Source organism: Sinocyclocheilus rhinocerous, unplaced genomic scaffold (assembly GCF_001515625.1).
Source record: "Sinocyclocheilus rhinocerous isolate Xijiao unplaced genomic scaffold, SAMN03320098_v1.1 scaffold1708, whole genome shotgun sequence".
Taxonomy (NCBI): domain Eukaryota; kingdom Metazoa; phylum Chordata; class Actinopteri; order Cypriniformes; family Cyprinidae; genus Sinocyclocheilus; species Sinocyclocheilus rhinocerous.
The window spans coordinates 1135578-1198909 of record NW_015648635.1 but is presented as its reverse complement, the minus strand read 5'-3'; the positions used below and the strand labels follow the sequence as shown (position 1 = coordinate 1198909).

Below are 63332 nucleotides of genomic sequence, written 5' to 3'. Positions count from 1 at the left end.
AAATAAAAAAATATCAAATATAAAAAAAAGAGATGGTCATTATTTAATGTGAGACTGTGAGGAGAGATATAAAATGGATTTACATTTTTTTTTTTATTCGAGAACAGAATTCCACCATCAGCAGTAACTCTCTCTCTAAACCCTCCCAGCCAAGTCATTTGTTTTCCTGTCCATTCCTCCCTTTCTTTTTCCTTTTTGTCCTTCCTTTTTCCTTGGTTTCTCAAATATAGCTCAGACTGGTTTCTTTGCTTGTTTGTGCAAGTTTTAAATAAAGAGTCAAACAGCCAAGCAACGACAAAGGTAAAAAGAGAACAGAGAACAACATACCGGACAAGACCAGTCATTGCAGTATTGCATTGCAGACAGTATTTTTAGGGCTCAAAATTAAATAATGCCTTCTGACGATGGTGATAGAAAAAAAGAGAAGTTGTGCACAGGGTCCAGCTCCTATCCTCATCTGTGTTTGTTCTCCTAAACAGACAGCAGAAATGTCACAGCTTCATTCACGAGACTGCACTATAATTAACACTCGTTAATCAATCACTGAAGCGCTGAAGGGAAAACCACAGCAATAGACCTAAAATAATAAGACATAGGCACTCTGTGCTTTAAAGCTCAACAGTGACCGTCCGTGACCAGTTTTGGAAGTATATTTCCCATTCCATTCAACCGCCACAACACAACATTTAGTCACCTTTAGTATAACATTTAGTAGTAGCATTTATTACAATCCAATAAAACTAACAAATGTTGTAATCAAACAACTATGAATGTATTTTCTGACTTGACCAGTCTGAACTTTGAGCAGCTTCCTACTTATGAGCTCAAAAAATTGAAACAATATGGTATGCTTAAGTGATATTGATCAGAATAAAATTGAGAAGTTGGGCAATTTCATTTCCTTCTCCAATTTTTACTTCATGACGAATGCCATTTTTTTAGGGCCTAGTGCAATAAAATGAAGAGCAAAGGTTGTGCATCCACAGCATGTAAAATTTGTGTGTTAAAAAAAAATTCTACATAAGCAGCAACTCATAAATTGCATTCTGCATGGAGAATCAACCCACAATTGGTTCCAATAGAGTTTGACATTAGCATGTTACTAACATAACAATCAGCATGACAGGCATAAAGTGGGGCACCTTTCTGGAACTGGCCCAATCCAAAACAAACATAAAAATACATAGCACGCAATAATACAAAACAATTCAATTCATTTTTAATTACACTGTAATTACTATTTTTAATATTTCAGTATTGAACAAATTCTATAATTTTTTTTCACTTTGCTCAGGGCAATGCATTTAGATAATAAAAAAAAAAGACTTGTGTTGTGGAAAAATCATAGGTGTTTCAGTCAATATGTGCTTGAAACTAGTGTTGGTTTATTTGAAACTAGAGTGATATTTTAGATTCGACTGCATTGCAATGGCACATTTAACAGCAATTTGCATGATTACCAAAACAGTTCATTCTGTACATTGAACTATGTTATATGTACCATATACATATAGACACACAAACACACCATCTAATTCAACATCCCATGCAGCGCTGGGGCGATAAAGAGTCAGTCAGAGGTGACCCATCTCAGCAACACGTCCGTCACAACCCAAACATTCATTTCCTCCATAGCAGGGGGCTTTTGGGACACCGTCTCTGATCTTCTGAGATTCTGACTGATTCTCTCTCTCTCCACTTTCACATCAAACCACCCTGCACAAGTATGCCTCCGATAAGACCTCCGATAAAGAAACTCTAAATCAAGAAGTTGTCATGCAGAGATTCCCTCCACCTGCAGTGATGATGCAGATTTCACACTTGCAACATCAGCTCTTCTCCTAAATGACGAAACACAGTGCCGTCACACTGACACAGTACGTGCAGCAAATCAGTCAAGCAAGCATGTCTCATACGTATATGAAAGCTTGTGGTTTCTGGGACGAAGAGTTTTATCTCTATTATGCAACTATGAGTTCAGATGAAAATATCTGCAGCTGTAAATATGAAGCTCATTAAAATGACACCTCCTAGGCTTCTTAAAGAAGACTAAAAATGTTAACTTTTCAAAGGCAGATTGTAATGTGAATGAAAGAAGGCCAGTCAAGCAAGAAGCCTGTGTAGTGATTCAGAGAGTGATGAGACATGCTGTGAGCCAACATACACACACATTAGAATCACGTGCAGCTGCCAGGGATAATATACAAGTCCGATATAAAAAATACCCCAGTTAGAGAGACCGAGAGACGCAGTTCAGTAGTTAGGAGAGAAAGAGGGATGGAAGAAGGAAGGGAAGGAAGGTGGTTGTGCTTTCAATCCCTCTCTGGGTTTAATTACTAGCTGAAAGATAAATTACCCAGTAAGCTGCTCCCAGCTGTACTCCTTAACCTCTACAAGGCATGCATTTGGGTGTTCTCTTTTCAGGCAAGAGAGTGTACAACAAATCAATCAATGCCTTTGTCAGATTTCAGTAAGACTACAGCATATATATATCAATGTTAAGCTTTGTCATGTAAAACTTGACAGATACACCAAGTATTCTTAGTCGTCTTCTAAACTGAATGAAAGGTTTAGATTACAATGTTATTTTAGAATTACTTTATTCGTAAACATATTTGTCACTAATGATTAATATTATGCAACTGAGAGCACCCAATAATAGAAAGTACAGAGTGAGTAGTAATTACTTCACTCTTGATCACTGATTGCTTAAAGAGTCTGTGTGACGTCAGAGTTCGGTTTGTTTGATGGTGCAAAGGCAGCAAATGTCACCTTGAAGTTCACAGTGAAGATAGACACTGTGCTTATGTTTATGTAGATACATTTGAACTAACAATAGCAAAATAGTAAGGCTGCTAAACTAAAGTGGTAAAAGTTGGTTCTCACGTTGATGGTGCAATCATACTGCAGTTTGATTGCATAGAAGAAAAAAAACAATAAAGCTGTGAGAAACAAGACCTGCGTGGGCAGCGGAAGGTGGGTGGAAACAAACTTGGGTTTGGACCAAGTAATTGAAAGAAGTATGAAAAATCATTTTGAACATATTAGTCAAAAGTGTTTTCTATTTCTTTAGTAAAACTTTGAGGTCACGTGCACTCGCTCTCCCCGTGCAGAAGCCCCCACTGTTGTCTGGTTTGTGTGCAACATACAAATAGATCAAACCAAATGGCATTCGGCACAAACCATGATGAGTTGCTGATAATGCAAATGTGTAAGCGTTCACATCAATGACGTCCATCTGTCCATTCTTTGTAATCAAGGCCATCCGGTCTCTCTTCTCTCTCCCATGTGAGGTGAAAGGACAGAGGACACATCAAAAAAAGCAGGAAAACCAGTGTAAAAGCAGTTGCCTGGCTTAAAAGCTTTCATCTCTCTGGGTGTGGATCAAAGCTGAAAGGATTCCGCTCTTTAGGAGGATTAGCGATCAACAATTTGTGTCTCTCTGACTGCGGACAGCAAGGTGGTCTGGACACTACCCTACACTGCACCTAAAGCACCATTAAGTGTGTGCGCATAAGAAGATTCTAGACAGAGTTCTACGCTTGTCAGACGAATGAGTAAAGGCATAGGAGATGAAAAGCACAGAGGCCTTTGCTCAACCTGTGTGTGTGAGAGCTCGGATCGCTACACATGCAAAACTTGTCTGGTCTAGCAACTGAATTATGCACAAATGAGGTCGCCTGTTTGGATTTCAGTGTGTTTATGTTTGCAAGTTTGTTTAAACCTCTCTAAGGTCACCATTTGCGTGTGGATGTGTGTTTTCGGCTGAGAGGTTTGGCGCAAACTCCCTGTCTGCTGTCTGGAGGTATATGGATGTGTGTGTATTGTTGCTATTTCTGCTGTCTGACTAACACCAGTGGGCTCTGGCACTACCACACTATTCTTTCCGGCTGCCCCAACTGTCACTTTTGTGTACGCATGTGTAAATGACAGAAAAAGCGAGACAGAATGACGAGTTTACTGTGTGTTATACTGTTAGTCAAGCAGTATTACCTAACTATGTTTGTGTGTGTATGTGTGTGTGTGTGTTTGTGTTGGGCCAGGTGGCTCTTGAGTGAGACAGCTGTTTCTATTTCAGACCTCAACCCTAAGACCTATTATGGAAATAAGGAGACGAAAGAGAGCAAGAGACAAAGACAGAATGAAAGAGAGAAAGAAAAAATAGCAGTAACAAATAAAGCGGTCTCAAACATATTCCCAAACATTCACAGTAACACAATTAAGCTCATTAAGACGGACTCAACCTCAGCTGTACTGTCTGGGAGCTGAAAACATTACACGGGAACTATTGACAATTTATCTTAGAATCAGAGTAATATGCTACCTTTTGAATTTATTGCATAATTTACAAGCAAGTTTTACTTTTCTATTTATTTACTGACCAATACAACTGAAAAGCTGTATTTTCCCCATATGGTAGTTATGTACGCCTACACAGTGCACATTACATCATATCTACACTGCAATCACAGTGCCGTGCTTAGCATAACATTACCATTCTGGAAAACAAAGAGTCTCAGCAAATGTGTTCATTTAATGTCCCAACACAACATAATTTGTGACATTATAGCACTACTCCAAATTAAATTAACTCTAATATTAAACATATAAAGTTCACCAACAATGCCCCCCAAAAAATGAGAATATATATGTCTGGCTCTCTGCACTTAGACTCATGTGTGCAAACAGGAACCTGACCGCAGACTTAAGCCTATTGTGGTCAGACAAACTCTTTCATCTATTCAGTATTTAATGATCTGCTTCCGGAAAATAGGTACTTTTCTCATATTTTATTACCAGTAACCATCTAGCCGTCCCAGTACATTAACTGCTATGACTTTCTCAGAGGATTTGTTTTAACAGCACCCTACCTCAACAGTAACAAGATGTGCTTAAAGACCTGAGGTCACAAAGGGAAAACTAGACAGACACAAACCTCAGATAACATCTTTCTCCTGACATCATACCTCACCTGTGGCCAGATTCAGCATCACCTTCTGGAAACCTGAGGAGTTAGCAGGTAACACATGCTCCATTCACATGATAGATTATAATGGGGGTGTTAGGCCTCTGCAGACGGAGAAATGAGCTGATAAGTGAGGTATAAGGGGTCTCAGTGGAGCTATAAACCAAGAATAAGATGCCGATGGATGCATCATATTTCAGAGTTGTACCATGTAGAGAGTAAAATCCTCCGACACTCTGAAAGGCGGGAGGTGAAAGGAAGCTGAACGGCCCAGAGGAAACACCTCCACTCCTAACCAAACCCAGATGTGTGAGTCAACCTAAAATAAAAATGGTGTCAGATTTCCAGTTTTTGGATAAAAATGTAGAGTAGAGTACATTGATTTATACAGATTTAACAACACCAGTAATAATATCAAAACAAAATTTTTTGACATTGCAACTGAAAATTCTGAGCATTCCTCTGCAATCAGTTTCATGCGTGTATGCTTTGATAGCTAAATTCTTTTAGCTTTCATCTTAGTTTTTTTTTTGTCTCCTCAAGTAAGATGATGATACGCTAAAGGGAACTGAACTAAAATGGTCTCTCCCCTCAACCCTCCTCCACATTATCATGTTCAGAATAAACTCTTTCCTTTTTTTTCTATAGGGAGTAGGATAGGAGAAAAGCAACAATGCATAGACTCGGTGACCTTACTTTTTTCGCTTTGTAAGTCTCTCACACTCCTCCCAAAATAAACCGCCAGTCCCTAAGCGACACAAGTCAAAAGCTGAGACAAGCTGATAAAAATGGTCTGGTCTCATCCTGGCTTTATTAAAATAATGGAACGCTGTTCTGCTTCCTACTGCTTTAAAACATGAAGTAACAGCGACTAGCTGTCTACTATCAACATTCATCTTAAGGAACAAATAATATTAATGTTGTCATTAGCAAGACAGCTAAATACTGACAAATATATTATTCAAGGAATAAACAAGTATTAGAGAAATACTCAGTGTTCTGATATATCAACTCAAATATAGAATAATTCATGAATTTGCAATGGTTTTCTGTGTGGCTGTTCTGTGTGCAATATTGTGATTTGTTGGTATTAGGTCAAGTTTTATTTCCTGTGTTCAGGCCTCAGATGCTGAAATTTAACTGGGGTAGTATCATCACTAGAACACTGGGAACATAAAAATCTGTTTTAAGAGTTAAACATGAACCCTGTTCTACTTTCCAATAGATTGTTGTAGTATAATATAATGTAATTCAGGAACCCTGACCAACAGTATTTCAGTCACTCCTCTGCAATCAGTTTCATGCGTGTATGCTTTGATAGCTAAATTCTTTTAGCTTTCATCTTAGTTTTTTTTTTGTCTCCTCAAGTAAGATGATGATACGCTAAAGGGAACTGAACTAAAATGGTCTCTCCCCTCAACCCTCCTCCACATTATCATGTTCAGAATAAACTCTTTCCTTTTTTTTCTATAGGGAGTAGGATAGGAGAAAAGCAACAATGCATAGACTCGGTGACCTTACTTTTTTCGCTTTGAAGCAATATCTGGAGCAGGTCCACTGCGTTCCACTGCCAGGATACTAGGATTACAGGCCTTCAGCCTCCAGCCAGACATTCCTAAAGGGAAGACCTGAGAGAACAGAGGCCTCGTTCTCCAGATCCAGCGGTGCACACGATCCAACAAAGAACCGAGTCCACATCCTAAACAAGACATTACAAGCATGTTGAAACTTACTGTACGAAATAAACTATACTAGGGGTCACTCCAGACATGGAAAGGCTCAACTTTTTTCTTATGCGCAGGGTAAGTTGAGAATAGCAACACAGATCATGGATAAAATGTCCCCTAGTGGGTGAACATTCAGCTTCTAATGATATATATTGGAGACAGGGTCATAGCCCTGAGAAATCACAGAAGAATATGGTCTCTGTTAAAAATCTTCTGGTTAATTAAAGCAAATATACAGTACTGAAAAAATACTATGCGATAAAGACCCAGCTGGGTTGACATTGAATGGCAAGTCATTTGAAACCATTATGGCAAAGCTCCCAGTAATTTTTGTCTTTGACTTATCTAACAGGCTTCAAGCCAAGTGGGCTTCTCTTATCAGAGGTTGTGGTTTTATGACAGGTCTCTTGATGATTTGTTGGTGTTGTAGAGAGGTCTGTTTTATATTAGCCACCTCTCTTGAGGCTTCTGGTTATTCAGCGCACTTACCCCTAATCAGATCCATACTCACCTCAGTAGGGGAGCCAGTTAACATATGAGCCCTATATAGTAATCAACAGCCTGTCAGGCTTATGGGAGGAAAGGAACTTCATGTGAACGGAGGAAGTCCCTCTTGGACTTTTGGACAGTGCAGCACCGCTGTGGAAACTGATGGTTTGTTTTTTATGGGTTACTGAGAACACTGAATCAAACTGTCTCTCACAGTAGCAAGGCAGTTCTTTAGAACCAACACACTGTAATATGCTATAGTTAGCAGCAAACAACCTTATTTTTTTTCTTGTATAGAATCTCTTAAACCACGTCTATTCTGTCAAGTAAACCAGAAACTCATTCAGCTTTCCTGCATAATATGACCTTAAAACTTTGCTCATGACATTATGTTGCAAGGTCTAGTCCAGATGCAATGGAAAACAGGTTCTTACAAAGATAGGTCTAGGTTCTGAAGAACCGTCTCTTTTATTTCTGCTAAGTACTTCCTGTCAGGCTAACATGCCATGGAAAGAACACTGATCAGAAACAGATGCAACAATAAGAGGCATCCCTTCTTAGACACAATTTCGTCTTAGTGTTGTGTCAAGCAATCCTTCTTTCATCTTCTCTTGAGGGTTGAGCATCAGGGTGTGTTTTAGTGCTTGTAATGGAAAGATAAATCTTCAGGTCAGAGTTTTAATTTGGTCCACTGGCAAAGTCCAAACATCCACTCATGCAGAGACTCACGTAAAGTGGATTTTATGTTATGTAGATGCATGTCTTTTACACCCATCAAAATGTTCCCATCTAATGTGGGATTCACTCTCATGTTGCTCAAGCAGATGTGAGAGCAGATGTGCAATGTTCTCCTACACCACCCACCAAAAACACTGATATCTAAGGAAAGAGACAGAAAGGGGCGTGAATGAAAATCTGCTTTTCTACATGGTTACAACTTCATAAACAACTTCTTTTATCATAGACTTAAAGCATGAATTCAGAGGGGTTCTAAACAGGGCAGGTTCTCTAACCTCAAAACCTAGTCAGACGGCCAGATTCCTTACAAGGATAGTTGAATATAGTCCAAAGCTATTATACTAGTTGGCTACCTCACAAGCTGATTAATCAGGTTTGCACCGCCTCAGAACATGTGTTGATGCCCTCTCACTAACCACTGGCAGGAGTTGGCATTCACATTTGCAGTAAAAACTCCTCAACTTTCGTTATCCATCACTTTAGTACATGGGGAAACTCCAGGAGGTTTATTAATCACAATATTGACATATTTCTTCATGCATTGTGGTAAATGTCTGGCTTTCCTGCTCAAACGAGAATCTAGATTCTCTTAAAAAACAAATGCTCGCTATTGATCTTTGTCCAAAACAAAGAGAATGAAATTATTACTTCCAGCTGACTTGACAATAAGGGCAGAATAGCATAAAATAAAGGATGGTCCTTCTCCAGGGAGTGATGCAAGACCAGGAGTGTTAGTTTCCACTTGCCAAAATGAAAAAGAAAACATAATGGAGATTCTTCAAGCAGCATGATACCAAGCCGCTCGGCAACATCCAGTTCTTTTTGAAAATGTTCTGCTTTAACTGGGCTTTGCTTGGATGGATAGAAATCCTTAGGAGGCAATATGCAAGAACGGAAAACCAAACACTTGCACCTCTTCCTCAAAAGCAGCTAAACAAACCCCACAGACCGAACACAGTAGGGTTCACGTCAATGTCAGTGTTCCCTCAGTGCTTCAAACTAAATATTAGCAAAAACATCTTCAAACAAAGCAAAAAATGGAAAGGTTTAAAACATGAGGTCAACTCTGAAAATACACAATGTGTGGTGAGTACCTTCCCACAGAATCCACGGGAGCCTGGCAAAAGTCGAAATATATGATGCAGGAACAAAAATCCTATTCTGAGCCAAAGAAGCAGTTAAAAAAAAGAAGAATTGCACAATGACTGAAAGAAAAACATTGAACAGGTGGCATACTAAAACTCTGGCCCAGGGATTCTCAAAAGCTACTCTTCAATCTACCGTTCTGCCAGTAAACTAACAGATGTAAACAAAGGAACAAGTTCTTGCTGGACAATTCACCTTGGTCTGCTGCAGTTAGTCTTAACAATAACTACATTATGCTGTAACACAATATCAGGATCAATATCAATATCAGTGCAGTTAGTCAAACTCATGACAAATGAACATATCAGCCATATCAGGATGTTGCCAACTGAAATATATCACAGGAAACCTTAGAATTCACACACTGCCATTCCAAAGTGCATGTTCTTGCTGTAAGGACCCACTCACGTTATTCTCGCTCAGCAGTTGAAAGGTGAGGTAAACCATGTATGCACTGATGTCACGCTCTGATGATTAGTGACACATGCAGTTACACTTCCCAGTATTATGCATTCGTTCATGGTTTCATAGGTGTCTTATATCATTGATTCACACAGACATAAAACTCTGAAATGGTTTACGGTTATTCTCTCTAAACAATAGTGAAGAATATCCTAGATGGAATTTACTGCAATTTTTCTGTGCATATAAATGTACATTAAAACGATGGGATATGACCTTTGCAGACCAATTCCTTGTTTTTTGCTTTTTCGTAAGAGTGCGTCTTCTAATTAGGCATATACTTCAGACTAAAGAAGCTCTTGACTACCTGCTTTTCCTCTCTACATTTACAGAGAGGAGACAGTCTCAAGTCTTTGGCAGTGAATGACCCCCAACCGAGAGGTGAACAGAGCATAGGGGTTTTTCACAGAATTCCACCTTAGGCACACACAATGCGCTGTAAGTATGTGAATGGAGTGTCCTTCAGACTTACAAACTGTGGACTGTTTCTAGAATTTTTTTTTCATTGTGTTGACTCAAGAATGATAAATTGGGGGCTAATGAAGGTCATTTTGATAACAAAAACAATGATGCATTATTAAAGTCTTACATTTCGTCTTTTAACTTATGAGCCTGTCAGCAGGAACACTTCTTATCTAAGCGCATATTTTCCAGACTAGCATCACTAACTCCCCTAGTGCTGAAGACATTCATGGTTACTTAATAGTTTTACAGGACTACAGCTCCTATAAGTTCATTTAGAATCAAAGGTATGCTGTGTTCATTCAGAAATATTATAGATGGGCAGATCCCTTTTTATTTATATTCGTTTTTTTTTTTTTTTTTGCTCTAATGTCTCCTATCTGGCACATCTCCCAGGCCACATGGATCATAAAAGATGATCTCAAGGCAAAGTGTAGCACAAGCTTTATCTCTAACAATTATACTACCACCTATTGGACAGTTTAAGCACAACAGTAACAGTAACAGACCTGATGTTTCCACAGCAGTTAAGCAGTAATTCAGGCTATAAACCTGAAAAGTATTTGGACTAATTCTGAGAAAATATCTGGCATTATTTGTTTGCAGATGTCACTTGGTGTAATATTTAGTTATCTAATGCAATATATCTAGTGCTGCTCAAATGTCTAAGTACTCAGCGCAACTGTACATATATATTACGGACAGCTTCCCAGCCGCAGTGGGTAGATCATAATGATCAAATGGTCATGTAAATAATTCAACAGGAGAACAAGACTGATAGTGATAGTTAGTGGAGGACAGTGATGTCATCTTATGGCAGGTGGTCATTTCCTCTGAAAGGCACATTTGTCATGGGAGGCGTCACGTGGTTTGCAGCTCAAACAAACACCCAGTGTATTTATATTTCAAAGCCTGAGTTTAAGTAGAGAGAAACGAAACGTGACAATATGCTACACCTCCTTTTTCAGTGTCAGGTTTTAATTATAACGAAATATGACTTAACTCTAACTTATTTTAGAGAGAATTGGCATTGTGTGTTACAGAACCAGCATGGTTATGTGGGTCAAACTTCACTTTTTGTTTGTAAAAACATCTGTATGCTTACAAATCTTTCTGATGTGTCTGCATGGCCGCATGTTTAAGCATTAATATACAATGAGGAAAAAAAATTAACTTAAATGATTTTAGCAAATGGCTGCAATATAACAAAGAGTGAAAAATTTAAGGGGGTCTGAATACTTTCCGTACCCACTGTACATTGTGGTTAATTCGAGTACAACTGCAAAAATGTGTTATGCGTGCATATTAACAACCACGTGTGTACTCTTTCTTTGCTCAGAGTGAGCTGATTTCTTTACGAGAGCCTCTAAAGGTCCCATGGTAATCACCTGAGTGAGAAAAGTGAGAAAAGCTAAAACTATGATGGGAAAAACAAAGGTGGACACAAGTCACAAAATCATGTTCATTTTTAAAAGTTATGCAGTGACAATCTCATTTCTGTTTTATCGACGGACCACCCAGAGGTCACTTACCATCTGGTGCATATTGCACACAAACTCGGTAAGCTCTTTCTTTAACTATCAAGCTCTGGTCTGACTGGCTATCTGCTACACAATATCAGGGAGTCCACGTGCAAATGCTTTTACTGGTCTGCTGGGAAAACAAAAAGTTCTGTTTACAAGGTACCAAGCCCTGTAGATACTGGATTTGGCAGTTTGACATGAGTTATCAGGAATATATTCAGCATTGTTTGAGCTCAGTCTTAGTCCCAAGTAAATGGGATATTCCTAAGAGAGACAGAAATTCGGATTACTGTCTGCACACATTTAACACTCATTTCTTGTGTTGGTGTTGTCTTGGAAAGTGCTGCATCATTATTTGAAAAAGCAACCACTTTATTGTTCAGTGCCCTATTTATGAGATATCAATATCAGATTTACCCACCCCTACATAAAAACAAAATCTGCAGTTGGTCACCTTATATGCCTCCTCCTGTCTAAGTGGGCGGTTCTAGACCAGAAACAATGCAAATGGACAAGGAACAATCAGATAACTAAAAAAACAAAAGTGAGGACAAAGACGGCAAGCAGAGTTGAACAGAAATCAAACTCAACTAAAAGTGGTAAAGGCAAAAAAAAAAAAAGAATAAATAAATACAATTCAATAAAATAAATAAATACTTTGTTTCTTTTAGATTACTTCAAGACCACATGTAAAAGGCAAAAAAAAAAAAAGAAAAAAAAAAGCTGAATGTTTCCTTTCCTGCACCACAAGCTCTCAGGAGTCTATCGGTCATTGTGTTGACTGGGATGCATCTTGCATGAGATTAGCGCTAATTGGGACGAAGCATACGCATATATTTGCCTGAACCACAGAAAGGTGGGGGGAGAGAGAGAGAGAGAGAGAGAGATAGACAGAGAGGAGAAAGAGAGAGGAAGTGAGAGAATCAAAAGGGCACATGAGGATAGAAGCTGGCGGATGTGAAGAGTCTGGGCAGAAAGAGAAAGAACGGGGACATGGAGAGGCCTGAATCTCCTGAGGCTTTTCCAAAAGCGCATTGATTCTTTGAGTAGAGCCTCTGCCACTCTGCACGTACACCCAGAGCCTCTCCAGCCGCCTGGCTTCAGTGTGGGAGCAGAGAAGAAAGGGAATGAGGAAAAGAGAGAGAGGGAGAAGGAGAGCAAGGGCAGGGAGGGAGGGTGTGAGGAAGGGAGGCAGAGAAAGGATGAAAGAGAGACATTTGTTGCTGTGTGGATGGGTGAAATTTCACGTCGCTGGCAGTGCGATATATCCCAGATTTCTGATCGGACAGGGGGCCGTGAATACACATTGTGGATATTATGAATGCCATCATTCATGTATCACTCTATCTGGATTCAGACAAGCAGGGAAGCAGGAAAGGCTTTTTCTGATGAATGAGGTCTGTGATGAGACACTGTTTGAGTTTGTGTAATACTGAATGTAAAAAGCGTTCGTTTACATGTTCATATACGCATGCTAGTGTAGTCAAAGTGTGCGTTTGCAAAGCACTTAGGTCTGGTTTCAAACTAATTCAAGAAAAATGGAACTAATGATGGTCTGTTTTCAAATTTCACAATTGACTCGGGAGCTTTACAGTGAAGTTATTCAGGCAGCAAAACCTCTCTGCGCTAATTGAATTAGAGAGGCTTTTCAACTCAGCGCACTTGAGCCTGTATGAGAACAATTATACAATCTGCACTTATTCTTACTAGCCTCAGTTCAAACAATCCACAAACAGTGAGACAATGACATTTTGAATCTTAGCATTCATGTGCCCAATCTTTCAGAGGATAATTAGTCTATGAACACAACACAGGAAAAGGAAGATTTCCCTCTGACCGGTGCTCTAATTCCACAGGCAATGTTACCGTCTGCATCAGCACTCCTATATTGGCTGTGACCTCTACATGGCTCTTCCTGAAGTCATGCTCATCACCCCCTACGTGTTTCAGTGGTGCTAACCTCCTGCGTGCATCCATAACTTCTCACTGTGACACTGAATCAACATGGAGCCATTGTCCTCCATCTTTGTCTGTGGGGATGTCTTTTCATCTTCTGAAAGTGGCCTGATTTATTCCACACTCAGCTCAGCTGCTATTGAGGGAGTTCCACGTTGCATCTGAATATCAAAGCCCATGAGAAGGTGGCCAGACACTTTAAATGCCATTTTTTGCACAGCACTTTTTGTCAGGGAATGTGACCACTGAAGTGTTGATGACCAAAGTAATGAGCTTGGAGAAACAAAGCCTGCTTTGTGCAGCACGACCTACACATGCAGACACACAAAACACAAGAATCCCCATCACTTTCTGGATCCCAAAACAGGCAAGTTTTTGACTACTGCACTTGAATTCTGGGTCAAGTTCAAGATTAACAGATGTGCCGATACGGATTATAAGTCTGTTACAGACACAATAATATCCTCAGGATATTAATAACCAAGTATTATTAAAGAACAAACAACATTTCTGTCTTTGATCATATGGTTTTCAAAAGGTTCCTCTCATTGAAATGGCATTTGAGGTTCATGGAAAGGGTTTCCCACACGTTCTGATGTCACACGTGAAGCTGGACAGTCTCTGCCCGAGGTCTCTTCTATTTTTAAGACATCGTGCCCTCTTTCAGGGATAAACTACATCACTTATATCTGTAAATCAAGAAGGACAGACATAATAACAATTAGAGGCCTTCAATTACGCCATAAGAGCTCTCTGATCGACTGGTTTTGTGTGAAAGTACAAGAAAAGCCTGTTATTCAACACACCAATAATTTTAGCGAAGCTGGCAGAAATACAAAAGAGCCACCAGATCCAAGGGGCGCCAGTGTAAAAGCCAATAACTATCCGTGTGAATTTATGTGCTTGTTCACTAAAGAAACGACCTTGTTAACATCCATTTCCATCAGTACTGTTGAGATATTTGCCAAGGACCATGAATGAGGTGGTCAGGCATTCTCGTTTCCCTTAAAATTGAGGAAAGATGAATGGGAAGGCTTTTTACACAACTTTACTAACTCATAAAAAGGCCTTTCTTTGTGAGGGTACACAGAGTTGACCAAACCAGTGAGCCTTTTTTTTATCACCTACCATCAGCAAGATTGCCTTTTCTTTCTCTTTTTAACCAACACAATTCCGCTTAGAGTAAAAGGAAAGCTCAACTCCTTGATATCAATATATGTAGCATCCACAGGCATAATCACACAATGACTGGCTCTTTGTGTTTTTCTAATCTGCATGTTTTGTGAAAGTCTGTTCACATAAAGGACATAGGGGGTCAGAAAAGAAACGAAAACCCAAGGCAAAACACCTGCATCTCAAACACTGTAAGAGAAAGTCAGGACATGTTCCTGTGCTGATAAGCTCTGTGATTCCCCCCCCAAACTTCGGAAAGGCAGCTGGGAATTTTCACATCTTGTCTACATCACTGTTTTACTACTTCAGAGTGTTTGAAACAAAACACCACCTTAGGCTTAATGTCCAAAAAATGTCTCGTATCAACACATACATACGTTTATTTACGATGTCATTTCCCATCAAGACAGCGTAGATATATTCGAGGTTATTTAGTGCACAAATTAATGAATTTTACACACTGTGAAAATCTGGAAGAAAAGCATTTCCAGACCACAAGTCCTCATAAATTCAGAGAGTGAAGTCTTGGCTTATGCCAAAAACTGTAACCTGAGTCCTACCTTTCTGCTCTGGCGGATCCAAATCAATATGATTTATGAAAAGGATTTCATATTTAAAAAGCCATTCAATAAACATTCACAAAAACAAAGGATTTTTTTTTTTTTTAAATTGATGAAAGATGCTTCATGCCAGTGAAAGCTATACTGTAGAACAACTGTCTAGATCAAATTACATAAAACTTCATAGAAAGATAATGTGAATTAATTATTTCCAATACTTTCATTTAGACACTGTGACGTATGCTGAAATCTAGTTATGCAGGTACAGTTCGATTTATATGTTAAATTTTTAACAGTGACAAGAGAAAAGTCCAAGATCAGTGACTGATAATATGCAAATAAATCACTGCATCACCACAAAGTGAACATTGTGAACCAGTCCATTGTGAACTTATAAATCATTGCGTCATTATAAATCACAGTACAATAGAAGATACCTTGTATATTCAGATAAAGCGACTGCATTCTTCCCCTTTGGTTGTTCATTTCTTTGAACTATCTTGCTTCTTGTGGAGCTAGTGCAGATAGTAGACAAGATATGCCATTGAGGCAAGCGTCTGTTATTGTTCAGCCCTTAGTGAGCAGTTTCCACTGCATTCATGATAAGCATGAAGTCATAAACTGTTGCAAAAGCAAAAACCAGGCTGCACAACGTTAGTTCAAAGGGGTTAGATCACATTTTTCATCTAAGAAAAACAACCTTGCATTACAAGAGTGCAGTTACGTTAGTAAATTCATTAAATTCATCTAATAAAAACTAGTTCATATCTCCACACCTATTTCTTAACACAATGAATGTAAAATGTACATTATGTACCTACTAAATGTAGAGACTTTTCAAGGAAACACCATGACACATTTGTATTAGTTGCACTTTCTTAACTAAGGTGAATATATGGGGGGGGGATGCCACAAACAGTTTATGCAAATTAAAACATGGCACATCAAGACTATATGTAATTATTAAGTAGTGATTTGTTTTTTTCATTCAGTAACTAAGCCAGTATGCAATCTCTTTATTGCTAACATGTCAATGTCATCCTTACAAATACAGCTTTCTTTTACATGTCACAAAGTCACCTTTTTATCTGACTCACCTGTCACTGACATCAGCTCGTCTTGATTGTTCTTCCATAAAGTTCAATCGATTTTTATTTATTTAAAAAAAATTATATATATATATATATATATATATCTTTGTTCATTTATCATCATCATCATCATCATCACATTTCAAGTCTATTTATTGAAGTTACATAATAGTCATTACAAATCAAGTCTAATTTCAGGTAAAACCTGAAAGTCAAAGAAAGAAAACGTCGATATTTTTAGACAATAAACAATATTACATATCTCTTACTAAATAGAAATGCGACACACATTTGCTTGTAATAATGCCGTAAATGAGTCCTACCTGTCGCGACATTCCCTACTCTGCCGTCTCTTAAAAAATAACTTTTATCAAGGCAAAATCTACATATAGTTCCCACTGACAGTATTGTTTAGTGTAAAACATGTTGAAGATTAGCGAACAGGTCGTCGATTCATTAAATGATATGCTGTTTCCTGACAAAAGCTGTTTATTCAGCGTCTAATAAAAACTAGTTCATATCTCCACACCTATTTCTTAACACAATGAATGTAAAATGTACATTATGTACCTACTAAATGTAGAGACTTTTCAAGGAAACACCATGACACATTTGTATTAGTTGCACTTTCTTAACTAAGGTGAATATATGGGGGGGGGGATGCCACATCTAAGAAAAACAACCTTGCATTACAAGAGTGCAGTTACGTTAGTAAATTCATTAAATTCATCTAATAAAAACTAGTTCATATCTCCACACCTATTTCTTAACACAATGAATGTAAAATGTACATTATGTACCTACTAAATGTAGAGACTTTTCAAGGACACACCATGACACATTTGTATTAGTTGCACTTTCTTAACTAAGGTGAATATATGGGGGGGGGATGCCACAAACAGTTTATGCAAATTAAAACATGGCACATCAAGACTATATGTAATTATTAAGTAGTGATTTGTTTTTTTCATTCAGTAACTAAGCCAGTATGCAATCTCTTTATTGCTAACATGTCAATGTCATCCTTACAAATACAGCTTTCTTTTACATGTCACAAAGTCACCTTTTTATCTGACTCACCTGTCACTGACATCAGCTCGTCTTGATTGTTCTTCCATAAAGTTCATTGTCCGTCACAGTATGGCCTATTGCAATGAATGTTTTGTAGCATTGTAAACCTATATTTGTAGTATTTTTACAAGAGATCAAAAAATTATTTACTTACAATTTCAGTTTCGCTTAACAAGAAAGCACTCAGAACATGTACAATTTGCACGGCCTATAAATATTCTACTGTATTTAATGTTTTTTTTTAAATATATAATTCTGTATAATGCCCTCTTCTTTCTTCCTTTATTATTTATTATGTTTCTATTTTGAGCTGTGGTATTGTTTATGTTTTCTCTCTCTCTCTATTGCTGTTAATTGTAATTATTGTGTTCTAATTTTGTTGTACCATAGTGTAAACTGAATGTTCAAATAAAACATTTAAAAAAAAGACAGTCAGTTAAAGTTTATGTTAGGTTTTATTCTGTTCATTTAAAGAAACAGCATGATTGAGCATACATAACACTGATACTAGACACTAAAAATGTCAATCATTAATTTGGTGAAATCTGCCATAGAAATAATCGATTTTTATTTATTTAAAAAAAATTATATATATATATATATATATATATCTTTGTTCATTTATCATCATCATCATCATCATCACATTTCAAGTCTATTTATTGAAGTTACATAATAGTCATTACAAATCAAGTCTAATTTCAGGTAAAACCTGAAAGTCAAAGAAAGAAAACGTCGATATTTTTAGACAATAAACAATATTACATATCTCTTACTAAATAGAAATGCGACACACATTTGCTTGTAATAATGCCGTAAATGAGTCCTACCTGTCGCGACATTCCCTACTCTGCCTTCTCTTAAAAAATAACTTTTATCAAGGCAAAATCTACATATAGTTCCCACTGACAGTATTGTTTAGTGTAAAACATGTTGAAGATTAGCGAACAGGTCGTCGATTCATTAAATGATATGCTGTTTCCTGACAAAAGCTGTTTATTCAGCGTAGTGAAGCCTCTCCTCCATTGACATCCATTCAAAAAAGCCGCCTCTGCCTTCCCTGCGTACTGCGTACCGTTAGCCGTTGCGCTTTTTGGCTAAAAGTTGCAGCAGGCTCGTCTTCCAGTGGCTTTGAACCAAAGCACATCCTCCTCGAGCATCTTTCACAAGGAGGCGGAAATACGTGATTGACCAGGAAGCGGATGTCAGCGAAAGCATGGCGGCGCGCTGTGTTGTGCAGTCCGCAAGGACAGCGCTGAGGTCCGTTCAGAACGAGCTCAGCACCAAGAGTTTATTTCAGAGGATACCGGGTTTCTCGCAGCTCTCGTTTTTGGGGAGTGCGCCGTGTCGCGGATTTAGACATGGTGAGTTCACTGGAGTTTGATTTCAGGACATCTGCACAGCGCACTGCAACGTCCTCTTCATGTCATAACTGTTATTGAGCTATTATATCATATTATATGCAGTTTAAATGTCTGAGTGCACATCGAAAATCTGGGATGTAATAGAACATTTAATTATTTTAAATTGAAATTTAATAGAAAATGTTCAAAGACGTGTTATAAGGTCTATATTTAAGTCTACACTCATCTTAAACAATAAATACGTGTCATAAGTCAGATGGTTTGCACAAACAGCTTGAGTGCATGTTGTCATTAAATTAATACGCTGGAGAAAAAAAAAAAAAAAGTAAATTTTCCCGTTTTATTCAGTTATTTTGCCGAGAACATAATTTGTATGGAAAAACAAAACTTTTTTTTCACAACACATTTTAACAAGTGCAATTTTTAATGTTATCGTAGCAAGATGTTTACTGTAGTTCACTTCTGTGTCGCTGTGAATGTCTACATTAGGGAATGTCATAAATCACTGCTTGTTGTGTGTTTTACAGTGGTGGAGAAGAAAGAAGGCAAAACGACAGTTGTAAGTAACACCTTCTCTCTCAAATGTACATTTTACAAAAGAAGGTGCAAATAATAAACGAAACAATATTCTAATTGCAAGGACGATCCTTTCTCAAGCATCCAGGATAGAACAATAACTCACCAGTATTATCTGTCTTGTGTTAGTCTCACTTCAACTTGATATTATTTACAATACTATAATTATGCTTCTTTTTGTCACTCTTTTATCAGATAGAGGGTGTTATTGAGCCTACATCTGAGCAACCACAGCCTCCCAACCCCACAGCTTCCTGTCCCATCTACAGATGGAACCTACAAAACAAGTACAACTACACCGTAAGTACTCACATGTGATGATTCTGTGCACCATTATTTTTCTCTCATTATCTTTAAGACTAATCTCTCTCTCTCACACACTCTCGTTCGTGCTGCAGGACGTGCTGTTACTCAGTCAGTTCATTCGCTCAGATGGTGGGATGCTTCCCCGGCGCATTACAGGCCTCTGTGCTCAGGAACATACCAAGATAGTAATTTGTGTACAGATGGCCCATCGTGCAGGTGAGTTGGAGCTTTCTAATGTTTATGTTGTATGAAAATGCTCAGTGTTGCTCCGCTTCAATAAAATCAATGTAATACAACATCTAAAACTGTTTAAACCACATTCTGTTAATTCTTTTTTAATAAGTATTATGAATGCAGCATTTATTCAGCATTTTTAATCTCATATTAACTGAGAGACTATATGGAATATAGAACCATGTAAAATTAACTAGTTAAGGCAACAAAAAAAAAACTTAAAGAAATGGTGATCAGTTAAAGGTCCAAACATACATACTTTGCCTTATATATAATTATATATATATTTTAACCTAAAATCCTAATGCAAAAAATACATGCATCAGCTACTCATCTGTTTTGGTGTCCTTATTAATAGTTACAATCATTTAACCAGTTCCTCGTTTCTTTTTAGGACTCCTACCAGATCATAAACCCCCTTTACCTGAAGGCCATGTTCCAAAACCTAAACCCAACCCACCTCTCAACCGGTACGGTTACCTTAGAAAGATGTAATAATGTCACATATTTGATGAGTCATATTTTCATGTGCCATTTTTAGATTAGGTACATACCATTAATCAGACAGTCTCTTATGGTCTGTTGCAGGTATCTGACACGTTACTCTGTGAAGTCTGTGAAGCCCATCTTCAAGACAGGGCTGAAGTGGTGTAAGAAGAGAATGACTGTAGGACATCCTGCCCTGAAAAACAATGTCAGATACAGCCCCAAACCACTGTACATAAAGCACTGATGGACACAGCTGTTAACCCAATCAAAAGAGTGACTTTCATGGGACTGAGAGGATCTATGACAAAGGATTTGTACCTGCCTCTGGCACAAAGAGACTGTTAATTGATAAACCAGAGTGCACTGAAACATCAAAATGTAAATTCAGAGATCACTGTAATGTAACTCTAGAACTGTATGTTCAGCCCTCTGATTTGGCTTTCCACAGTGTGATTTGGAGAAATGTTAAATTATATTATTGCAAGGGCAGATTTGCAAATAAAGCGTTTCCCTCACTTGCAGCTGTTGCATGTGTTTGCGCCAGAGAAAAACCGAGGTAAACGTTTGTGACTGCCTTAAAGGTTGAAACACCAATGCAACTTCAACTTTCTAAACATGCTGACATGTTTATGTTTTCCTGAAATTAAATAACAAAGAAAATTACAGTGCAAATGCCTTAAAGGTTGAAACACCAATGCAACTTCAACTTTCCAAACATGCTGACATGTTTATGTTTTCCTGAAATTAAATAACAAAGAAAATTACAGTGCAAGTAAATCACAGAATTGATTACACATTCACGCTTAGAGCGAGATTGAATATTTTGCTGCCATTAAAATGTGGCACCAATACTAGAAACAGTCCTTTTGGCTGCTATAACATGAAGGGCAGGTCAAGGTTCATCAGTCCGTCTCCCATGTAGATGTGCCCATGCTGAGGGGTCTGGGGAATGTGGAAGAAGGTGAGACCCAGCCAGAGCAAACTGCGTAATACACACATAGTGCTGCCCCGCTCAAGCTGGAGGCTCCATGACCCTGCATGAAGGACACACACAGTAAGCAAAAATGACAAGAAAAAGACCAGAATTATCCTACTGTGCAAGATCAAAGGGGGAAAAAGAAGGCAAAAAGCATTTTGCATAAACTGAACCTGAATGTTCGACCATTACACATAACCACTGACAGAGTCCAGACTGTGTGATAGTGTGACAGACGCAGAGTAAAATCTGGAGAAGAAAGTCGTGTGACAGAGAGTTGGCTCAGTTATGGATAACTATTATCACAGTAGTATATAAAGAAGAGGCGTTCTGGTGTCTTTCTGTCTGGGTGGCCCCTGCATCCAGCTGCCGGCATTGGCTTGCGCCCAGTACTGCGAAGTCCGATGCCAGTGAAGTCTGTGTTTGAATTGCAGCACTGAACATTAACTGCTAACAATGTTTAACCTAAAACACTCAAAAGTCTACAATAATGTCAATTGTGACTCTGCTTTATTATGACTTCAAATATTTATAGGCGGCAGTTCTATAGAGCGCTCACTAATTAAAAAAGCTTTTGAGGATAATATGTAGTAATTAGATTTTCTCGTCCAAAAGATCCGATATTAAATTAGCCTGGCAAATCAGACAAGTTACTTCTATCAACACTGAACGAAACCATTACCCTTCATTTCTTCCAGTGATATTTGGCTTAATAGTCATACGGTTATACAATATTTTCAGCCTTTCCAAGTTCTTGGGAAATCTCCCCACTTTTTCCTTCTCCAGGCCACATTCAAGGTAACCTGAAATATCACCGCCCATTCCCAGTATCCTCTACCCACTATTTGAGGCGTCCAGATGAACCTGTTCACCTCTGGCACTTCTTGAGAGGGGATTGGGTTTTTTTCCACCTGATTGGTCAAGGGGAAAAGAAGAAACTGTTACGCAGGGCGGGTAAATGCCCTCTGTCTGAAACCTGCACTACTTTTTCAGTTTCTAGAGACAAAACAAATCAACTTAGCCTAGTATTGCCTGAGGTTAGGGGCCATCCCTTAGAAAGAGAAAGAAAGGACAGATCACCTCCTTTAATGAAACAGCTGAGATGTTTCTACCACACTTAAAGTCTGGGCATGTGTCCAGTAGGTTGACTGTGCCTTCAAACTCTACTGAGAAACTGAGGTTGCATTCAATAGGAGGTCACTCTTAATCTTGCAATGAGTGCTTTTATGCCAGAGTCATAAGCTATGTTTTCTGTAAATGTCAAGGCTCAAAGTGATGCTCTAGTGCTTCGCTCGGTATGTTAAACAAGTCAGATTCCATCTGGTTAAGATTCAGGATCAGCAGAACCAGATATTCCTTGAGGAACTCAACGTTAAACAACCAGTAGTGGTCTGTAGCCTGTAGGCAAGCAACGGGTAATGCCTCATGAAGCGTGCTTGATGAATACCTTTCAGCAAGCTTATGTCTGACTTGAATTTGTGGGGAACAACAACATACGAATACATTTTACGTTTTGTTAGTTCACTCCCAACTGACAAACATGGCAGGAAGACACACGAGATATACGAGAGGGAAATTTATAGTTGTTGTAGAAAATGGCATTCCCTCAAACGCTTCTTCCCAGAAAGCAAAGAGAACAATGGGATCATGGTTTGCAGAACAACACCCCAGATGTCTCCTTGGCTTTCACTCGACCTTAGGCAGCTGCCAAATCATATCTGTCATTAACCCAGGGAAATCCAGCTACAGGGATCATGGGATGCCTTGCAGAAGGACTTTTACACCCTCCTCATATTTCCCACCACTATTAAAGCTTCCTAAATGCAATTTGCATGTCAGCATCATTTTTTGGAAAGTATGGTGATGCTAACAGGTGTCGTTCACCTTTGAATTATTAAGTCTAAAGCAAAAGAGGGGTCCGATTCAATGCAAACGTTTCATTACAGGACTTGAGGGTGGGAGCTGGAGACTCCCACTGTACCTTCAGAAACAATATTGTGACTGGAAATAAAACCACATCACCAATAAATCATCACACAAAAAGGTAATGAAAGATCGTTCCTTTTAATTACCTTTGGGAATGTCCTCGCTCAAAGGATCTAGGAAGTCAATAGCAGGGTTTAGGTGAGACATTTCCAGGATGGACTTCTTTTTCAGGTTAACCGGCTCACGGAAGTGCAGATAGTTGCGCAGTTTCGCAGCCTCAATGGGATCTAGACCTGCAATCAAGTGTAGGGTGAACACACATCCTCTTTTTTCCCAGACATGTCCTGACTAGGATTTCTAAATTGCCTAAAATGTCCAGGTTTGTATCTATTGTACATAATCGACCAATCGTGGCAAGCAAGAAGGTGGGATGTAGAGAATGCTCAAAGCAATGCAATTGCTCATACATATAATGTATGAAGACTGTAGAGAGAGCACATCAATAGAGAAACAAAGACAAAACCTGGACATTTTTGGCAATTTAGAAATCCCGGGCCAGGGAAAAAAAAGAGGACGTATGGTCACCCAAATCATGTGCAAAATTTAAACTGATCTAGGGTCTGACAATTCAGATAAATGACAACATAATCAGATGAACTGAAGACTGATTACAAGAAAGTGGCTTCAGAGAACTGAAATGGATTCCATTTTACTAAGAAATGGAAACATACAGACTTTAGTTTTATACTCACACAGCTGCATCTGATTGCGGGTGGAAAGCATATACAAACACTTCTGAACTGCTAAGAGTTTGACTGTAAACATACCCCCAAAGCTTCGGTTTGTCTGCACTTTGCCGCTGGGGCTCTTGGTAAATGCACCACGTGGCACTACAGACGCATCTTTATCGATGTTTGACACGGCTGTTGCCAGTCTACTCGCCTCATTCACTTTCACCTGCAGAAACGGAGGCATGTTAACCGCTTCATAAACATTCAAGAAGCCGCCTGCCATCTACCATGTTTACTCCATTATAAACCATGAATAAACAGAAAACCGAATAAATAATAACAGTTGTTTTACATCCAAACATTACGACGTCCACATAAACACAACAGTCATTTTGTGTTTCTAATTTTCCTTGAAATGTTTACTCTTTTGATTGCTAAAAAATTAAAGATTGGTCAACAAAGCAAGATCTGTGTTTTATAAAGACACAAACATCTCACAATCCTGAAATGCAGATATACCACATTAGCCAAGGAAGATGGGCTTTTGTTCATTTTCTTCAATCTATTTTCCTATTTCCAGAAAGCTGCATGCTCCTTATAGCCCCATCTGTGTCGTGTAACCCAAGTGCCCCTCCTCTCACCGTGACCTCTTCCTCCGTGGCGTCGTCCCCCTCTCCCTTAATGCGCATCTCTGTGTGCTCGTACTCATGGGACGGGTCGCCTGTGAATCGCCCTTGTGCTGCTAATGCCACATCTGCAATCATGGACTCAGTGGCTGGGGGTAACAGGTGCCAATCCATGCAGTTTAAACTGTTTAATGATAAAAAATTATAAAAATGTAATTTCAGAAAGAACACAATTTATCACTCACTAACAAGATTAAACAGATATTGGTATTGAATATCACGGTTTTTCCAAATAATACTGATATACATATACATATATATACATATAAAATATTATTCTTCAGATAATTAAAATGTTCTTCACAATAAGAAAAAAATGGTTCTTTTATGAAGTGTTCACTGAAAGGAAACCAAAATTGTTCTTCTATATATATATATATATATAAACCATTTTACTAATAAAATATGTTTCATTATACAATTTTTGAAACTTTCACTTGAATGGCCACCATATTAAGGTTACATTTTCAAAGGAAATTAGTAATGAAACCAATAAAAGGTTATTTTATTGAATTAAAATTGCAAAATCAACTTATGTGAGAGACAAATTTAGCAATCGTTCACGATCACAAATGAGTAAACAAGCACTTATTTAAACAAGCAACATGATTTCATACCTGTACAAAGACTTTTTGTTTTTCATTTCATCATCTTCAACTCCTTGAGCAATAAAATAGTCGCATTTTATCCCCAAAATCTTTCCCCAAAATAAAACCCGGCTGAATTTGTAGTTTCTCTTCAGAATGACCAGTGAGGTTTGAAGAGCGGCTCTCTGCTCACTGCTCAGAGTCAAACCATTACATGCGGCTAAATCCAACGAGTAATGCAAAGATTCAGAGTCCATCTCAACAGCGTTTACTAACAAATTTATATCTACAAAAGAATAAATTTCGCTTGTTTATTGAACTGACGCTAGCAAGCGAATCAGCCTCAGAGTCTCCGGTTACCCTGTGGTTGCTAAGGTAAACAAAAGCCCTAGCATCCTGTTGCTATAGCAACTCACAAACACTCGGCTCACTACAGCTGAATAGTTAATTGCTCACATTAAAAATGTTTATGAAAAATATATATTTAATTAATATTCTAATTAAATTAATGCTTATGTTTTTATATATATATTTAAAATATATATATATATATATATATATATACATATATAACAATATTCAGAAATGTTAAGTTATTTTTTGCATTTGATTTTCGGGTCATCACAGGAGGCTCCTCATCTAGCGTTACTCAAAGACAAACAGGAAGCATGTGACAGCTGGCAGGATGTGTGTTCTGTCTGACCTAATGCCCTCTGCGCGATACCAGCAGCTTCACACGCTGTATGTGTGAATGAGTGCTGTTAACAGCATCCGTGGCTGACAGCAGAAGTCAGCTGCCTGTTGTGAACACATCAGCGTGTTTATGTGTGTGAAGATAGAGGCTGTTTAAGATGATGACAAACAGAAGTAGTGAGTTTTTGATTTTTTCGTTTTTGCACAGGCATTAGAAAACTCATATTTCATCCCAAAATTGAAAGGAAAAGAGAAAAAAGTTATATTTTAGTATTGTCTATGTATCTATCTATGTATTTGTGTATCTGTCTATGCATTTTATGTATGTATGTATCTATCTATCTATCCATCTATCTATCCAAATATTTGCATTGAGACAATTATTTTGACAATTAAGAACATTTCACCCTCAAATTCTCATGGTATGGTAATGCAACAAATAATAATAATAATTAAAAATAATAATAATAATAAAAATAAATTGTTAATTGTCATGAAAATAATGCCACTATAAAATATACATTAAAAGCTGTAAAGAAGGTTTAATTTTCTCTATGCAAAATATAATAATATATTTTGCTTTAGTTTTGGGATGAATTGTAAATGGCGTGGTAGTTGGTAAAATCTTATATTTAGTGAACTTGTTTTCTTTTCTTTCTCCACAAAGTTAACTTTTTTGTTTCATACTGTAATAAAAGTTCTTTATTGGCATCAATGGTTCAATGAATAACCTTTAACACCTTTGAAAACCTTTCCATTGCATAAAAGGTTCTTTGGATAATTAAAATGTTCTTCACAATAAGAAAAAAAGGGTTATTTTATGAAATGTTCACTGAAAGGTTCTTTAGGAAACCAAAATTGTTCTTCTATGGCATTGTTTTGAAACCCCCCTATGGAACCTTTATTTTTAAGAGCGTATGTCTGCCCTATAGCATCAGCTTTCTCCTGCATGGTAAAACCTTAACGAGCAACATCCGTTACAGGTGTCAAGTGCTTAGCACTCCAGCGCTCTTGAAGCCAGTCTCTGTGTGAGCGCTAGCAGGCTCATATGTCTGCATTGCTGCGATTGGGGATGGTTCTTCATCGCTGTCGAGGAACGGTTAGCCACAAAGACCCTGCTGAGTTAGCGGCACACGTGTTCAACACGCACACAGACGGACGGCCTCATTCACAGGAGATTAGTGGCCATCACACTCTGGCTATAACTCACAAAGCGCAGAGCCTCTGAAAGAGCATGACCAGAGCAGAAGATTTCAGACAGGAAGGGGAGGATGAGGAGGAGAGGAAGAGGGTGGGAAGGAAGTGAAGACGTCTGTATTTCACATCTTTGGACAGATTTGTCTCATGCTTGTCTCAACTGGTAGAGCTCAACATGACTTATTGAGAAGGCCTTATAGGCGCACTAACTTATGTTTAGGTTTTCTCTGCTTGACCCAACTTTGACATGTACAGTGTTGGGTGTAATGCATTATTAAGTAATTAATTATAGTAATTTATTTAATTATCCCTTGAAAAAGTAAAGTAAGGGATTACTCTTATTTTTTCTGTAATTTAATTAGTTACTTCTAATGTATCTAACATCAAAATTTAACATTTAATGTTAAAATGTATGTTTTTATACGCTGGTCAGTTCAAGAATAATTTATGTAATATGAAAGTAATTAGTAATATGTATTTATAATTACACCATTGAAGATGAAAATAGTAGCTAGTGTGTGTGTGTGTGTGTGTGTGTGTGGACGCATTCCTTTATTTTTATATTTTCAGTTTTCATTTTAATTTTAGTTTAAGTTTTTGTAATTTTGTTATGTGCTTTTGTCATTTTTGTTAGTCTTTTTTTAATATAATTTTACTTAGTTTTAATTTACTTTTATTTTTTTAGTTTGTTTTAATCATTTTAGTTCTTAAAATTATTTTCAGTTAGTTGCCAAAGCATCATTTCTCATTTTTGTTTATGCTTTTTAAATTTAAGTTGACATTTTTCATCTAATATTTTTATTTTAATTAATGAAAACAATTCTAGTTTTAGTTAACAATAACACTGAAAGCATATGTTTTCTATTTAACGTTGCTACTGCAGAAATACATATACATCTTTTATAATGTAATTTATTATGCGTTTATAATTTTAGACATTTGTTCGTAAGTACAATCTAAAGGTCTTTAAAAAAAAATCCATATTGATTTTTCTCAGGTGTTTTCACCATATTTTGAAATACAAAATGCATCGACTTAAAAGAAATGTCTGTAAACTTAACAGAAAATATCTTGGCAGAAAATGACCTTTTCTGTTTTTATATGGATACTTTCTTACTCTTTAGGCGTAAAACTTTTTTTTTGTTGTTGTTTTTTACAGTGGAAAAAAGTTACTTTAAAAGGATAGTTCTCCCAAAAATGAAAATTCTGTAATCATTTGCTCCTTCATATTACTCCTATATGAATTTCTTCCATCTGTGGAACAAAAAAGATGTTTCACAGAATATTTAGATCACTCTTTTTTTGTTCAGTGAAAGTGAATGAGGTTGTCAAGCTCCAGAAGATGCAAAAAAAGTACACCATACTATAACATTATTGACATCAAACTGGTGCAATGCATCTGCATGTGCCATATTTCAGTAGAAGTAACCACAAATATGATTTGAGCACAAATAAAAACTTAAATTTAAGTATGTTCCTCACAATTTCTGCATTTATTTTCTTCCACACAAGAAAGTAAGTCATGGAATGAAATGAGGGCGAGTAAACGATGACAGAATTTCCCTTCAAGCTAAAGAGAGTTGTAGAATTACAGACTGCAGTTTCAGAGGCAGATTTCTAGCTCCATAAGATTCTGTTGACGATCAGATAACAGAGCAAAAGTCCCAATCTGGGAATTCTCCCTCTAATTCTTCAGTTTCTTTACTCATTTCTGTCTGTCTCAGTTTCTCTGTAAACCTTAAGAGACGTCTGGCAAGGAAACAAAACTTTGCTATTAGTTTTCCCTTAAACGTTGTGTCTGGGTGAAGTGGAATAAGTTTACCCCCAGGGCTTGGTGAGGGTCTATTACTCTTGGCTCTGAGAACGGTACCTTACAGACCACCGGCGTTGCCATGGGAATAATCCCTCAGACAAAAGGGAGGGATCAGCAGGGGAAATCAATGCCGTCGGGCTTTGTGGTTGGCTGGCATAGAGATCAGTCATACGTACTCTGGGTCACGAGGTCAGAGGCGTCAATCATGGGTTCCGAAAAGAGTGCGGACCATCTGAAAAGAGAGAAGAAGGGAGGAGAGGAGGAAACATCTTCGTCCGTGTTAATGGAGGGATGAATCATCTTTTGAGTATTTCGAGGCACCATATACAAGTACAACTATAATTGGTTCTTGTAGTTTGAAAGACCAAACTCAGCTGGAGACGAACCATTCAGTGTGTGTGTGTTCAATCATGTGATGTGAGTTACATGAAATCACATCACATCTAGAACCCAGTATACAGGATTAAGGAATTGCACTTTCTTTAAAAACTAGATTTTGTGTGTTTGTTTGTTTTTTTCCAGTGCAAAAATCTCTACAATGATTCCAGAGCATTTGAAAGTGGTTTCTGCACTGAGTTTGCTCACCAGTGGATCCTCTGCAGTGAATGGGTGCCGTCAGAATGAGAGTCCAAACAGCTGATAAAAACATCACAATAATCCACACCACTCCAGTCCATCAATTAATGTCTTGTGAAGTGAAAACTGCGTGTTTGTAAGAAACAAATCCATCAAGGCATTTCAACCTTAAACCAAGTCCATTTCATAATAACGCTTCCTCAAGTGAAAAAGTCCATCCGCTATTGTCTTCTCACATCAAAATCCACCAAAAAATTTGTTTAAAACTGTTTTGGACTGTTTTTGCTCATAAAAGGTACTTGATCTGTGCATATTTCTCTTCTGATTCAGACGAGACGACTTTTTCACAAAATTAAAGCAATATTATGCAGAGGACTCGCGTTTTGGCCAGAAGCAATGGTTTGAATTTAAAAATGTCTTGATAGACTTGTTTATTAAAAATGCACAGCTTTTTATTTTACAAGTTATTATTTGATGGACTGGAGTGGTGTACATTACTTGTGGATTATTGCGATGTTTTTATCAGCTGTTTGGACTCTCATTCTGACGGCACCCATTCACTCCAGAGGAACCATTGGTGAGTAAGTGATGTAATGCTGAATTTCTCCAAATCTCTTCTGATGATGAAAAACTCATCTACATCTTGGATGAGTAAATTTTTTTTGAGCAAATGTTAATTTTTGGGTGAACTATTCCTTTAAGGTATCATTCACGTCTGTAGCGCAAACAGCAAGGATGAGTTCCATCCTAAAGTTTATATTTAGTGATTTCGTGTTAGGAATTTGTTGAAATCCTTATGCAGAAGCATGAGGAATAGTAACAGTGATGGTTGTCTTAACAAGCAAAACTAATAAAAGAAACCGTTTATTTACTATCCTAATTGTTGGTTTTACATCTCTTCCTCCAACAGCTGTTTCCAGAGGTACGATAAGATTTTTCTGAATTCGCTACAGCTGCCAACACTTGACACACATTATCACCAGAATGCTTCATTGGTCAGTTTTGTCACCCTGAGGCCCCCAGCAAACACCATTCAGTGAAACTTGATCTCAGCCCATTTAAAGAATTACCAAAGTGCTTTATTTGACTCATATGCATCTTTTGTCTCAAGTTGCATGTGGGTGTTTGCGTCATTAGGGCCGTAAAGCCTTCTGAGGGTTTATTGTGGTGTCAAACACTGTAAATGCTGGTCTTTCTGGCACTCACAGACTAAAATGAAGCTGTAAAAATACATAATCTAAATTTATATGACTGTATATATGGTTTACACCAAATATGTGACCTCTACACTGTATTGCGTATTCTTTGATTTATTTATTTGAGTATCTACACACTCAAATACACACATACCCAAGACAAATCGTAACAAAGCTTAAAAGTTACAAAGTTTAAACTTTTTGTGCAATAAAATATTTGGCAACCTAAACGTGAACCCAATTTACTACCTGGCACCACTAAAAATGTACAAAAAATACTGTAGTATTACCATGTTTTTTGTTCCGCCATGGTACCATAGTGATACCCTGTTTATATATATATATATATATATATATGAGAAAAGTTTGACACACACACACACACTCATTAGATCAGTTTCTGTTCTTTTGCCATTTTGAATGCTGATCCTGGCATTTGTAGCCGGTCAGTTGAGTTTGTGGGCTGCTTATGGTGTTAAAATAAGATGATTTTGCTCTATCCTGACTAATGAGCTGAAAACCGCAGTCCGGAGAAATGTGACAAGTGTGTGTTTGGAGGACGTTCATTCACCCATTTCCAGGAAAATCTGAGGCTTAAGACTATGAGACTCAATGTACGGAGGTTAAGCAGTTTAAAAGATCAGACACTAAAATTCGGTTTCTGTTCCACTCTTATAATGAATATACAGAACAAAAACACAAACACAGGAACCTTATCAAGAACTTCCCTTCATATCCACAATATCTTCCCATTGCATTACAGCTAAAGGAATAAATATGATGTTTGTACTTGTTAAAGCACCTACATGAGTTATATAGTGAAGCCCAGTTTCCTATTTGCTCTATAGATTTCAACCTTTTTTAAAGTGGGAACACTTTTCTAGGTAGATGAGTTTCTAGTTAATAGCTTCCGAAGTAATTAGAATTTGCTCCATGTAAACCGTCCCTTTCTTACTGTTGTGGTCAAGACATTAAATTTGAACTTTATGCAGACATGGTCAGCAAGCGATTTTATCACGCTAGTCTCATGTAAAAAAAAAAAAACGTAAGTTTTAAAGGTTTATGCATTGCCCAGTTAACTTAATTTTAAGTAAATTCAAAATTGAATTTACAGTAAATTTATTTACTGTAAATTCAATAGTGGAATATTTTTTGTCTAAATTATTTTCTCTATAATAGTTGACATTATGCCAACTATTGACATTAAGCTAGTTGAGTTTAGCTTGTATTGAACCCGAAACATCTCTCTGCTTCAGTCTGAACTGATCTGGGAAGAACCAAAGTGATCAGAAAGCAACAGTGCCACCTAGTGATGATTCATTCTCTCACGAACAACTACAAATCTGGTAATGAAAGGCCACTGAGCTATGAGCTCAATATATCGGTCAACATAAATATATTAACATATTTGTATAAAATGTTGCTTTAAAACAGATAATGAAGAATGACAAACAATACAGAAACTCGCTTTCTCTCACTCTCTCACACATGCACACACAAATTACAGTTATAAAGTGTGTCAAGTGGTTTCTAACAAGGCACAAGTGTCAGTTCAAGTGTTTTGATATACTCGAGTTATATTTGAACTCCTTGGCAAGTGCTCATTGGCAAAGCTGGTTTTGTAGAAATGTTTGGACAGCGTGTTTGAAAGTTTAAAGTCTTTGGCGAGAAGAATTGATCCCAAAAAGCTCCTTTAGGTTTGTTATATGGCAGTTTATGATTAAATGTTTCTCAAGTCTCTCAGTAGGTGTAAAAAAACAACAACAAAAAAAACAACATGAAAAGCTAGAAAGTGTGATTTTTATCTCACCAAAAAATTCCCTCCATCTCCACAATGACCTCCAACCTCTAATTCAGCAAGAACCATTTCCTCCAGAGGTAAAAAGGGCAGTTGTAATTGGTCGATCTCTGTTGTTAGATATCCGAGTCTAGACAATCTTCCTCTGTGCCGAGGAAGGGCGGGCTTGTGTCTGTGGTGCCGTATGAATGGCGAATGCTGCATTCATCAGATTCGGACGATGCATCTGGGTTCAAAACTTTGGGAAGATACACCTAAAAAGGATGGAGAGAGAGATTTTGGTCATCTCAAAATCGATCAAAATTAAAAATAAAAAAATATGAGTGTAATATACAAATGTGAAACTTGCCGATGCAGATGAGCTCTCGGAAACTCTATCTGCCGTGTCTTCATCTTCCTCCTTAACCTGAATCACAGACAATGCAATTACTTTTATGCATTCAGCAGACATTTTTTTTATCCAAAGTGACTTAAAATAGAGGAACAAAAGAAATATTTCACAGAGCCAACAATATTTGAAGTATACAATGACAGGTTTATTAGAAAGCAAGATTAGGAGACAAGCTGGAGCAGAGGAGAAATGCAGAGAAGAAGAAAAAAAAGAAGAGGATTTGTTTGTGTGTGTGTGTGTGTGTGTGTGTGTGTGTATGTGTGTGTGTGTGTGTGTGTGTATGTGTGTGTGTGCGCGTGTGTGTGCGTATGAGTGCATTGGTTTAAGGTTGTGGGGTGGTTAAATTATATTAAATTATGGTTAAATTACAACAATGCATTGTAAAATATAGATAAAACTTTGACACAGAACAAAGCAGCTTACGTTGTAGTTGTGCGGACTGAGGTATTTGAAGTGTCCGAAGCAGGTGTAACTTATACAGATAAAGATGGTCACACACAGAACCACTAAAGTGAACAGTGACGTAGCCGTCATGAAGCCTATGGAGACACGAAATCAACATATATCCACTATTTAAATCAAATATTAATTAAACTGTCTGAGAAACGCTGATTTAATCAGCCAATTAGTTGATGTTACCTGTTCTGATCACAGAGAAGAAATAAAGCCACATCAGACATATGATTGGTGCAGCCAGTGCTTGATTGACAGCTCCCAGGTGAACTTGCCGATCAAGGCGGGCGGGCAGGTAAGCGAAGTACAGGTTGTGTTTGTCCACCAGGTGTTTCAGCAGCAGGTACAGCAAACCTGCACACATGACCCAGTGTGTTAATGTAATGTTACATACACTAATACTGTGTTTAAGGTCTTGAGGAAATGAAATCAGACCGAAGGGGACGATGACAGGACAGGTGATGCTGTAAGCCATGATGACCGTGAACACACACAGCATCCATCCGTACATCGCTCCGTACTGAAACTCATACGCCTGATTCTACAGTCAAGAGGTTACAAGTGGATCAGCAATACATTTCTGTTAATTCTATTTCAAATCCGTTTCAAGGGATAATCTGACTTATTTTCAACATATTGTCTAAAATGAAAGTATAATAATAAAATAAAAGGTTAAAAGATACTTTTTAAATTCTTTTTATGCCGCATTGGTTAAAATGTAACAAGTTCTGAAGCAAAAATTCCAAATCCTGTTTGAAACATCAAAAGCCACAGACGGACCTGTTTAACATATTTCCTCTCAGCAGCCGAATGTGCGAGTGCCAGACGCACGATGTAGAGCAGTAACCCTGGCAACCGCAGCAGCTCCATGGCAGAGCCCACCAGAGCTGCCGCAATCACGTAATTTACAAAGAATGCCCCCTGATCAGGTAAAAACACACACCTGAGACACACAGAGAAGAGAAGATGGAAAGGCATTGTTATATTTCGGTGCATGTCACAAAATTATTCTGAATAAATCATTCTGATTTGAGCAAATAAATCACAAGGGTAAGTACACAAGATACTCACTCAAACCTCAGCTTCCCCTCAGACTGTTTATCAAACAACCAGCGGAAAAACACGTCTAGACTGAGAGAAAAGAGAACACATCTGAATCTGTACACATGCTCAGTTTGGGAACATTTTAGACCAACTGTACTGTAATTTATTAATTTATGGTTTTAAATTATCACATTTAAAAAAACAATTTTTTTTTTAATTTATGTAAATTATCACATAAATTAATACATTTATTTCGTTTTTTTGTGTTTTTTTTAAAATTGTGATTGCAATTTAAAATGTGAATTTTTTAAAGCTGTTTGTAGGGCTGTTTTATTATATATCACAACACAAAAATGTTGTGATATATAATAATAATAATAATAACATATTAAAACAAAATAATAAACACTACTATTGGTATATTCTACTGTAAAATATAAAAAAAAATGCATAATAATAATCATCATCATGTTCATACCTGGTGAGGCCCAGTGAGGGCAAAATCAACACCATGAAGATCAGGAAGGTGTAAAGCTTGTACATCATGCTCATATTTTCGCTGGACCTTCACACACACAGATAGACAGGCATTATTAAGCAAGCTTGTTTGTGCGTGAGTGTGTGTATTTGAGGGTAAAGGTCTACCTGGTCCAGTGGGCCTCTCCCAGTGTAGAATAATACACTATGGTGGGCAACAGGGCCGAGAAGGTCCACAGCAGAAGAGTGGGGAAGAACTGGCTGATAACGGCACTCTGCAAACACAACACTAGTCTTTACATCACTGCACTTCATGTGCTCACATCATTATACATGTTCAGTCACATACATTCAGATAGTGAATGGGCTTGGTGACATTAAACTTGTCCATGGTGCTGATGATGATGGAGGGTGTTGTGAGGAAGAAGAGGAGGAAGAAGAGTGCCGTATTCAGCAGCAGAAAGCGTAGCCACCAACGCCACCCATGTACTGACAAATTCTCCCTGAAAGAGATGAAGAGAAGGTCAAGGTTTCTCTATAAACTAAAGCAGGTTGTACTATTACAGATTTTGTTCCAAAAAAAAGTATAATTGGATAATCCTACCAGTAGATATTATGTGGATGAGGAGCGTAATTCACTTTCCATTTGTTCACCCTCAGTTCTGCACTCTTAGAGGATGGCTGAGGCTCCAGGCCACACCCACACCTGATTCCCCCACCCATTTCTTCTCCAGCCACACCCCTTGCCCCGCCTCCACACTCCAGTGCATTGAAATCTTTCAGAATACTGTGAGGAAAGACAAATGACACTCAGAGCGCAACAGTCGGGTTCCAGAAAAAATATAAAATAAATGTACTTTCTCCATAGGGAGAAACAAGATTTCTTTCACTTTTCACAATATATTTCATCTGGTAAAAACAATGTGGCTTACGAGGCAGCATAATTTTCATAAAAAAGCCTGTTGAGTCTAAGCACGAATCACTTACTAAGTGGCCATGTACTCATTTTGCAGGGTGACAAATGCCATTCCCAGAGGATGCAGTTTATCTTCCTCCTTCCGTTTATTTTCCTCCTCACGCAGAGCAGCCTCCTGTGAGCGGTAGAACTCTATAGCATCAACCTACACATAAACACACACGTTATTTAGACGCCCAAAGCTTGAAAAGTCAAAGGCCACTGATATCGATGGTAGTACTTACCCCTTCACAGCCCTTACAGTGACTGCAGCAGCAGCACAGGTGGCTGCATGGGCGCGGGTTGATGACCTCACGTCGTCCCTGGTACTCAAGTATCTTATTGTAATGTCGCAGATTTTTTTCTGCCTGTTTTCTGTTGCAAAAAATTACAATAAAAATCAAGAATAAAACAAATTATAACAAAAATATTAATGATAATACCAGCGTAGTTAACTATAGTTAACTAAAACTAAAACCATTAAAAAAAAATTAATTATTAATATTAAATATGAATTAAAAATATTAATATTAATATTTTTTTAATTAAAAAATGTTACTTGAAATAAAATAAACATTAACTGAAATAAAGTATTTTAAAAGTACTTAAACTTCTTTTATTTGTTGACGAGGGAAAAGTTCTCATTTTTATTTTTCAGTTTGATGAACCTGATGTACTAAAATAATTCAAACTAAAACTGAAATTTAAAAAAACTATATAGACATTTTTTTTTTTTATCTAATAAAAATGACAAAAACACAGAACAGAATTACTAAAACTTAACAAAAAATTAAAATGGAAAATATAAAAATAAAAACTAATTCAAACTATTAATAAAAAATAAAAAAAACATCTCAATAATACCAAGATAACACTGAATCATACATGTCCTATAAGATCTATGGACAACTATGAATAATAACGGCTTTTAATAATTGACTTTCTTACCTGTTTCTGTCCAGGTCAATCAGTTTGGCAACATCGTAACACAAGTTAACATCAGTCACTTGACAGGTGGGGTACGCCTCCCTGCAAACAAATATACATTCAAGACACATTAATATTGATAGTATATTAATACTGATAATAATTTATCGTTTTCCCGAACACATTTCCCATCTTCATGTGCACCAAAAAACAGGTAGTCCTGGCCCAAATCAGTTACTAAAACAAAAAGATTACAGTTCCATTTGGCATCAATATTACACCTGATTATTATCAAAATTATGCATTATGGCTGTTATTTAAGTATATTCCATATATGTAATGTCAATCAATTCATGTGAATTTCTCATGAATATATGCTGACCAAGAAGTCTTTGAGATCCCACTGTCTCATGCCCTGTATACTGAATGGAACAAATAACATGGAGATGGGAAGGAAAAGATGTCTGGATGAATGGCTAAAAATAAAGTGAACAAAACGAAGTCTTGGAAAATCATTCCCACTTACATAAAGTGAGTTTTTATAGTCTCATTACCGGCCGCAGTGGGTACAGCCCTCACAAACAGGGTGTTTCTGGCCTATGGAAAAATAAACCAGGGTCAGACTGAGACCATGTATGTGTGTGTGAGAGAGAAATGGTAGGACGGCTTACTATCTCTCTCTTGGTTCCCTTCATTTTAGAGGCGTGTCGTCTCAGCAGGGCCACCGTGATCATGAGATATAGAACTGCAAATATTGTGTGCAGCCAAAGCAGCGTATCACTGCAAAGACACCATTTAAAATACAGTTCAAATAGACACACACAGACACATTCAGACATTTGCACATAGATACATACTGTACATACCCCTGCTTAAGATTCGCTATGGTGGTTCTCCCGAAACTGTAGGGATCATTGCCTGGAACACAGTAATGAGTCAGACTTTTCCCATCAGCAGAGACTGAAGTCTAAGAAAAGAAACTTGAAAGTATTTCATATGGTGACATTATGTGAGATTATGAACCGCTACCGCCCTTCCAAAACCTAGTGAGCTAACATATTTATGCATCCTATGCCTAAACACAATGCCTTTAAAAATAAAAATATATAAACTTAATATATTTTTAAAAATATATACTAATTACCATGCTCTTATCTTGAATAAGGAAGGATGAAAATCTCCAAAACTGTTTGTCGTGATTACATTTAATAATTCAAATCATCAATAAAATCTGACAATAACAGTATCACAAATCAAATAATACTAAAGTCTGTCCATGAATGTCTTCATATGAAAGTCATATCAATAATAGTATCACAAATTATTAATTATATCATATTATATTAGAAATTTAATATATATTCAATAAATTATGAAAAAATTATGTTGTATTATATATATATATACTTCAGTTCACATTTTGGGATCAGTAAGATTTTTTATGTTTTTTAAAGAAGTGTCTTATGCTCATCATGGCTGGATATTATTACAATTTAAAATAACTTTTTCTATTTGAATGTATTTTAACATGTATTTTATTCCTGTGATGCAAAGCTGAATTTTCAGCATCATTACTCCAGTCTTCAGTGTCACATGATCCTTCAGAAATCATTCTAATATGCTGATTTATTATCAATGTTGGATATTGAGATATACAACATTTAAAATCAGCATTAGAATCTGACAATAACAGTATAATAAATCTTAAATCAAATAAATTTCTGGCTCCACAGACATTTTCATATCAAAAAGGCTCTTTACACTTTTATTCCTACAGCAGCCACATTTCTTTCATTCATTTTTCTATGTCAGTGTCTCTGGTTTTAGTCAAGTCTCTGCTTTAGAGAAACCGTAAACAGTGAGGCAGCTCGCTAGTTTATAACCAAGCTACTGTATGAAGGATTCTTGAGACCGCATTTAATTTTCCAGTGTGCTTGTGTGTGTGTGTGTGTGTGTGTGTGTGTGTGTGTGTGTGTGTGTGTGAGAGATACCCAGCAGGTCGCCGGATAGATTGACTGGTAGGATGATGTTGACAGACAGCACACAGATGAGCAAGAGCAGGATGACCAGGTGCTTCTGAAATGACAGATAATGTACTGCATCCACTCCGCATCTCTCCTGAACCAAAGTCTCACTGCACACACACAAACATGCACACACATAAGTTTCACTTCTTAGTTCTTTTACCATGCAAACTTCCCTATTTGAGCTCAGGAAAAAGCAACAATATCAACAGGAAAAAGCTTTCCAGGTGTAAACATGTAAAATTAATATGTAGCACCAAAATAGCACTTACTCCATATTGACGATAAAGGTGAGCCAAGAGCAGCAACCCTACAGGAAATGAGGAATATCTCGATGATGTCATGAATGATGTCATAATGAGGATGATGATGGTCAAAACTCACCTTCTCGTATTCAGGCTCCTCAACAGACATGGATGACGTCAATCTACTGTAAGGCCGTTTATTAGCATCTCTGAACCTGCAGCAACAAAACACAGGGGTCTTCATCTCACCATCCTCACCGTTTTAATCTTCTCTATTTAAAATTATTTTTTCTAAATTAAAAATATAAGAAAAATATTAAAATATTATAAAAAATTAAATAAAATAACAAAATAAAAATAAAATAATTATAAATAAATATTATGAAAATAACTATATATAAAAATAAATATAAATTATATATTTTTTTAAATAATAATTTGGCTAGCTTAACACTGCAATTTTTATGTAATTTTCTGACTCACTAAAGACCATTTACAGTAAATTATAACACTGTATGTTTCCATAGTAACTACTACTGCTTTCATCTCACATACCCTTCAGTCTCTGCGACAAGAGCGAGTCTCCCATAATCCCACAGTCTCCTTCTGATCAGAGTGAAGACTATTAGCAGCACCTGCGGGAAGATACACAGCACGATCCAATTACATCTGTACTAACCAATCAAATCCCACAATTCCTGCAGCACAAGCCAATCGGATCCCAGCTACCTGCAGAACTTACCACGAAGAGTGAGAAGTCCATCAGCAGGACGACGGGCACTCCTCCGAAATTCACCCCCTTCAGCACGGTGCTCTGTGTGGCACTGAAACAGCTGCTGTTGTCCACATGGGCTGTGCCATTATCCACCGTCACGGAGGGGTGCCCCCTCAATGTGGAGGCCATCTGGAGGACAAACAGGTACAAACTGTACAATTTTACGTTTGCTGTCCCTGAAAAGATAAGTTTCGGTGACACATATGTCATCAGGATCCCAGATGACTATTGTTTGCTCATCTTTATTTATTCATAATAGTCGATTAAGAATTGTTTTCTTATTTACAGTGATGGCATTGCAGGAGAAGAACATAATGCTGCATACATACATTCAAATCAAATAACATGGAGAAAAAAAAAGAAAAAAAATTATATATATTAAATAATAATAAAATATAACTATAATAAAAACAAATAAAATAAAACAAAATAAATGACATTAATAATATAATAAAACAACAAAATAAAAACAAAATAAGATAAAATGAAATGAAATGAAATGAATTGAGTAAATACAGCTATCTAAAACAATTACAGGAGTTGTTCAAAGCACTCATTACCAGTGATAAAAGATTAAAGTTAAAGATGAAACAGAAATGCATCATTGTTTAGCAATTTCTGTAAACTATTCCAGTTGGTACGTACAGCATAATTAAAAGCAGAACAACTTCAGGCACTTTTTCTTCTAGAAATATTGCGAAGAATACTTTTAAAGGGCCAAGTGTGATACATTACAGGTTGATTTAGAAAATATTTTAAAGATTAGTGTGTTAGTCCTAAAAGAAATACTATTGCTATATTTCAGTATGGCATTACCATCACTGTTGCCACCACATTTGATTCAAAGCATGAATCTTCAGTGTTGTGAACGGCAAATCAGTGCAAGGACGTGAAGTATCACATGCACTTAAGTTCAAACTCTAGAGGGAGTCCTTTAAAAATTTATTGCAAACAAAACAGAATTACACAATTAGTCTAGATTGCATGAGTATGTAGCATCAACAAAATGGTTTGAGGATTTATGAACATGATATTGCCTTAAAATGTTTTACTAAAGATCCTGGTGGATTACTGCTGACTGTCTGTATTGATGATAAATGTTTGAACCTTGTGCTTGCATGGTACCATTAAATTCTATAAGAAAGTGTTGTTAAAGTAAGGATCAAAATGTAGCCACTAGCTGCACGAAGAACTGTCTGTATTGATGATAAATGTTTGAACCTTGTGCTTGCATGGTACCATAAATTCTATAAGAAAGTGTTGTTAAAGTAAGGATAAAAATGTAGCCACTAGCTGCACAAATAAGTCCAAATCTTTCCCACTCCATCCAGTGTCTGTGTGCACTAGGGTCTCCCACAGATCCTCTGTTATTCTCAGATTATTTTATTTATTTATTTTTGGTCAGCCGACTCATGACATTTTCTTACTTTGTCTATTGCGTTACAAAATATATATAAAAAAAGAAATGAAAAAAAAAATTTAATCAAGATATATTTACTTGAGAAGAAAAAACTATAAAAATTAAAAGAGGAAATATCTGTCAAAGAGTTAAGAAAAATAATGCTGCATTCCCTTTGAATAGTAATTTTTTTCCTTACCCCAATGACAGGTATTTTCTCGTTTTATTATAAACTCAACTGTGACACTATTTTCAGAAAATGAGACGTATCTTAAGAGATTGGGATTCTCAGTGAAATGCATATTGATTCAAGAATGTTTAGATACTTTGACTGAAAAATAAGACAAAAGTATTAAGTAAAAATATCATGTTTTGCGGTGTAGCTGCCCTCTGAACTCCCACAGTATGTCAAATGAAAAAATTTTCAAGACACTCATCAGTGAGAAATTCCTGGATCACAATGTGAACGCAAAACTTATTTCAGCAGAGCTTCCTCTTAGAAACATCTCAGTAATTTCACCTGTTGTAAGGACAGTCCCACGATGCATGATAAAAAAAACTTTTACTTTCTACTTCAGCTTCATGATCTTGTCATAATGCATTAGATGACCTACTCACATGATCTATAACTGCCTGCCCCGCTATGCCATAGTTTAAGCAACATTTTGCATGATTGAAAACAACTTCTTCTTTATTATGTGGAAACGTATCGTTGCCAAACTGACAGCTGATATCAGAACTGCCACAACTGTCGCTGGGTGAGAATAAAGCCAGAAACAGATAGCTAAAGAATTAACTAGCAATATCGTTAGACCCATGATAGCATAAAAACACACCTTTTCATGAACACACAACAAAACAAACAAATATGCTCCACTAAACTGACACATACATCGACGTGCTGCCCGTGACGTCATGACGCTTCTGTATAACGGCGGACAAACTAAACCCAAGTCCAGTTCAACTTTCGTCAAGAACCGAAAGCTTTAGTGGTGCCTTCTCGAGAGCTTGTTTGTTTTTTATGAAAAAAAAGCATACCTCGGTGGAATTTTTTCCGCTTCTGGGTTGTGCAAAACCGGTCGGGCTGTCAGCTGAGAGAAAACTAAACTTTACGGTGACTCATATCATATCCGCACATGCGCAGATACACCGAACTCCGCCCAGCGACCCAATAAATGAATTCCCATTGTATAGAATGAATGAATATATTATTCCACACCACGGGAGTAAAATATTCATAAAACAGCAGATCATTAAAAAGGCCCCAAATGACTTAAGAAAAACAGTTGCCTAAATAATAAAAACAAATGTCTTTATATCGAGAAAATTAAGAAAAATAACCCAAATCAAACACGATATAGCTATACAGCCATAAAACTAGTATTTTTATCTATTCTTATTTCTCGAGCATAATTCTAGGCCTAATGCATTCTCTGATATGAAGAATTATTCATTTAGTCAAGTCAAAGTTTATTTAAAATACAATATTGTTTATTTATTAATTATTATTTACAATAACAATACAGCATTCAGTAATTGCTGGCGTTGAGACAAAATAGAATAGAAAAAAATTAATGAAGACTTTAAATGTTAAAAAAAATGTAAATGTTATATGAAAGAAACAATATATAGGCCCATACTATAAAGATAAATAGACTTAAAAATATTTTTCGAAGTAAACAAAAATAAGCAAATTTATTTATAAGGTTATTATTATTCAATATAGCTATTTTTGTTAGGCCTACAAGATTATAGTAGCCTACGTTTTACAAGAAAATACGGTTTCAGTCTTTCTACTTCAAAATTTCACATTTAATTCTTCCCATTTCTTTGTAATTATTTGTGAAATTTACTAGCAGTTTCTGAGTTTTTTTTTTTTACACAAATTATTTTAAAATGCAAAAACAAAACAAATATTATTAGAGTGCTTTACAAGAAAATGTATGAACAATTTCCGCTTGAAAATTACAGTAAATTATTTTCAGTGTAGCTAAAGGTAGCAATAAACAGTGAATTTGTGCGAAACAACATGCAGTATGCTATGTGCAATGCAGGGTAAATGTATTATTTGTTGTTTAGATTGTACCATGTTTTTAGACTGCTTTCATCAGTCGAAAACAGGCAAAATTTTCCAAACGGCGGCTGATTTAATTGGTGCATCCTCACATTTGGCTTAAATAGATTACCCCGGGCCCTGGAGGGGGAGGAGAGCGAGATGAAGAGAGTCTCTGAGCCTTTACAGTGAATCCCAAGTGATTGACAGGGCGGCTATATCCGTCCAATATCATGCCGCTCACGTTCTCATTCGCCTCTCCGTGGCCCTCTGCGGCACCATCTGACGCGCGAATTAACCCCCGCTGCAGGCAGGAGAAGGGCGACAGGTTCCCTAATCAGCGGCTGATTGCGGCGGCGGCGGCGCTCGGTGAGAGAGCTGCGGTGATTGGGGGTATGGAGGCTTTGATTGTTTTCAGTCAGCCTGACAGCTGAGGAATACTGCCTCTAATCAGCGTAGTCAAGATACTGGCATGAGTGGCAAATGAACAGTCAAGCACACAAGCACACACAGCCTCATTTAGATGTTTCGCTTGGTTAGGCTACTGTAAACACACGAAATAAAGCGTGAAGCATTAATCTAATCTGTCTGTGCTGTATAGCCATCTCAGACTGGAGATTATTCTAGAGTAGCCTAGAGCTAAATTTTAAACAATTGTGGAATTGTAATAGAGGTAGCACTGACCATGGTGTTCAGAACAATTTATGTATATATATATATGATTATTTTTTCCTGATATATTTCAATAAAACTATTAAATAAAAATCCAACTTGATGTAGTAAAATAACTAAAACTGAAATAAAAAATAATAAAAACTATATATATATATATATATATATAGCCAACAATACATTGAATGGGTCAAAATTATTGATTTTTCTTTTATGCCAAAAATCATTAGGATATATATATATATATATAGGCCTATATACTTTGAAAAACTAATAAAAACAGACAACATACTAAAATACTAAAACTTTCAAATAAAAACAGCAAATATAAAAACAAAAACTAATTGAAAATAACTACTTTGGTTAACAAGAACTAACAATAAACAATATTTCTAAATAATGTATTAATCTTGATGAATTCTTCAAATCAAAAGTTTTGTCTGTTAACATGAACTGTGAAGTAATAATAACAATGAACAATTGTATTCTTATTAACTAACCTTGACAGCGATTAATAAATGCTGTAAAATTATTGCTCATACGAAAAAAAAAAAGATAATTTTCTGCCAGGACATTATACAATACATTAATTTATGGACATTTCTGTTAACCCCAAAACACAATGCAATGCAGTGCAAAATATACTCAAAATACAGGTAAGACACTTGTAAAAAAATCAATACAGAAAATTCCTTCATATTGATACAGTACATTGTTCCCTATTTTTACAAAAAAAATGTTACAGTGTAGTTAGTTAATGTTAACTAATGCATTATAATGTTAACCAATGAGACCTTATTGTAAAGTGCTCTATGCAGGAAGAGGATGAAAATGTGGTTTGAATGCATTGCGATGCTCAATCAGGAAGATCACATTTCTGTCATTGAAGTCATCAGACATTGATGCCAAGATCAAAATGAAAAGTCACTTCAACCAGGAAAACCAAGTTTACAGAAGCATTCTCAACATAATGGTGCGGCTGCTGTAAGAATTTCAGGCATGTCAGACAACAAAAACAAAAGGAGGAAGACTAAACAAAAAACAGCAACAGGGTTATATAAGCTTATCATCACTTCTTACGTAGCAAGAGGAATTCCAGAGAAGTCATCTGATGTTTCTAGGTTGGTGCGTGCGGGGTTTCTTCCTGGAGACTCAACAACACCCCATAGTAGCCCATATGTTTGTGAAATCATTTTTAGATGCATAAATAGATTTTTTAAAGATAAACAAAATATAAAGATTTTGATGCAAGTATATCTAATTCCAAATAGAAATTGCGCTGTTTGGCATTTATATTCCCCAGTATCAACAATTTAGAGAGCAGAAATAAAATGCAGTAAAGTTTTATTACTAAATCAAAGTGGCTTTGCTTGAGATGCTGGTGGTGTTTACAAAATACTATTAAAGTAGGTTGTTTTGCATCTGAAGTAGTAAAGTCATTGTGCCCCAAAATAAGCACAAACAGACAAACATTCTAAATAGATTTGTACTGAAAATGATTTATTTACTGTTTATTTAAATGTCACCGATTAAGTCTTCTGTGTATTACTGTAGAACCAATAAAGCAGTGTTTTACAGTTCTCCCCACATTTTAAATTGTGAATATCCTTTATATTTTTATTAAACATTTCAAATTTCTTGTTGATTGGGTCCAGCATCCCAACAGTTTGGAGAATGAATGGATTAATGCAGTACTGATATTGACTTTATTTTTCCGTATCATATTATATATGATTTTTTGTTTATTTAATTATTTAGTTCATTCATATATTGCTTTGGTTACAGATTCACGGAAAAACGTATTTGTTCATTAAAAGCTTTATTGTTTTCCCTGAGATGGCATCCCTATAAGCATATCTGTATTGATATTTACTTTGCTTTCATTTCATATTATATATTATTAATTATTCGTATTTATATATTTATTTATTTTTGCTCATTTATTAATTCATTCTTTCATATATTGTTTTCATTAGAGATCCACAGCAAAAACTAGTTTGTTTATTAAAAGCTTTATTGTTTTCCCTGATTTGGACACACAAGTGCTAAATCAGATCATTAAAGACAATGATGATACTGATAACAAGAACATGAAAGACAATCACAGAAAGCATGTCAATCACAAACATTATGCAACTCCTTTTTTTGTTTAAATGATTGGTTAAACAGGATTATACTGACAAGAGAATTTAGCATAATTAAAAACAATTTTTTTTCGAATCGGTGAGTCCCTTTATCAATGACAAAACGGAGAACATCATGTTCAACTCATCTATGTGGAGTTGATGTAAAAACATTTTTATTGCTTAAAAATTTGGGACGCTTGAGGTTCTCCTGAACTCCGTACGGTTATTCTTAATCTTTAGGAGGAGTTTTTGGGAGCCGCTTAAAGTCTGTTGTTGCTGGTTTTCCTCATTCATCTCTGCTGAAGATCCAGAGGACACTGAGAATTCGTATAAGGAATCTGCAGACACATTGACCTCATGGGGCAGATTTTCTATGGACAGGTGAAACGAGGAAATAGTGCCTGTTGGGTAGGGATTTGAGTACACCCTATTTATTATGTTCTCGATTCCAGAGTCAATAGTAAATACGCTTTCTGACCGGTCGGGTCCAGCTCTACGCCGATCCACTCGTGAACTTTTGCGGAAGCGTCTGGTGAACTCCCGAATGCCGCTTTTGAAAAACTCTTTGGTGTTGTTCTCGCTTTTCAATAGGATGATGTAACATTTAGGCATGAAGTGGCAGATGAGTATCCCGTATGCAGAGAAGAGCATCACCACCATCTGAACGGCAGATTTGTACTTGATCAATTGAACCATGTTCGCATAGATGGGGCAAAACACCACCCAACTGATAATGTAGATGAGCATGCTGATGCTGATGCACTTCTCTTCATTATAGCACGTGGGAAGCTTCCGTCCAAGGAAGGCGAATCCAAAGCACACCAGAGCTAGAAGGCTAATGAAGGCCAGCATGAGTCCGAAGAATAGCAGGCTCCCCTCATCGCACTGGATGATAAGTTCAGACCTGATCACTGAGTCCTCTAAAACCTTGGGTGGTTTCAACCACAACCAGAGACCACAGATGATGCCCTGGATAAGCACACAAATGCCAATGATCCAGTAGGGCAGGAAGAGTTTCTTCATGACCCGTTTGGCAGCGGATTCATTCTGGAAGGCCAGCAGAACCTTAAAGTACCTGACCAGGATGCAGGAGATGCACAGGGTGAAGCTCAGGCCAAAAAGTACCTGTCCGATTTGACACTGTATGCATGTGGGTTTCCCACCAAACAAGATGGCGCTGGTGAACGTCCCGAGCAGGGACAGCAAGATCAGGATGGAGATGGGACCCCCTGCTGCGAGGACCACCGGGGTATCATGTCTGACTAAGAACACCAGCATCACAATCAGTGTCAAAAGGAGGCCAAGACAAGCAAACACCAGAATAGTGATACAGTATTCATGTTTCCAGGACAGGAAAATTGGCATTTGGGGAGAGCAAATGGTGGAGTTCTCTTTAGACCAGAAATTCTTTGGACAATCTATACATTCACCTGCATCTGGAGAAGAATGAAAAGTTACATCTGTTAAACATCCTTTCATTTCATCTCATCATGCTGCTGAATCTGAAATTGAGTTCATGAAATGAGTCCACTCTAAAATTCTAATTCCTCTACTCCCCCTCATTGTCATTCAAAACCAAAAAGTTTCAGTTCCCATTGACTTCTACTGTATTTTTTGGCCGCATAATGTAAATCGACGGGAACCGAAAGTGTTTGGTGACGAACAATCTTAAAATATCTTCTTTTGTGTTCCGAAGAAGAAATAAATACATACAGGTTTGAAATGACATGAGCAGAATTTGTTTTTATATTCCATATAGCAATGAGAAGAAGCAACTGCCGGAGTCATAATTGCATTTTACACCTTAGATGTGTGTTTTTGTATGTTTATGTAAAAGGTTGTGTATCGAAATGAGCGAACTTCATGTTTTTGGCAGGTCTGAAGCTGGTGTAAGCAGTGTTGGGGAAAGTTACTTTTAAAAGTAATCCATTACGATATTGTGTTACTCCATAAAAAAGTAACTTATTACGTTATTTAGTTATTTGTTATGGAGAGTAAAGCATTATGTTACTTTTGCGTTACTTTTTGTTACTTGAGCTGGGCTTGCTTATTTATTTTTAATAATAAAAACCTAAAAGTTATCATTTTGGCAACTGTAATGGCCCTTTCACACCAAAAGTGAAATTAATAAGCCTCAGCCTAAAGAAAATGAATCTGTACCTCACTCCAAATTTCTCTCAATACGGGGACAGGGGAGGTGTCAGTGAATAAATGGGAAAACAAAGTAACTTGCGTTATTTTTTGGAAAAAAGTAACTCAGATATTTTCTTGTAAATTTTAAATGAATGCGTTACTTTACCAGTTACTTGAAAAAAGTAATCTGATTATGTAACTTGCGTTACTTGTAATGTTTTACCACCAACACTGGGTGTAAGTGACTTTAATTTCATGAATTTATACCTGTTTTGTTTGAAAATGTGTTTACTGGACACTTCGCACACTCATAGCAACAGATGGGCTTGTCTTCAGAAAAAACCCGTCTAAATCCAGGGGGACAACTTGGAGAGCACCGCGAAATCACACGACTCTGGGGTAAAACAAAACAAAACAATTTTTTGGACAAATACCATATACATTTAAATTTCAATATATAGTTTATTTGTATAATATTTCAGATTATACAACATATTTGCAAAATGAATTAGTCCTAAAGGGATAATTCACCCAAAAATAAAAATTCAGTCATCATTTACTCGTGTCATTCCAAACCTGTATGACTTCCTTTCTTGTGTGTTTTTGGCAGTATAATGAAAGTCAATTAGAATCTTGATATTGTTTTGGAATTTCAATTATATGGACAAAACTTTTCTCAAAATATCTTCTTTTGTGTTCCACAGAGGAAAGGACGTCATTCTACACATGAGAGTGTGTAGATAATGAAAGAGTGTTTATTTCTGGGTGAACTATCCCTTTAATGAACCAGATTTCATACTTTTTTTCCTCACAGCACTTCATTCTTTATTATGTGGCGTCAGAAACTCACAGTCACATTTTCCAGCCGATTTCTTTGTTTGTCATTCAGGAAAAACATGCTTTCATTCTTGATCATGTAGCGTGCCACAGTCCTCAGTCCCACATTTTTGATACCTTCAGCGTTATTTTCAAGTGCCGCTTCCCAAATGTTGATATCATAACCGGTATCCAAATCTCCATAATTGCTGAATGAATATTTCTCATTATCCATAGTAAACATGGTGTTTGCCAAGGCATCATTTAGCTGGAAAAGGTGACGATATATTTAAGCTTTTGAATATTTATTATTTGGTTTAACATAGAATAACAGAGAAAATTACTTGCCTCAGAGCGTTGAATATCAAAGCCTCCACGGCAGGTTTTTCGAGAACAGATGTCTTTAACAGCATTAGCGACAAACCTCACAGTCAACCATACGCTAAACACTGCACTAGGACATACAGCTTTCTTCAGGGTTTCTCTTATTTCTTTGGTGGTTCTGCTTTTGTTCAACTCTCCTTTGATGAAGTGCTGCAGGATGGTGTTGTTTGATTGTGAATCAGGGTTTAGATCTAGATTATCTAGGTACCTTATGAAGTGAGAGCTGTCCCCTGAAAATGGGATTATTCCAAGAATTTTCCCAACTTCATTCAGGGGACGATTGTTTAGCACATCGAGTGATGTGGACCAACTATCACCGGCGATCCAGAAACGTCCAGATGCGTTGGGAGTGAGTTTCTCGAACAAACAAGCCATGTGGTGAGATTTGGCAAAAGACACAATGACTTGAACTTTTGAGGTGCTCTCGATTTTTTTGACAGTTTCATTGAGTTTGGAATCTAAGCTTTCATCGTTGAGAAAATCAGGAAGCACAACTCGGTATGACGCATATATATTTTTGGAATTGGCATGCGCCTCAAGTTGGTCTGCAGCGTAGCGCCCGTAATCTCCGTCAGTGGCTATTATGCCAATCCAGGTCCAGTTGTGGTACCTCAAAATTTCGGTGATTGCTTTAGCCTGGTGGTCATCTTTCGGGACAGTCCTCTTGAATGTCGGAAAACGGGTTTTGTCGCTCAAAACCCCAGCTGTTGAACCATAACTGATCTGCGATAATAGTAATAAGAAGAGCATTATTGAAAAATTCTGACATTGTGTAACATAATAGACATTGGTTACTCAACCATGCCCATTGCTTTTGAAGGGTGAGTAATTTATTTTGGAATAAATTACTTCAAATGCAGTTTAGCATAGTTCATCATTGCACAGAAATCAGAAAGCACAAGCTTAGAAGACGAGATGATTGTAAAATGACAAAATGAAGGAAGTTCAATGTCATAAAGAAGTCCGATCGAACACTTTCAATTTTAAAGAACGGTACGAATGAAACTCCATAGCCACTCTAATATTGAAATACATTTGTCATAACAGCACCTTTTTACCATAGTTAAAGGACCAAATGGCAGATAGCAACAGCGGCGCAATTTGATAGGCTACTTGGGCTGTTAGTCATTTATCTGTCAATTAAACAAAACATACCTGTGGCATATAACCCATGGTGAGATACCTCGCCACTGCGATGGAAACCTCGGAATGGTACTCTCCAATAACAGCCTGAAACAATGAATTAGTGCGGCCAGAATTTTTATCCATGAAGATATCGGTGTGTTGCAGTGCAGTGGTCACATCAGAGCATGTGTCCATGATCTTGTAGCCAAATGTGAGATCTTTCAGCATGGGGTGCTTGTTGATGGCCTCCACCGCTTCAATCATCACCAGAGATTGGATCAACCTGGATACGGTGAACCTGTCAGAGGGAACAGGAAGGAGGCTTAACTCAGTCATTTAGAACAAGAGTTTTTATAGCAGTTGATCGCATCCTTTTTGAACAGTCTGAAGAAAGAACAATCATTATTCAATATAATATGCTGATTTAATGCTCAATTATTGTCATTTATAATTGGAGCTCAATTATTAATGATTCTTATAATCATCAATGATGAAAACAGTTTTTGATGCTTAACATTTTGGTGGAAACGATCAATTTAATGCATCCTTGTTGAATGAAAGTATTAATTTTATATATATTTTTTTAATCTTACTTAAACCAAAATTATTGAATGGTAGTGCTCCACGGTTTCAATGTTAAGCAGAAAACGGTTTTCAACATTGATAATAATAATAAAAAAATAAATGTTTTTTAAGCAGCAAATCGGTATATTAGAATGATTTCTGAAAGATCATGTGACAATAATGTGTAATAATATTTCACAATATTACTGTAAAATAAATGCAAAAAATAAATGCAGCCTTGGTGAGCATAAGAGATGCATGTCAAAAACATTAAAACATTCACATTCATTCTTCCAGATGTCTGAGATATATATGCATAAAAATGATGCAAGTTTGAGTTTCTCAGTCTTTGACATTATTAATGTAAGCTGTATGATGTGTTGTGATGCATGGACTCACTTTTCACACACGTGTTGAATAGGACTGCTTGTCGTGTTGATGATCTTGAAGCTTTGGTGAACTGGAAAGAGTCCTCCAAGCATGAAGTCCCCTAACTGCATGGCTTCCAGTGAGCCTGAAGCAGGTCTACAGTCACGACCCCCCAAACTTCCCAAGATGGCAAAAAGCCCAAACCAAATCTTAGTGTTATGCATCTTCATTTCATCTGTGTGTCTCACCCTTCTCTATTTTTCTGGTAACCTTTTCAGCCTCTTCAACGAGAGTCCTCAGCTCTCTCTCTCTCTCTCTCTGTCCTCACCTGTCCTCTCAGCAGACTGGGCTGAGCTTGAGGATGTTGCTAAACTATATCTGTCTCCGTTTCCTCCTCTGTTACTGTAAAAACAGATGTCTTGTCACCTTCCTGCTCACACCTCTAGACTTCAAAAAAGTTCAGATCAAGAGGAAACATTCCATACAGGAGGAAACACCACATTCAGAAAGATTTTCATTAGCACCAAAAATGCACAAGTGAATCCAAGAATGCAAAAACCTCCCAATTGTATAACAACTTGTATTTGCATAAACTAATAATGATGCATAGGTTACGCATGAAATAATCTACTGCACGAGTTGTTTGGCGCCTGCCTGTACAGCTCTACTGTTTACTGGTTATGCTGTAGTATTAACTTTTTTAACTAAATTGATTTGATGTTTAAAAAAAAAACAAAGCCTCATGCACACAATGACTCCATGGCCTCAAACTGTAATCACATCAACTGACTCACTCCATCCAAAGACACAGTGTCACAATACACACACACAGAGCAAAACCAGTCAAAATAAACAAACACAGCTTGTGTTTAGAACCTGCTATTTGCATTTAATTTGACCATTTCATTTAAACAATCTCTTTAGTTTTATTTCAGAGTGCATATTTAATGTAAGAACAGGTCAGACAGGGTTGCTAAACGGAAGGAGGAAGGTGAGTTCAGAGGGTTTTCTCTAACCTATTTAATAGAGGAAATATTTTGCACAACTATAAAGAGGTACATCGGTGTTGCATAGAAGTTGAATGATCGTCATCATTATTATGTGCTGCTATGATCTGAGTGCATTGCATTTAGGAAACTCACGAGTGATTTAATGCTATGTGTTGTTATGCATTATACCGCAAGGAAAGCCATGGGCTTGATTCCCAGGAAATGCATGAACTGATCGAATGTAAAAGTCGCTTTAAAAGCGTCTGCAAATTGCATAAATAAATGTATTTCGGTAAATGCGCAAACGCTCAAAAGGTAAATTGGGACACTTTTTCAAATTGGATTCAGAATTTAGTTTTGCTATGCCTGCTAGCCTATTATGTCTGGTAAATGGTGGACAGTAGCTACCAACCAGTCATAAATATTTCTTACTGGGCATTAAAATGTAGGCCTAATGGAAATGACATTTAAAACAAAATAAATAAAGAAATAAATAAAGCGGCTCCTTAATCGACTACCTAATTTTAGCTACTTTATGTATCCTAAATACACAATTAAATATGTTCAATCATTTTGCATAATTTGTCAAAATTATAGCTTAATCGCAAATGGCGGACAGTAACATCACATCTCACGCCAGCAGTTTTTCCTTAGTGAAGTACACTAACTTTTGATAAACTTTATTTGGGGTTCAATTGTTTAAAGTAATGAGAAAGACCGCAACGTATAGCCTACAATTGATTTCTGTGATGTTTGTGGTGGAAATGACTCTGACTGAGGGCCAGTCGTGAGTCTGGCCCTTAGTGTCGACGCTGTTACTATTACATACCACTAGAGGGCGGCGCTGCATTTGTATTTTTCAGCTCCTATCATTCAAAACTATGTGAAGCGCTCGTTATTTATCATTTCTCAGTAACTTAGATTGCTGGAAGTCTTCTTATGTCCTGTATATTTGGTATTTTTGCTATTTAATTATTCTTATTATCCTTAGGCATACCTGCTTGTGTAAACTATACAGTATCAGTTTGTTACTTGCATTATTTGAGTTTGAAATTATGAGTTATAAGAGCCATCTCATTCAGCATTATCCTTCAATATGTGTATTTCAGACAGTGCTTTTAATGTTTATAACGCGTGACATTTTGACAGCTGCTCAGTCAGAAACCTCCCCTCCCCTTCTGAATAACCTTGCCAGATTACCATACAATTATCATATCATTAACATCTCATTATCATACTGGAGCCAAGTGGGTTTAAATTCTTTATGTTTGTCATTTCGTTCTACACGATTCAATTATCTAGCTTGTGTGACCCATAATTGGACTGTTTTGTATATTTATATTTTAAAAAGCATGGCTTTATAATGGACGTCTGGCCTGTTTAATGCCGCTGAATGAAGTAGTTTAATAATATCAGGGTCTATGTGTCGCGTAAGGGTCATCCAAGTGTTTTAAACACCTGCAGGTGGTCTGATATCTCTCCAGTAGTATAATTACTTCTCGCCATCCACAGAAATCACTGAAATCCCACTGTGACAGACCTAATCTGCAACTCTTTCCACAAAGTGCATCTACCTGTCTATATTCATTGGAAAACAGCAAACATGAGTGTCAACCGCCCCCGTATCTTCCTCTCAAAGTGACCTGGGATTCATCTCATACATTAGATCATCCAAAGGGGTCCATTTTTCTCCATGCCTCTCTGTTCTCCATTACAATATTAAAGAGAGTCTTACTTAAGCTTCTACTCAAGAGTGGCCGTGAACTGAAATTTTCCACAAAGTGCTCCAATCCATCAATAGGACAACACTGGGCTGAGCTTCCATGCATCATTTTAGAGAGGACGAGGGAGGGCTGTGGGTGTAACGGAGAGAGCGAGGCAGCGCCGGTGGGTTTTTCTTGCCAGTAGGGGGGTAGTGGAGCTGTGAATTTCAGAATATCATAATCTAAAGGCTGGTTTTAATTTGTCATAATAAATGAGAAACCCCTCTCCCCTGCAGAGACCAGAGGCTTTCTTTAGGCTGTTAAAGGCCTTGTCTACATGCTGAGTATGTTTGACCACAAATGCATAACAATACTATCCATATGTATTGCATATGTATTAGGATTATTATAAACGGAATGCAAACATCACTAATACTATTGCTATATTTGGGGTTAGGGATTTGAACCCGAAGAATTAAACTTGCACTTAAGACATGAACGATACTTCAAATTGTGTGGCTTTTTGAAGGAGAGGCATGTTATTACTTTTCTAGACAGTCTGAGTTTTAAATACAGGAAAAATGGATTCTGTAGAGATTTATGTCATGCTAGAATACCATAGAGACCCCTTGTGAAAAAGAAGTGGACTTAATTTTATTGACTGTACACTTGTAGTGTACTTCCAATCTTAAAAGTTTGTTTAAAAAAAAAAAAAACAGCACTTGCAGATTATATAAAATTAATGAAATAAAAGGCCACTTAAGTGTGCTTAAAGAAAGTTTTCATAACACATTTAAATATTGTTTTAAAATGTGCAATTTGTAATAATGTCAAATTAAAAGTTTTAATGTTTTGTAATGCTTTAAATAAGTACACTTATTTTGATGTGTTGACTAAATACTAAAACACAGCATACCTGAATTATATAATTATATATTTACATAATATTATAATTATATAATTATTTATAATTTTAACTGTAGTGTTATTTGAAATAAGCTAATTTAAACTTAAATTTAAATGTACTAAATTGCAACTTAATTATTACAAATATATTTATATTTGACAGAACGCTTTAACCATATTTCATGTAATTCATGTAATATATGTGTATATATATTTATTATTATTTACTCGCTGATAACATGCAATTACATTTCTGAGAACATTACTCACTTCACACTTCATATTCTTTTAAAGTATATTAATTTCTTTTTTAAAGTATGCTGTAAGTGTACTTCTTTTTCACAAGGGGCCACCTAGCAAGCAATCACTCTGAACCCTTTAGCATCATGGCAGCCGCTTTTGTACAGGTTAGAGCCACTCACATTTGCTTCATGTCGTTTAGGAAAAAAACAGACATCAGACACAGTCACCGCTGTGAATTAAGACTTTTAACGCCAATATGATTGACAGGTGTCATAATAACAGTCAACGGGCCTTGGCAATTTCTCGCTCTCTGTTTGCAAAACATTAGCATTAGCGTATGGGAGAGAAAGACGTGCGAGATCAGGTCGCCGCGGTACAGATGTTTTAATTGCGTTTGTGTCAGTGTGAAACACAATTAGCGTTTCTGCTCATTAACGAGCTGATGGGCCCCTCGTTCCGACACCTCGCTAATGCACTAACACACTAACACCTCACACATCACATTCGGCTGCAAAGACTGAAACAAAATCTAATCAACAAGGACAGCAACACACACACACTTAAGCGCTCCGCAGCAATTAGATGAACATTTGCTCAAGTCTGTGTGTATGTGTAAGTGTAATTACATAATGGAAGGTTGAATAAAGCTGAATTTCATATGGTGAAATTCTTTGGCCCCTGTTGAGGTGAGACCGACAGAATGACGCCTCGCATGTTTGGCTGTTTATGAATTATAGCCGCGCAATTTGAATGTGATGCTATTGCTGTACTGAACGTGACCTCATGAACGTTAAGCCTGCTTTTTTCCAGCTGTTCAGCTCTAGATGATGGCAGCTGTTATGTTTCCAACTGATCAGTTATTCAGCAAGACACAAAGTAAAGGTGTCAACGCAACTTACAGGGAACGTTCTCAGAATGTTCTGGCAAGGTTCTCTGAATATTCTAGTAACATTAATAGAATGTTCATTCAAAATTAGCCTACCTGGTCTTCAGGTAAGGTTCTTAAAACGTTGCATCATATTTATATTTATTACACTCAAATATAACTTTCCCATAACGTTTGCAAAATGATCAAATGAAACATTCCCTAAACGTTTTGTCTAATGTTTTTAAAACAGGATGTTTTTCAATGTTCTTGGAAAGCTCAGGAATATTGTTTTTGTAACTTAATGGGAACATTAGCAAACTGTTCTTAGAACATATTTTTGTTAGCTGGGATGCAAAGCGGACACATTAACAAGGACACTAAAGGCCGCACAGCTCATACCAGCTAGCCTCTAACATTAACCGACAGATGCTTTTTCACTATCATGATTTTTTTTAAATATTAGAATAATGTGAATTTGATTGCTTTTGAATCCACTTTCTTCTGACATGCTGTTTCTTGGGAACAATATTGACTGTAGAAAATGCTTTATGTCGTTGGTGACATGTGACTGCAGACAGTATATTGCATTTGAGATTCAGGGAATTATTGTTTTCAAACAGTTTCCCAATCAATCCCCCATCTGCCACAGGTTGCTAGTATAGACTAAAGCAATGTTTTTTGATAAAGCCGCTATCAAATTTAAAGTATTTGAAATAAACATTTCATTTAAAACTATCAAAATAGAATATAATATTAAATATCAATAAATATATTCAATTAAAATATATTTTAAAATGAAAGCCACCATATTAAATTTTTTTAATAAATTTAATATGGTAAATGGATTTTTAAATACATATTTAAAATATTTAAAGTCACCATGAAATTGAAATTGACAATTCCCATTATTTCTCATTCGAGAAGTTGTTTCACTTGGATATAAGTCACAACAGAATGCAGTGATGCCGTATTTTTGTAGGCCATTCTGGAAGTTAGCATCACCCTGGTTTCCAATAGGATTTTTCCATTGCAGGACATAAGCTCTGTGAACATTTGTGCATCATGATCATTTTCACAAATGAACACAAATTTTTATGAATTTTGAAGCCTAAATAAAAGGCTCTAAAGAATCTACACCGTGGTCAAATGACTTCAACATCACTAAACTTCCGACAATTAGGCCTACTTCAGTCTTTATTAAAAAACATTTGAAATAGTTTGCAAGAGTGCAATTAGAAACACAACGAGGCTGTAAAAGTGGACTTGTGAGTAGATGACTTTAACTGTTCAACAACATCTGTCATCTCATTTAGCCACTTGTTAGCAACCACCTTTTTCAAGACAAGTAAAAGCTTTAAAAAAAAAAAACACGAGAGGTGATGCTAATGTATTTTATGTGTAGAATAAAACATCTAAATATTTTGAGCTTGTGTTAACCACAGACCTTATTTCAGGCATTTAACCAACACCCCATTCAAAAAAAACAAAAAAAACATTGATTTCAGGACAATGGAACCGGAAGTCCTAAAATGCTAACTACAAAAATACGTGGTAACACTTTATTGAAAGGACCTAATTTTAGCTGTTAATTAGTTGCTTATTAGCATGCATATTCCTAGCATATTGGCTGTTTATTACTACTTATAAAGCACATATTTATGCCTTATTCTGCATGACTGTATTTTAGATCCCTTAATCCACCCCAAACCTAAATTTAACAACTATCTTACTAACTATTAATAAGCAGCAAATTAGCAGCAAAAATACGTCATTCCTGCAACATTCGATAGGAGAGAAGGCTACTGAAATGGTTCTCATTACTAAGTAAATTAAGTAAATAATTTAGCTCATTTACATTTAGCTGACCAAAAACGGTAGGGAATCTCTAACGAAAGTCATTTTAATGGGCATGGCGGGTAGAAATATCTTGTTATGGTGCACATTTGATTTTTTAAAGTGTATATGTCCCAAAACTAATAAATGACAAATAGTATGTGTAAATAGTTTTATATGCGCCATGCCCATCATATTATATCACACCATGATGTATTCTGCTGAAAATGATGAATGGCATTTTGCTGAATCTCTCTTTTGTTTGGCTCGCTATCGCATCGCTTGCACCAGATTATTCACTTTCTTGTGTGTCAAGCATGGAAAGAAATAATACAAAGGAGCTCACAATAAGTAGATGCGCTCTGGTCTCTGCTCGCCGTATGTGTGTGTGTGTGTGTGGAGGCTGCAGCGGTGTGGTACGGGTTGAACACACACTCTGAAGTGGACAGATATGAAGAATGACATTTAAAACGCTGCACTGTTTGTTAGTGTGCGCTCTCGTTCGCTTTCTCTGACTGAATGCCCCTCAGCGCGGCTGTCAATCACCCGCGTGTCAAACCTGTGAGGACGAGACGGGTATGTTTATACTGGCAGACGAAACTAAACAAAAACCAAAAGACGCAAACAAGAAACGGAGAGGAGATGAAGGGGCGAGGCATAAAACGGGGAGAAAGTGTATCATAGAGACGGTGAGGAATCAAGAGAGACCTTCACAGCCCTTTCCTCCTCCTCCTCTCTCTCTCTCGCGCTGTCTTGTCTCTCACCTGCGTATCAGTCGTCTGCGCTGTGTTTGATTGACAGCTTGGCAGAGATCAGTGTCTAGCTGATGTGAGGGTGGCAGACCTGGAAACGCAGTGAGAGGGTTTATCAGCTGCACAGAGAGAGAGAGAGAGAGGTGGGGGAGGTAGAGGGGGACACACAGAAAAAGGAGTGTGAAAGAGCTACAGGGAAGGAGAAAACGATGAAGGGAGGAGAGAGAGGGAGAGAGGGAGGAGGAGGGAGAGAGGGCTCTTTTACTGCCGGTCTAGAATGTGACCGGATTCTTAAACAGCTTTACAGAGAGTAAAAAACAACAGCAGCCAGCAATTCATCAAAGACATACCTGCACACACACGGGTGAATGTAATGAAAACAAAATAACGAGGCAAAAAAATAAGAAATTATATTCATGTTAATTTAATTAACTTGTGTTAACTAACTAAGATGATCAGTTTTTATTTTATTTTATTTTTTAATTTTTCACATTGTGAGATTATATTACTGACAGTTAAACATATTATCCCTTCATTCTCATTACCGTAATGTTGTTGTTTTTTTGTAATTCCTATTATTCTCAATGATTGTCATTAGATTATTATTAATTTAATTAATTAAAATTAAAGTTTTTTTTAATTTTTTAAATTATGAATATAAAGACAGTACATCCAATATGTAGTATAAATAATTGTTTTTGACAATATAATTATGAATATGAATGCAGTACAATAAATACTGCCTTGTATATAAATAAAAAGTACTGTCCATATATGTATATATATATATATATATATATATATATATATATATATATATATATATATATATATATATATATATATATATATATATATATATATATATATATATATATATATATATATATGCTTCTTTTGCTTATTTGTCATATATAGGCCTATATATATATATGGATATTTACTATAGCGTTTTCACAATATACTAACAAAAATGAGAGTTTTTGCATTGCATTAATTTGGCGGAAAAACAATCTGACGGGAAAATGTGCTTAGATATCATGAAAATGTAACACTGAAAAAAATCATAAGAGTAGGCTTCATTATTTTCATAATTTTTTAATATGTACAGAATTCTAATATATATATATATATATATATAGTATATATAATTTCTATATAATTTCAATATAATTATGAATATAAATGCAGAATAACAAATACTGACATAGTACAACTATATATAAAAATGCAAACCCAAGGGTGTTTATTCGTCATAAAAATCATGAGGCTTTATTTTCTTTAACAAAATAAAATTACTTATTTCTTTTAATTTTGGATTGAAATTACTTTTAATGTGCATATACATTTAATCACTATATAGACGCACATATTGCATTTGTGTTTTATAGTGTGTTTAGCATGTTTGCAACATCGTAGACATGCACAAACATGCACACGCACCTGAATACATGCCTATGAGAACACACACCTGTTTCACATTCATTTTAAGCTCGTCCTAGTGGAGGGTCCTTCCCTGACAATCACTGAGAGTCTGTTTTACGGACAATAAAAGCTTTAAACAGCAACACTATGTCTTTGCTTTAAATGGCGATGTCTTTCCTTTAAACGGCTGCTTTATAGCGTGAGTCGTAAAGGCTGTATAATTCAGCAGCATTTTACTGATGCTGCTCCTGGCACTCTGCCTGCCAGTCAACAAATGACGCTTGTGCCGCGGAGGGCGGAAGAGAGAGAGAGAGAGAGACAGATGCCCTGCTGCACTGAATCACTAGCTGTGCTTAAACTCTGTGCAGTGAGACAAATTCCATTACAGAGACACACAAACCTCGAGTCGGGCCTGACGCATGCACTGCCAGAATTTTGATAAGATTAGATTAGTGAAGAATCATTCCTCTGCTCTGAAAACACACGATGTCATGAATATTTCGCGGAATTGTAATGATTTGATCATAAATACTCAATATTATATCAGTATATAAATAGATTATGATTGTTTTTTTTTAAGTATTCTGCATCTAAAACAAGCTTTATGCTGTCGATTATTACAGAATATGATTTCAACTTGTCTGTTAGTTCGTAAATTGAACAAAAATATGTTTCAAAAGTGTGATATAATCCCTTACCATCTTGTCCATGCAGATCTTTCAGCTCTTATAATCCTGAAAGACAATTAAACATTATAATTTATGCTAAATTTACGTAACACGTAACTAGAAGTTTCTCTGCCTAGAAAGGTCTGACAACTTTACAGCTTGAATATCTTTTTACATTTATATATTTGGCAGACACCTTCAAAGCAAAGCAGCTTACATTGCATTAAAAAAATATGTATTTTATTCTTTACTGCTTGAGCTATAGGAACACCTGTAAACTGTAAAAAAAAAAAAAAAAAAAAGATTACTGGAGTATGTTTTACAGGAACATACTATTTCAGTCTTTGAAAATGTATTTAGTGTTTAATCTAAATTGTTACTTGCCATTTCTTTGTAATAATTTGTGATTTGTGAATTACTTACTAGCAATATTTGAGGAAAATTTCAAAGTTTTATGGTTTCATTTTTTTTTTTTTTGTGCAACTTGCCCAATTTTGCTTTTAAACACTCTGAAATAACTGTAAGTGCAAGTGTAAATTATAAATTGAGGGATGAAAAATTATTTTCTATGGTAATTCATCTGCATTTACAGATGCTGTCAATTCAGCTTGATTTAAACCTGAAATATTCAGACTATATACTAGCAATATTTGAGGAAAATTTCAAAGTTTTATGGTTAAATTTTTTTTTTTTTGTGCAACTTGCCCAATTTTGCTTTTAAACACTCTGAAATAACTGTAAGTGCAAGTGTAAATTATAAATTGAGGGATGAAAAATTATTTTCTATGGTAATTCATCTGCATTTACAGATGCTGTCAATTCAGCTTGATTTAAACCTGAAATATTCTTTTACTATCAGACTGTGACCTTAAACTACCATTAAATGAATATAAATTACATTCAAAAGGTACGAATATGAACACTTTAGGTACAAATATGTATCTTTAAGGTACTAAAATGAGTAAATAAGGTACAAATGTGTACATTTTGAAAGGATACCGCCCCAGTGACAGCTTTTGTACCTTTTTTCTGAGAGCATAAATACTGTGAAAGATGTTTATATGTCAATAAAGCTTAAATAGCACCTCACATTTACATTATCGTACACAATTAAAGAAAGCACCCGCTTCAAGCTTCTTTCTCTTCTATTTTCCCCTGACACTCTCTCTCTCTGCTTCTCCCTTCATCTATCCGCCATTCCTTCCATCAATCGCTTGTCTGTCACGCTGCAGGAGCACCCAATCTATCACGGGTTAGAGTTCGGGGGCACTGCGACTCCGAGCATTGGAGCATTTCCTTCATCACGCTCTCTCCCTCTCCTTTTCTCCTCCTCACTCCCTAACAGGCAGGAGGAGTGAAGGGAGTGGGAGGTTGATGGAAATTTTCAGCGAGTATTTAACGTTTAGCATTCCTGATGAACGCCAGGGCTGTTTTCTGAGCTTTATGATAAAAAAGGTGCCCACGGTCTTCCCAGGGGCAGCGGCAGACATTAAAACTCAAGCCAAGTCATTACCCGGCATGCGTGGAGAGTAGGGCATGGGGGGGATTTACTTTGGGCAAGTGGTCTTCAATAAGTCACCGCTCTTGAGAGGTTCTATGTGGGGTAGCGGTGGTGGGGGGTCTATTTCTGGGGTATTTGTGATGTGTGTGTTTGTGTGTCGCTGAAATGAATGAGATATTGAGTCGCTCACCTCTCCTCTGCCCTCTGATTCCAAATTGAATTTGAGGGATCTTGTGGGTGGGAAGGCCTCCTACCACTCAAAGCCACATCAATTACTATTGGCTGGCATGCAATTGATTTCAAAATCACACCACATGCAGACGGGCGACGTATATTATTCGAAAACATATACAATCACATACACTCGTGTCTGTGACCTCACAGGAAGTCAAATACTGAGTGCGTACCGTATTTTAGTTTGCTCTTGTGGCATTTTTGAGTGGCAATCAATCAAATTTTCCAGATACATCGACCGCAAACAGGTGAGAGCAGGCCAAAGGACAGCAGAGGGTCGGGACCCAGGACGGTGACTTCTAATAAAAAGCACAACCTCTGATTTACACCACGCCCCAGACAGGCGTATCGGTGACCTTAAATATGACCGTAACCATGACAATCACGCCACTGTTGCTGTGGGAGGATAATGAGAGAGACGCTGGATTGTGCATCAGTGCCCTATGTACACACACACACACACCTGATGTGCAGAGTTATGGGTGAATAATTCTGCCCAGATCGACCATCTCTCTCATTACACAGTGGATCATCCTCTGCGGCTCTGGTACCAAAAACCTGAACCTCAATTGGCTTTATAGTTTGAAAAAACAAACAAATATAAATAAAAAAATATAATTATAAAAAATAAAATATAATAAAAATATATATATGTGTGTGTGTGTTTGTGTGTCAGGAATCGAACAGAATTATTATGCATGGTATTATGCATTTCTAACGGGACGACAACAGCAAGTGAAAATTAATTCAACTTTCTCTGATATAT

General features: G+C 36.7%; 4 protein-coding genes across 8 annotated transcripts; 1 reads left to right on the top strand and 3 right to left on the bottom strand.

The window, feature by feature from the left end:
- Nucleotides 1-18511: 18511 nt before the first annotated feature.
- Nucleotides 18512-20865, top strand: mrps18a (mitochondrial ribosomal protein S18A). The gene is made up of 6 exons (XM_016514858.1): nt 18512-18728; nt 19256-19287; nt 19500-19604; nt 19703-19826; nt 20239-20314; nt 20433-20865. The coding sequence occupies exons 1-6, from the start codon at nt 18581-18583 to the stop codon at nt 20575-20577; spliced, it is 630 nt and encodes a 209-aa protein (XP_016370344.1). The 5' UTR covers nt 18512-18580; the 3' UTR covers nt 20578-20865.
- A 341-nt stretch (nt 20866-21206) lies between these two features.
- On the bottom strand, nt 21207-24730 carry LOC107710090 (radial spoke head protein 9 homolog). Its single transcript, XM_016514795.1, has 4 exons — nt 24608-24730; nt 24063-24192; nt 23382-23528; nt 21207-21367 (listed from the first exon to the last, which is right to left on the bottom strand). Exons 1-4 carry the CDS (start codon nt 24728-24730, stop codon nt 21207-21209), a joined length of 561 nt encoding a protein of 186 aa, XP_016370281.1.
- LOC107710129 (CSC1-like protein 2) lies at nt 24698-43617 on the bottom strand. Of its 5 annotated transcripts, none has more exons than XM_016514853.1 (25): nt 43389-43617; nt 39771-39932; nt 39584-39663; nt 39168-39243; nt 39056-39093; nt 38751-38893; nt 37626-37677; nt 37431-37539; nt 37286-37356; nt 36781-36861; nt 36078-36207; nt 35865-35998; nt 35482-35664; nt 35227-35380; nt 35046-35152; nt 34879-34965; nt 34428-34487; nt 34137-34299; nt 33792-33897; nt 33543-33710; nt 33327-33442; nt 32862-32918; nt 32525-32766; nt 29119-29174; nt 24698-24776 (listed from the first exon to the last, which is right to left on the bottom strand). In XM_016514853.1, exons 1-23 carry the CDS (start codon nt 43488-43490, stop codon nt 32629-32631), a joined length of 2517 nt encoding a protein of 838 aa, XP_016370339.1. In that variant the 5' UTR covers nt 43491-43617; the 3' UTR covers nt 24698-24776; nt 29119-29174; nt 32525-32628. The 5 variants fall into 5 exon arrangements, with proteins under 5 accessions (XP_016370339.1, XP_016370340.1, XP_016370342.1 ...); XM_016514854.1 differs by having other exon boundaries at nt 35865-35968; XM_016514856.1 differs by having other exon boundaries at nt 43369-43457.
- Nucleotides 43618-46233: 2616 nt separating this feature from the next.
- Nucleotides 46234-51674, bottom strand: LOC107710089 (G-protein coupled receptor family C group 6 member A-like). Its single transcript, XM_016514794.1, has 5 exons — nt 51475-51674; nt 50542-50809; nt 49698-50109; nt 49347-49616; nt 46234-47489 (listed from the first exon to the last, which is right to left on the bottom strand). The coding sequence occupies exons 1-5, from the start codon at nt 51672-51674 to the stop codon at nt 46234-46236; spliced, it is 2406 nt and encodes an 801-aa protein (XP_016370280.1).
- Nucleotides 51675-63332: the final 11658 nt, after the last annotated feature.

What these genes read in the sequence shown, in the direction of transcription:
- mrps18a (XM_016514858.1), top strand. Translation starts at nt 18,581, where the DNA reads ATGGCGGCGCGCTGTGTTGTGCAGTCCGCAAGGACAGCGCTGAGGTCC. An exon ending in AAGAAGGCAAAACGACAGTT is followed by an intron (nt 19,288 to 19,499) that starts GTAAGTAACACC and finishes CTCTTTTATCAG; the next exon opens with ATAGAGGGTGTTATTGAGCC. An exon ending in AAAACAAGTACAACTACACC is followed by an intron (nt 19,605 to 19,702) that starts GTAAGTACTCAC and finishes TTCGTGCTGCAG; the next exon opens with GACGTGCTGTTACTCAGTCA.
- LOC107710090 (XM_016514795.1), bottom strand. Translation starts at nt 24,730, where the DNA reads ATGATTGCAGATGTGGCATTAGCAGCACAAGGGCGATTCACAGGCGAC. An exon ending in CCACGGAGGAAGAGGTCACG is followed by an intron (nt 24,193 to 24,607) that starts GTGAGAGGAGGG and finishes CCGTTTCTGCAG; the next exon opens with GTGAAAGTGAATGAGGCGAG. An exon ending in GAGCGAGGACATTCCCAAAG is followed by an intron (nt 21,368 to 23,381) that starts GTAATTAAAAGG and finishes TCCTTCATGCAG; the next exon opens with GGTCATGGAGCCTCCAGCTT.
- LOC107710129 (XM_016514853.1), bottom strand. Translation starts at nt 43,490, where the DNA reads ATGATATTGGACGGATATAGCCGCCCTGTCAATCACTTGGGATTCACT. An exon ending in ATTGACCTGGACAGAAACAG is followed by an intron (nt 36,208 to 36,780) that starts GTAAGAAAGTCA and finishes TTTTTGCAACAG; the next exon opens with AAAACAGGCAGAAAAAAATC. An exon ending in CCCTCACTGGGCCTCACCAG is followed by an intron (nt 34,488 to 34,878) that starts GTATGAACATGA and finishes CTTTTCTCTCAG; the next exon opens with TCTAGACGTGTTTTTCCGCT.
- LOC107710089 (XM_016514794.1), bottom strand. Translation starts at nt 51,674, where the DNA reads ATGAAGATGCATAACACTAAGATTTGGTTTGGGCTTTTTGCCATCTTG. An exon ending in ATTCAACACGTGTGTGAAAA is followed by an intron (nt 50,810 to 51,474) that starts GTGAGTCCATGC and finishes TCCCTCTGACAG; the next exon opens with GTTCACCGTATCCAGGTTGA. An exon ending in TTTCTGGATCGCCGGTGATA is followed by an intron (nt 49,617 to 49,697) that starts GTTGGTCCACAT and finishes TCCCATTTTCAG; the next exon opens with GGGACAGCTCTCACTTCATA.